This window comes from Perognathus longimembris, chromosome 10, assembly GCF_023159225.1.
Source record: "Perognathus longimembris pacificus isolate PPM17 chromosome 10, ASM2315922v1, whole genome shotgun sequence".
Lineage (NCBI taxonomy): Eukaryota > Metazoa > Chordata > Mammalia > Rodentia > Heteromyidae > Perognathus > Perognathus longimembris.
The window spans coordinates 38,563,553-38,624,500 of record NC_063170.1 but is presented as its reverse complement, the minus strand read 5'-3'; the positions used below and the strand labels follow the sequence as shown (position 1 = coordinate 38,624,500).

At 42.7% G+C, this 60,948-nt stretch overlaps 2 protein-coding genes and 1 pseudogene across 5 annotated transcripts; 2 read left to right on the top strand and 1 right to left on the bottom strand.

The window, feature by feature from the left end:
* Positions 1-2,322: 2,322 nt before the first annotated feature.
* On the bottom strand, positions 2,323-37,500 carry Oxnad1 (oxidoreductase NAD binding domain containing 1). Of its 4 annotated transcripts, none has more exons than XM_048355920.1 (10): positions 37,253-37,500; positions 32,335-32,485; positions 30,928-31,066; positions 30,482-30,617; positions 30,145-30,208; positions 19,905-20,011; positions 12,320-12,461; positions 4,791-5,033; positions 3,550-3,658; positions 2,323-3,006 (listed from the first exon to the last, which is right to left on the bottom strand). In XM_048355920.1, exons 4-10 carry the CDS (start codon positions 30,592-30,594, stop codon positions 2,852-2,854), a joined length of 933 nt encoding a protein of 310 aa, XP_048211877.1. In that variant the 5' UTR covers positions 30,595-30,617; positions 30,928-31,066; positions 32,335-32,485; positions 37,253-37,500; the 3' UTR covers positions 2,323-2,851. The 4 variants fall into 4 exon arrangements, with proteins under 4 accessions (XP_048211877.1, XP_048211875.1, XP_048211878.1 ...); XM_048355918.1 differs by having other exon boundaries at positions 30,482-30,602; XM_048355921.1 differs by lacking the exon at positions 30,928-31,066 and having other exon boundaries at positions 30,482-30,602.
* Positions 37,501-37,686: 186 nt separating this feature from the next.
* On the top strand, positions 37,687-39,204 carry Dph3 (diphthamide biosynthesis 3). The gene is made up of 3 exons (XM_048355923.1): positions 37,687-37,924; positions 38,350-38,424; positions 38,706-39,204. The coding sequence occupies exons 1-3, from the start codon at positions 37,817-37,819 to the stop codon at positions 38,769-38,771; spliced, it is 249 nt and encodes an 82-aa protein (XP_048211880.1). The 5' UTR covers positions 37,687-37,816; the 3' UTR covers positions 38,772-39,204.
* A 10,164-nt stretch (positions 39,205-49,368) lies between these two features.
* LOC125358016 lies at positions 49,369-52,344 on the top strand (annotated as a pseudogene).
* Positions 52,345-60,948: the final 8,604 nt, after the last annotated feature.

Genomic DNA, 60,948 nt, shown 5'->3' with positions numbered 1-60,948 from the left:
GACCAAGTGCATGTGTGGTCCTTCTAGTAAGCCCTGCGGTGTGTCTTCACTTAGAACCTGACTCACTCATGTCTCCTGTCACAAGGAACATTTCCACAAGTTCAGTGCTGAAGGGTTCTTAGCAAGTTCCTTCATCTGGCTCATCTGCTATGGGCAGATGAAGGACCCAGGATGTGCCAAGCACAGTGCTAAACAAGACAGGCCTCTCCCCACATGAGGGGTCAAGTTACCAGACTGAATCTACATCATCTAGCATTGTCCTTTCTGAACAGGATGAGGAGCAGATCAATGGCATCCATGGGTGCTCAGTGTTCCACCATGGGGTTATAGCTAATCTCGGGAGCCCTGACAGGGAGGTAGTGGCTTACCATGTGTGGTTCCAGGTGTGTGAATTCCAATGAGGCACAGAACAGTGCAAGGATTGGCTAGGCATCACTGACCTGGTAGGTGATACAGCCGGAATCTGAACTCAGGAGTCTGGCTCAAAGGCTCTCTCCAATCTTTAGCCACTACATTATAAATTCCAAGCCCCCCTAACTGAGGGTGAACTCAGTGTGGGTACCAAAGAGATGCGGACAGGCCTGGCAGCCAAGGGCAATAGGGCATTCTTGGCCAGCAGACCAGAAAATGCTATTCCGCTCTTAGCACCAAATGACAGAGCTGAAGGAACAACACTGCAGGGCAGCAGAGGCCATGACCTGGCCCACGCCGGCAGCTCATGCGTGGTGACAGTGAGTTGGCAGAGGGTGGCAGGCAGAGCTTGGATCCCCAGCTGGTGACCCCAGCTCTCTGGCAGCAGCAGGCACACAGCATGGTGCTGGTCAGACAGAGGCAGTATCCCCCCACCCCCAACAAGACAGGCTGGGGCTTTTCCTCTGATCTGTAGGGTCTCTTCCCTGCTGGCTGCCTTCACTAGTTGTCAGAAGAGCCCCTCACTTACTCTACCCTTGAATCTTTCTGTGCTTCTATACCTTGAGAATTCAGCTCTAAAGCCTCCCTCAGCCAGGACCCTTGGAGGCTAATGTATTTATCAGGGCTCCTGTGGGCCCAGAACTTCTTTTTTTTTTTTTTTTTTTTTTGGCCAGTCCTGGGCCTTGGACTCAGGGCCTGAGCACTGTCCCTGGCTTCTTCCCGCTCAAGGCTAGCACTCCGCCACTTGAGCCACAGCGCCGCTTCTGGCCGTTTTTCTGTTTATGTGGTGCTGGGGAATAGAACCTAGGGCCTCGTGTATCCGAGGCAGGCACTCTTGCCACTAGGCTATCTCCCCAGCCCCCAGAACTTCTTATAGTCCCCTCACTTCTGGAATGCAGGTAGTCACCTCCCAGAATGGACTTCAACATCCCATCAGGCCAGCCACCCCCTTCTCTCCCTCCCACTGAATTCACATCTGCACTCTAATAGCCATGTGCTGCACAAGGATGCTTTGGTCAATGATGGACTGCATACCCAACAATCTCAGAAGCATGTACCACTAGTGACCGCCTAGCCTTCCTGACCTGTGAAGTATGCCCATGATGTCTGGACAATGACAGAACCACTTAATAGCTCGGATCTCAGAAGGCATTCCAGTTACGGGATAGCAAGTGGTGCATGACTACAGCTGACTGATATTCTCTGCTTAAACTTGCCAAGAAGCAAAGCAGGGCAGAGGCCATAGAGGCAATGCCAGCTGTCTGCAGGTGTCATGAACTAACTCAGTTTAAGCCCAGAGCTCCTGGGAGGCCCACAGCAACAGACATAAAGAGTAACCTGTCTTCTTGCATCCACTCAATAACCATCTCAACCTGGCCTCCTGGGTCTCTAGCACTGGTCTGTCCTTTCAAGGTTCCATTCACACTCTCCAATGTTCTCCAGACTAATATAGGACCCAACAACTGTTTGGCCTCAGTTAGCTCACGAATTTCTCTTGTATTTTTAAAAGCCTAAACCAAGAGAAACAAGAGCCTGAGTCTGCTTTCTAGCAGTTTCATCAGAGCAGCCTTGAGATCGAGTGTCACAATTCTTTCTGCCCTACCTGGGGATTCCTCCTTTCCCTAGACAGTGAAGAGTTAAAGTGCTTTCTTCCAGTCATTCAGTGATTTGTTACATACCCGCAAGTACAGGGAACAACCCTAGAAAAGAAAGGAAATAAAAAGCAAAGATGCAGGATTGGGAAGTGGCTCTCAACCCCTAATCGATTGTTAGCAGATTTCCACAGTCACCAGCCCAGTTACCAAGGCAGGCTCAAAGGGGAACACAACAGTCGCCAACACCTTTGTCCCTAACAGGAAGCCACCTCCCACAGTGGCGGGGCAGGCAGCCAGGACACAGAGCAACTAACAATTACCATACACATTTAGGATATTTATTACCAGGAAGCAGCACATTGGATATTCCGCTCCTTAAGCAGTTTCAGGCCATGATAAAAGGACACTGAGACATTAAATATAAAATTTAAAAATAAAGACTATATTTAAATTATAAGTTCAGTGAGCACAAGGTTTATAAATTGCTGTCATATAATTTAAACACTTCCCACAAAAACTTGTTTCTTATGACTGAATGTGAGTACACATTTCTTTTTTCCTCTAAGGGCAAAAGAAAAAAAATCTGTAATACCCAACTCACAGTGTATCCTGAAATAATTAAACAGGGAAATTAGAAGAAAATCAATATAGTAAAAAACATAGTTTGATCAATAAATTCTTCCCCAAAAGTTTACTATTTAAGTGTGGTGCTAGCTAGCTTTTCTTTTATTCACCAGCAGTCACTTCACAGTCTTAAAAGACAGCTCAAGTAGAGGTAGATGCTATTAAATAGTATCTCCTACTCTCCCGAATGTCAGTCTTCTGTTTTGTCGCTTGGCTTTCTGCTACCACCACTTCTCAAAGCAAATGTGTTCTTTGGGAACATGGTTGTTTTCTAGTTGCTTGGAGAAAAAGTCTGTCATTGGAGGTGGGCCACAAATATAGAACAAAGTCTCTTTTGAAACATGATCTCTTATCTCCTTCTCCGTTATTCTTCCTTCTACCAAAAAACAGAATAAACCCCAATAAGCCAGACATGTTTGTATCTTGAAATAAGGAAGGAATAAATAAGCTCAGTGTTTATTTGTAGTAACTTAAGCTCAGTGACTCTCCAGGCTTCCTAAACCTATCACAAGCAAATAGTAGTCTTCAGAGAGGACCACTTCACTACTTCAGTAGAGAGCAAAACTGTACAGCAAAGTAAATAAACTGATTTACAAAAATCTTTCCAAATGGGAAACCATGAGTAAGTTGTATGACCATTAATGGCAACCTCAACCCATGCAGCCAGGGCTGAGAATAATTTTCAAGATGCACACTATGGTAATGATGTAAAGGCCTCCTAAATAGGAAGAACATTCTTTCACTATGGCAGTAGGAAATCTGTATATAATAAGTAAATCCAACTAAATAGTTCCTCATTGTTTCATGATGAATCATCTCTCAATTCCCCTGGCTGTTCCCCAGCAACTTCTAACACTAAAGCCACTGGCATGTCCATCATGTAAGTGCAGAGATAGTCAAAACATCTTTGGGGACTCACCCGTGATGTATGGCTTAAGGTCCGCACTGATTTGTGTAGTCTGTTTTGTAACATGGAAACTGCATGCAATCTTCTCAGGAAATTCATTTACTAAATCAAGGATATTTTTCTGGAATGTCAAACACAGTTGGTCACACTACAATTTTAGAAAATAAAAACAGATGTGCAAAACCATTGACGCCAAAGCTCAACTCTCATTCTACACACGTCAGCCACTCTTTTCTCTACTTAGGGAGATATTGTTTGCAGCCTAGCAGGCCAGAGATTCAGAGCACAGAGGGCTATTTGGCGTTAGCTGAAATCTGAATATGCTAACAAGCACATTACTAACTCTTAGGGAGTGTTTTCTTTTCCTTTTTCTTAAGCATTGGCAAATTAACAGCAGTTTCACTGACCACAGTTGTCTTTTAACTGTTTCTGTTCTTTTGTTCATTGGTGCAGCTGCAAGGCAGTCCAGAGTGAAAGCCTTCTCCACTGGATGTACTTTTAGTTTCAACAGATGCAACCCATGAGAGCTCTCCTTAACCAGCTGGGTCCAGATTATCCAGGTCTCACCTAGGCTGGACAGCCAAGCCCTCTTACCAGTCTCACAATTCTCTCTTTCCTGGAACCTGGGGCTATTAGTGTTGTTTCTATTCACTCATTCCACTAAGCACAGATCCCATCCGAACAGCACACACTCTATCCTGCCACTTACCTGGAAGCTCTGTCCTAGATAAGACATGGTGGTCAACTCTCATTTGAACATAAATCCTACCAAGCTTTTTGTTAAAACCTTTGCAAACAAATCAGACCCAAGAGAAAAAGGATTTGTGGGCAATACCATTAAACAAGTATGCTTACAGCAAACTGAAAAACATACACTTCCCTCTCACTTTCTTTGTTTTGTGTTGTTGTTTTTTTCTTTGGTGGTACTAGGCTTTCAACTCTGAGCTTTGTGCTTTCTAGGTAGTCTCTCTAATGCTAAGCCATGATCTGCCTATGTTAGGCTTCCCATGATGAGGTGTGTAACACCTTGCTCAATTGAGATGATAAGTCTCAGACAACTCTTCCTGGGCTGGCTTAGAACGCCTATCTTCCCAATCTCAGCCTCTCACAAATCTCTGTCACCATGTCCAGCTATGGGTTAAAAGGAGTTTTGCATATTTTTCTGTCATGGCTAATGACCTCAAACTCTAATCCTCCTGTTCTCAGCCTCCCAGCTCAAATACATGTTAGCCACCCTCACCTGGTTCCCTTACCTTAAAAAGGAGTTCGCTGGTATTTTTTGCACTATAGAACAGTTTGACTGTTCCAATCTCATATCCACTTCCTTTGTTTGCCCATTCTCGATGGAGGTCTGCTGAGTGCCGCAGGATGGAAAGCAGGGGATTAATTCCAACCCCTCCTGCAATCAACACAAGGTTCCTAGGGGCATCTTCTGGTTGAGGGTCAAAAAAGAAATCTCCACCCACTCTCACAGCCACTTCAGAGTCAAGTGTACACTAAGGCAGGAAAGAAAAGGTGTTTTTAGTCCTTTGAAGCACAAACTTTAAACCAAATGGTCTATCTTAATAAAACTAGCTAATCTATTGTCTGTACTTTCATCAAAATCCAGGACTATTTTTATAACTAACACTCAACTTTTCAGAGATGTCCATTTGCCACCCTACCTTTGTGATCCACACTACATAACTGCTCCAGAATTTGGGAGGCGGGGAAGGGAAGGGAGGGGGGAAGGAGACAGACACACAGACACACAGACAGACACACAGACTTGCTTCAGGGAGCAGCCCCAGAGTGAGGGTTCTCTTCCTCTGAGTGAGCACTTGTGTTCTGACCAAGGCTGAGGAGGGCAGGGTGAGGAGAGTGACATGACATCAACTGCCCTAGGTTCATGAGAACTCAGTATGAGGACTCTGGAACAGCCAGATAAGCACCAGAAGCCTCACCAGGGTGGTCTCATACCTACCCAGCACCTACTACTTGAAGAGGTTACTTACACCAAAATACTACCAGAGTTCTATGCACTGGCTCCCATTGGGCAATACTGCCCCTGCTGGGAGGATTTGGAAATGCATAGGGGCATTATTTTGTGGTCACTGGTTTAGGGATTCCAATTGGCCTTTTGGGGATTGTCTAGGCCATGTGCTAGACATTCCACAAAATTGGTGGTGTCTTGCAGTCAGCTCCTGGTAAGCTTAAGGCCAGCATTACTGGTAGTTTGAAATCAGCGCCTATGGGACTATTTCTAGCACAGAAGTCAGTCAATGATGCTAGTAAGGACTTAAAAGTTCAAGGAGCTGGTTTCCCAACATACAATATTCCCAACATACAGGACCATTCATGATAACAACTCCTGAAAGGTCCACAGACCATTCATATAGGTGAAAGATAGCTTATAACAATCTAAGATTAGAGGCAAACTGTGCCAGTCACCTCATCACTGTGACAAATACCTGAGACAACTTAAAAGGAGCACAGATTCATTTGACTACCACCAGTTTTGGAGGTTTCAGTCCATAGCTGGCCATCTCCATTGTCTGAGATGTGGAGAGGCAGAACTTCATTGGCAAGAAGATGAAAAAGAGCATCAGCTAGTGGTGGTGGGAGGGAGGAAAGGAAAGTAGGGCAGCCAGATAGATGGACTGAGAGACAGATGCCTGTGCTAGCTGGCTGTCTTTTTCTCCTTTAAGTCCTTATGGGATCCAGCACATGGGATGGTGCAGCATACATTCAAGAAGTGGGTCTTCTTCTATACACTAGTCATCTCTGGAAATGTATGTACACACTCACACACACTCAGAGGTGTGCTGTACTCATTTCCCAAGCACTTCTCAATCTTATCAAGTTAGCAAGATTAACCATCACATTATCTCATTTTACAAATAAACTCAAAGCCTTTTTTTAGTTTGAGTGACTTTTCTAATATGTAACCACTGCACAGAGTCTATTCAGTTGTATTCATAATGTTATCAAGTACGTTCACTTTCCTGGAAAACCACATCTCAGCTAGTGACACATAAGTCACCAATACAACATACCAATGTTGAGAGGTGCATTCATGGTGATTCTGTGTTTAGGAACAACCATCTGATTATTTCATTCTGCTTTCTAGTTTAAATATAATCAAGTATTTATATGTTGAAATATTCTTTGGTTATGGTTTCTTCCTTTGTATTATAATAGAGAAATATTTTTATTAATTTTATGTGTTTATTTCCTTAACTATGAATTTCACTTCAGGACAAGGGGCAGTTGGATCTAATAGAGCTGAAGAATTCCTCACTTTGGGGAAAAAAAAACACTGACCCAGGAGTCAATGACTGAATTTTAATGACAGTCCCAAGAAAACCCAATCCTGTAACTTCTCTGAACCTCTGCTGCTGTACCTGGAAAGGGGCAACAAAACCCACTCTGCACACCTCATCAAATGACATCAAATGACAATGGACATCAAATGACAATGACAAACCATGGGGGGGGGGGGGCCCTGCTGGATAATGCTTCCTAGAAGAGAATATTTTGGTCATTGTAGCCATCAGGGGAGAAATGCATGGGGTATGCCTGCTTCCTTCTTCCCTGATACTAATAATGGAACTCAGGAATAGGGAAATGTCTCTAGATTTGTACTATTCACACACTCCTGGCATACATCAACTAAATGAGCACCCTCCTTATCCATTACAATAACATATCACGCACTCTGGAGGAGCAAAACCCTTGGCATTCACACTTGGGCACTTCACATGCCAGGTGAGCAGAAAACACAATTTAAAAATGAGCTAAACTTAAGAGAAAAATCTAAGAAAAAAAAAGAAAATTACCTGAATTCACAAAATAGGTCCTTTTTAGTAAAAACCATTGAATGAATGGAAATCTTTTCTCTGGGGGAAAAATATCTGAGCTTAACTGTTTTAAGTATGCAGGGGATTGTTACATGAATGATAGTAAGTAGGTTTTCATTTTGACAAAGGAAATTAGCAGCAAGGGAGCATTTGGATTGAAATAGCTAAAAATCTAGGAATGACTGCAATGGCTACCAAAGTGGTTTAAAATGCTCCTCTCTTTCATGTCCGGAAAATAGAATTCAACATACAAGAGACTTGGCCTAATGATGACTATTTCATCTCCTGTGTCTGCTAGCTGTCCCTCTCTCTTGCTTAGACACATCAAACATTATTCTTTATCCCAAGAACCTGAGAGCCAAAAAAAACTGAGAAATGAAAAAAAAATCATTTTCTCCAGGGGCCACCTTTGGTGTGCTTAGAAATGACAACAAAGAAAGCCATTAGTTTATTGTTTTTAGAAAGTCAAGTACATTCCACCCAAAAGCTGACAAGAGAGTGTGCCCAGGGAAGGGTAAAATCCCAGAAGCCCATTTCTCCTTAGTGACAAAATCATCTGCAGTAGATCTATCTTCTAATTTGCTAGGATCTGGAAAGAATCAAAAGCTACCTTTGTCTCTGTTGATCAATAAAAACTGGCAGGGCAGCCTGAACACAAGAGGCAAAGCACGGCATGGTCTAGTATGTAAGTAAGTAAAAGGACATTACCTTCAACCACATAGCACTGTATTAAATTTCAGTATAGATTTTCTACTTGTGAAATAAACAACCTTTCCACAGCGACTGGAACAGTACACACAATAGCTGTCTAGAACCCCTTACCCTGCCAAGAGCTTGAGCCAAAGCCGATAAAATAAAGGAAGACGTTTATGGCACTTTATCCCCTGTCTCAACAGAGCAGCCTGCTGCCACCCAGACACTCACGTGCCTCCATTGTCCACTCTAATAGCCCAATAAGGCAAATCCTCAGGAGAAAAATAGCTATCTAAAAATGGTTCCAAGAAAAACCCGACTTCATAAAGGCTGTTTGCAACTCCCACTGGGCAGAGGAGAGCGGGCACCACAATTAGGATGTGCACTCAGGCAGGGCACTTGGAGATTTCTACAGCCTCTAAGAATACGTTCCTTCATTGAAATGCCAATGAGGCATGAAACCAAGCAGGGAGAGGTGGACCAGGATCAGGTCCTGTGGGAGGTTGAGGACAACTGCAGGGAGGAGGAAGTTCTTGGCACTAGGAAACCAGGATGGCTATGCTCACTTTAAATCCAGCAAGGGACATGTGAACAAGGCGCCTTGTTGGCTGCAGCCCAGCAGCCAATTTTAGCCTGAAAGAGCAGCCTAGAGGCAGCACCAGGTTGAAACTCTACAGAGAATTTAGACAGGAATGAGGCAGGTGAGGCCATAGCAAAGGAGATGAAGGATGGAAGGATAAACCTGTGACAGGAATCATTCACAATGGAAACGCCAAGTCCAACAAGCACCTGAGCACACACCAGTTGACATGTACAAGAACAAACCCCAAGGGGAGTATATTTCTGCTCCTATAGACTTTAAAGTAACTTTTCTTCCGGCACACAGTTCTATGAATTTTAATGTACACACAGGTCTACATGACTGTCTCCCTCCCTCTGTCAAGCATGGATCTGCTTCCAATCACTCCCGTCCTCCAGAATGTGAGATAAATGGAATATATACATATATACATACATACGTGCATATATGTATGTATTATAAGTGCAGCCTTTATATATGTACATATACACATATACATGTGTATATATATGTGTATATATATACACGCATACATAGATGTATAAACAATGCAGCCTTTAGGGACTAGCTTCTGTCACTAAATATAGTGCCTTTAAAATTCACCAAATTGGGCTGGGAATATGGCCTAGTGGTAAAGTGCTCGCCTCATATACATGAAGCCCTGGGTTCAATTGCTCAGCACCACATATATAGAAAAAGCCCGAAGTGGCGCTGTGGTTCAAGTAGTAGAGTGCTAGCCTTGAGCAAAAAGAAGCCAGGGACAGTGCTCAGGCCTTGACTCCAAGCCCCAGAACTGGCAAAAAAAAAAAATGGTCATCATAAAATTCACCAAGTTGTGTACATTAATAGCTCATCCCTTTTTATTGCTGAGTGCATTGTACAAATGTACAACTATCCATTCATCTGCGATTACATTGCTTCTGGTAGGATTTCTAGGAACACAGCTTTCATTTCTGTAGGGTAAACATTCAAAAGTGGTATTGCTGGATCAAATGGTAGGTGCATGTTTACTTTTATACCTGTCAAATGTTTTCCAGATCCGCTACAGCTTTGCATTCCTCCTAGCAATATATCAACATCCTCTCCGGCACTTGGAATTATCATTACTTTTAGTTTTCACAGGGGATTATCATTCTTTTCAATTTTAGTCATTCTAACATACTAGGATAATACTAAATATGTGGCTGTTTGTCTTTGAGGCAGGATTGGTTCAGGACCCGGATTGGTCCTGAACTTATGATCCTCCCACCTCAGGCTCACAAGTACTAGGATTACAGGCATGTGCCACTAAGCCTGGTTTACTACAAAGGGTTTTAAATGTGCATTTTCCTGTGGTTTCCTGTGGCTCGTGATCATACACATCTTTTCATTAGTTATATATCATCTTTACATCCTTTGCTGTGAAGTCTATCTGATCCTTTTCCTATTTTTAAAAATTATGCTTTCTTTTTCACAAAATTTTGACAGTTCTTTATATATTATCATACAATTCCTTTGCTAGATATCTCACAAATATTTTCTCCCTAATTATAGGCTATTTTTCTACTTCTATTATTAGAAAGACTTTTCATTTTGATTAAGTCCTATGTATCATTTTTTTCTCTTATGTATCTTGCTTTTGGTGTGATAACTAAGAACTCTACCTACTCTCAAGCTCCAGCATTTCCTGCATTTTCCTCTACAATTTCAGTTTTACATTTTACATTTATATGTCTAACCACTTTCATTTTCAATGTTAACAGCTGGAGTTGTTTTTGTTGTTTTTTCATGGATGTACAAGTGTTCCAGTGCTACTGGTAAACAGTGTAGCCTTTCTTGTCCTTCTCCCCTGAGCTTCCTTAGCAACTGTAGGCCATACGTATGTGTGTCAGTGCATTTCTGAACTCTCTGCTTCATATACCTGTGCTCATCCTTCCACACTTCATACACTGTTCTGAACACTATTACTTCAGTCTTAAATATGAGTAATATGATTCATCATCATTATTATAGTTTGGATTCTTAAGACAGGGTCTTGTTATGTACATAGCCCAGGATGGCCTTAAACTCTGGTGACTTTTTTTTTAGAGGAACTAAACATATTTTTTTTTTTTTGGCCAGTCCTGGGGCATGGACTCAGGGCCTGAGCACTGTCCCTGGCTTCCTTTTTGCTCAAGGCTAGCACTCTGCCACTTGAGCCACAGCGCCTCTTCTGGCCGTTTTCTCAATATGTGGTGCTGGAGAATCGAACCCAGGGCTTCATGTATACGAGGCAAGCTCTCTTGCCACTAGGCCATATTCTCAGCCCGGAACTAAACATATTTAAGATGGTCCTAACTAGAGGCTAGGCCCAGAGAGTTCCTAAGCCAGCTAGTTTTCATAGGATAAAAGCTGTCTTCAGCCACTATCAAGGCACAGTACCTCCTCTGAACAAGGCTTATCAGTGTGATTCCTCATGGGCCCCCTCTCCTGACAACTAAACTGCATCTAAGTGGGATTTCTACAGCTCCTAACTTGACTGGGTTTCTTGTAGACAAGGGCTCCATACCCCACAGCCCTCATGTGAGTATGTGTGGTACTCTAGGAGATGTGCCACTATTAGTCTCTCCCTCCATTTATCCCCATGTGGCTCCTACAGCAATTTCTGCAATTTAAAAACAATGTAGTTAAGTGTACTTCCAAGTTCTTCTGAGAGTAAGTTTTTGTTTTCTGTTCCCTTTTGTTGATGCTCTATGATTAGCAGGAAAACGAGACAATACTAATTATGGAAGCCCTATTTGTACTTAGAATATTTTTCATAAAGGAGATAAGGAAATAACTCCCTTGAGTGTGCTGAAGGTTGTAGGCAAATACACACTGCAATCATGAAGGCTATGACAGTAAAAAGGAAAACCGTTAAAACGCAGACAAGAAGTCTGTTTTGAGTTGAGTAGCTCCCGGCAGGTGGCCTATCTAGGGTTTGTGTTGGGCCCTGTGCTGTAGCATAAGCTCTGAACAGCTAAACTCAACTGGTTTTGGACCCCCCTTTTGGATCCCACATGAAGAGCCTCCAGAGTCTGAGGTACATAGAACATAGACAAGTTGTCTCACCTCTGGCATGAACACTATTATGTAACTAGAGAGAGTTTCCCCTCCAAATACTGGTCAAATTTTCATTTCTCTTATTTGGGATAATTTAAAGTAAAATAATATGATTTATTTACCATTTACATGAAAACCACTTTTCAAAAACTTTCATAAAATGTGAACTACATTAAATAATCAAAAGTATTCTACTGAAGATTGCTTAGTTAAAAATATTTCTAAATCTGTCCTTTTGAATCATACTTTCTACATTAAAAAGATTCTGCAGAGCTACAGGAGTGGTTCAGGAAACAGAGCACTTGTCTAGTAAGCAGGAGGCCCTGGGTTTAAACCTTTACACTGTACCACTAAAAAGAACATACAAAATAGAATAAGACAAAACAGATTGATGTTCTTTTGTCCCAGGATGTTGTACTTGCTAGGCAAGCACTTTGCCACTGAGCTACAACCCAGCCCAGGTTGTTCTTTACCTTCTTGGTGTGAGTAAGTACTGTAAATATTCAATACAAGTATTTTTAGAGCAAAATTTGTGTTGAGTAAACTGGACACCAATCTTGTAGGAGGCAGAGATAACTAAATCTCTAGATTTGAAAGGGCAATTGCTTACCTTATTATGAATCCAGAGAGCAGGAGGGTGGTTTGCATATTTCACTGCCAATTCTATCATTCTCTCTTGTTCTAGTAGTCTGGGACTAGAGCATATTGAAAACCCACCAACCACTGACACTCCTGGGATGAAGAAATCAATCCTAAAAGGCAAATAAATGATTACTGTTGAAGTAATTTTTATAGCCAACAGGATAAACAAAATTGGCAAAGTTTTAGTGAGACCAAGAAAAAAATTACTAAAATTAACAATAAAAGAGGATGGCTGGGAATGTGGCTTAGTGGTAGAGTGCTTGCTTAGTATGCATGAGGCCCTGGGATCAATTCCTCAGCACCACATAAACAAAAAAAATTTTTTTAATAATTTTTTAAAAAGAATGAGAGGGGAGCTGGGGATATGGCCTAGTGGCAACAGTGCCTGCCTTGCATACATGAGGCCCTGGGTTCGATTCCCCAGCACCACATATACAGAAAACAGCCAGAAGTGGCGCTGTGGCTCAAGTGGCAGAGTGCTTGCCTTGAGCAAAAAGAAGCCAGGGACAGTGCTCAGGCCCTGAGTTCAAGGCCCAGGACTGGCCAAAAAAAAAAAAAAAGAATGAGAGGATCCATCACCACAAATCTTACAAAAATAAAAAGGATTATAAGTGAATTTTACAAACAATACACTAAAAACTTAGTTAAAGGAAACATACAATTTTCTAAAAAGACAAACTATCCAAGGAACAAAGAAACAAAAAATCTGAGCAGACCTATAAGAAGTCTAAGGACTCTATTACTGATTTTTAAATTCCCACAAAGAAAATCTTAGATCCAAATGGTATCTATCGCTCATCAGTTCTACCACTTAGTACCAATCCTTTACAAATTTCCAAAAACACAAAGTGCACCTTCCAACTCATTCTATAAAGCCAGTAAATAGTATGCTGATACTCAAACCAGACAGACCAATATCCCTTCTAATATAAACACACAATTCCCAGGTATGCAAAATTAATGGCTGTAACAACACTTAGAAGACTAAATGACAAAGCCCACACAATCATCTTACTAGATACAGAGAAGATACTTGATAAAATACAACACACTCAAACTTTGAAAACAGAAATGCCTACATCTAATCAGGAACATCTACAAAAGACCGGTGGCAAATATCACACTTCATGGTGATAGGCTGAAAGTTACCTCTAAGAAGAGGGACAAGATAAGGTTGTCTATTTCCACTCCTACTGAACAGTATACCATAAGTTCGAGTCAAGGAAAATAAAAGAATGATACAAAAGTCATTCAGACTGGAAGATATAGGTGGCATAATTTTATATATATATATAAAACCCAAAAAGATGATGCGTATATTGGTACACACCTGTGATCCTAGGATTCCTAAGGCTGGAGAAAGAAGATCATGAGTCTGAGGCTAGGAGGTGTGCCAAGCAGCACACCTCAAAGACAGTTTGGAACTGAATATGTATCCCAGGCTGGCCTTGAACTCCAGAGTACTTAGGTTAATATCATACACCAACATGCTTGGCTATAAAATCTTTTGTTCTTTTCGTTTGGTGGCTGTGTGTGTGTGTGCGTGCGTGCGTGCGTGTGTACGTGTGCGCACACATGCCAGCCCTGGGGCTTAAACTTTGCTGCCCAAGGCTAGCACTCTACCACTTGGCCCATAGCTCCGCTTTTGACTTTTGGGTGGTTAATTGGAAATAAGAGCCTCACAACCTGCCCAGACTGGCTTCAAACCATGCTCCTCAGATATCAGCCTCCTGAGTAGTTAGAATTACAAGTGTGAGCTACCAATGCCTGGCAAAATGTGCTTTTTAAAGTTTTTTTAAAAAAAAAAAAACTCTTTTCAAAAGGCAACAAAAACTCATTGGTTTTTGGCAAACTTAAATAAGCCGACATGGCCTTCTAGGCTCTGAAGCCTTTTTTTTTTTTCCCGAAGTCTTATCTTTCCTTCTTTAATGCTGATTATTATAGTATTGAACTAGTGAATTCTAATTTTCAATAATTTGTTTTTGATGACTTATAAGAAATGCAACAAACTTGGTCACTTATCAAGAAAAAAAGCCTGGCAAAAAAACGAATCATCAAGTCTAGGTAACTTAAAACATCCATTCTAGGTGTTCCTCTGCCATCAAAGAGCAAAAGGTATCTATGCCTACATGTTTTCCTACAGGTAGGCTTAGATGTAAAGTTCAAGATTCTCTGTAAAGATTTGAAATATATCCTTAAGATATACTTTCCTGGGGGCTGGGAATGTGGCTTAGTGGTAGAGCACTTGCCTAGCATTCATGAAGCCCTGGGTTCAATTCCTCAGCACCACATAAACAGAAAAGGCCAGAAGTGGCACTGTGGCTCAAGAGGTAGAGTGCTAGCCTTGAGCAAAAAGAAGCAGGGGACAGTGCTCAGACCCTGAGTCCAAGCCCCAGGACTGACAAAAAGAAAAAAAAAAAAAATATATATATATATATATTCTCCTTTAACCTATAACCTCAAACATTCACTAGTTTCTAGTCTTAAAAATGAGTCCTGAATTGGGAGGATAGGTCTCCAGTCTATACTCACCTATATGCATTTGTCTCTTCCCACGAATACTTTAGACTCCCTTTCATTTCAGGCAGGGTAAAAACTTAAAAAGACTACAGTTCAGGAGGTATACAGAATCACCACTATTTCCAGGTCATTAGAGAGAGAGAGAGAGAGAGAGAGAAATCAATGAACTAGTTTCTGCTGCTTCATCTCCTGAACCACAGCACCCTCTGCTGGTCAATGCTGATTACAACTCTTCTCAGGTAAGTAAAAACAACTCAGTAACTTTGGAAAATTACCTTCAGGAAAAAAAAAAAAAGGCCTGTTTCAAGAATAATAAATACATGAAGCTATATTTAAAGTTTATATGAATGGACTTAAGAAATATGCACAGTATACATTTCATAAAACATCTTTCAAGAAAGAATTAGGCTTTAAACAACACCTTTAAAAAAATACCCATTTTAGGCAGGTGCCAGTGGCTCATGCCTATAATCCTAACTACTCAAGAGGCTGAAGTCTGAGAATCAGTTTGAAGTCAGCCTGGGCAGACAAGCCCATCAGAGTCTTATCTCCAGTTAACCACCAGCAGGAAGTGGAGCTGTGGCTCAAGTGGTAGAGTACTAACCTTGAGAGAACAAGCTCAGGGACAGCGTCCAGGCCCTAAGTTCAATCCCCAAGACTTGAACACACACACACACACACACACACACACACACACACACACACACACACGCCCACATGTAGGCCCACCCTTGGAGCCTAGAGCTGAAGCACCTAATGTGTACATACAGAACTGAGAAGTCCAGCTGTAGAGCACAGCAGCATACTGATGTTCAATGGACTCACCAGGCAGCCAGGTCCTGTCACAGAAGCCCAAGTGCTTGGTGCCAAGCCCACCCAGAGTGGACATGCAAACGGTGGCCAAATGATCAAACTGTACTGTGGGATCCCAGTTTAGTCCTGTGCCACACTTAGACCTCCTTACTCCCTCACTTCTACAAATCCCACCAACAATTCCTGCCTCCCACGGACAGCACCATGGGACTTATGGGAGGTATAGACACAGACACACACACACAGAAGACTCCTGCCCTTACCTACTCTAATGGGAGAAAAAATACCAAATACAATTAAAAGGTATTTAAAAATATGCTTACAGTAGAGAGACAGGGCAAAAGGGAGAAGTGGAGGTTTAAAGCTTTGCAGAGGATATGCTGTCAATCTTAAAAACACATAATAAGCCTGGTGGTACCAGAGGCTCATGCCTGTAATCCTAACTACTTGGGTGGGTGAGACTGGGAAGATAGTTGTTTGAGGCCAGGCAGGGCAGAAAGATGCATGAGACTCCTTCTTAATCCACAGCTGGGCATAGCAGCACACACCTGTCATTCCAAGCTACATGGGAGACTGACTGGAAGAATGGTGACAGGCCAGCCCAGGCAAAACAAAATAAGCCAAAAAAGAACCCACAAGATTTTATCTCCAGAGAGTGAAGCTGGGCACAGGTGCACCTGTGATCCCAGCAATGTGAGAAGCCATCCTGGTGGACTGAGGACCAAGTGTATGTCTAGGTAGGAAGAGAGGCCCTATCTCAAAAAAATACCATGAAGAGCAGGGGTAGAAACGTGGCTCAAATAGTGAGGTACAAGTGCAAGGCCCAGAGTTCAAACCTCAGTACCACCAAAACAAAATAAAAAACAACAAAAATCCACAGTATAATGAAAAAACAGTCTGAACAAAGAGCCAAGAGGACACAAGCCTTCCTCTGTGCGGTCGTGTGAGGAATGGTCCACCACTTTTCCAGCCAACAGTGTCACTGCAGGGAACTAAGACCTGCAATCTGCACCCTGCCTGGGTCTCACCAGCACAAATGATCTAACTAGCTAAGTCAAATACAAGAACAATGCAAAACCAAGAGAAGCAAGTTAACAGTAGGCACTGTGCTAAACACAAAATATCCCCAAACACTGGAATACAATTGTTCTTTAAAAATCTGGATTCTGATGTTTAGGGAAATGTGAAAAACCCTCCCATTCGAGAGCTACCAGGTAGAATGCAAGAACATGAGCTGGGCAGTCTCCATGCCCACAAGAGTGTGGCCATTGCAGGAGACAGGCATCCAGTGTCACACTGGTGCACAGGACAGCCACCCACTGCACACCCTTTCCACCCCCAGGCAGGGAGGAGAAAGCTGGCAAGGTAAAGAGCAGGCCCCACCAAGGAGCAAGGTAACCTTCCAATAAGAGAAGCCCAAGAACTTTAGCTCTACCCCCATGAGAAATGTTTTGAGGTGGTTCCCCCTTTGGACTTGAGCTCTCAGAACTAGTTCCTCAGGTCAGGCACCAGTTCCCTATGGAAGGCCCTGTGCAACCCAGTGCAGCCCAGGCAAAGACCCTCCAACGTCAACCTCTAGTCTAAGAGGAAAGTGTCTCCATGAGGACCCAGGGCCAAAGCTTTACTCATGGACAGCATTCATCTGTTCATCCAGGAGTGAGATCTGGGATCTCATTCTCAGAGCTTGTGTGAGGCCCTGGCCCAGTCAAATCACCCAGAGCCCAGCCTGGCAGTAATGCTTTCCTTTATCCCCAGTGGCTCTCCACTCACAATCCTTACTTCACAGACTACCTGGCAGCCATATCCCAGCTCCCTCCCACTTAACCATCACTGACTTCTCCAAAGGGTCTGGAGCACAAAGCCATCTACCAAGAACACAGCATGAGGGAACATCGCCAACCTAAGAGAGATGGCCGGCCTGTAAACCAGAGGTCAAATACCCAAAGGAACAAAACCCCTAAAGCCACACAGTAAGTCAAAGGCAAGGTAAGAGGTTCTTAAAAGATGCTTTTTCTGAAAAGCATCATCTACTTACTTGGGACCACCAATCAACCAGAAGCAGGAATAAAGCTTGGCATTCTTGCCTCCATTATTCCTTAAAGAATTTTTTGCTAGCATGTATTAAGGACATTTCCAAACACACATACAGAAGGTGAATATTGATGAAGCTCACCCTCCTCCCTCCTCCCCTCCCTGTCTCCACTCTGTATATATCTTTGCCCTAAGCTATTCTCTTGCAGCAACCAGGCAATCACCATGGAATCTAGAAAGAATAAGACTGCTTGATGTATTTATGACAGACCAGGCAATTATTTGACCAGTGAAGACAGTAATAACAACATCTCCAGAACCTTACTAGAAACCAGCACTGAAGTAACACTCAGCCAGGCCATACTTTAACCAGGACTGTTGAATAAATATCCATGCCTCTCTCTTTCTATGCTCCCTCTGTCTACTTAATCTATAGCTCATCTCTGTATCTAGAAGATGGCTGAAAATGGAGTAAAGTGTTTAGCCTCTCCTCACAATTGTAAGCAATTTCCTTTCTCTGGCCCTTCACTGCCATCATCTCATTTTTTGTTATACTGGAATGAGTGGCTAGATCTGACACTTGAAATCTCAGGAGTTTGGGCCTATACCTCTGGTTTCAGCAAGGGGAGAGCCCAGGTCCAAGGAATAAGTGCCGATCTCCACTAGGGAAACGGTGATCACTAAACCAGTCATCATTCACCATCTCCATCCCATCCTACCCCCGAAGCCAGAACTATCAGGCACACACTAAAACCAGTGGTACCATCAGTGAAAGGACATATCTACTCCATGGGATGGGTGACAACACACCAACCCCGGTTGCTTTTTTCTTGAGGAGTACTGCAGGACCCATTTCCATACACGCCCCTATGGAAGGACATTATTCTCACAGGTCACCGCAGCCTGTCAGTGCTAACACACCCGTAAGCACACCAGGGTGTCGTTTTCCAACAGGAGAATGGAGTCTGAGTTTGGGAAGGATTCAGAGTTGAAGGCACAGAGACAATGCCATGCACAAGACACAAACACTCCATACAAGGGAAATATGGGGAAAACCCAGATCATTACAATTGAAGTTTCCACTTTTCAATGTAGTAACTACTAAATCATTTTTGAAGGGGTAAATATGTTGCCCACCCCCGAAAACTGCCAAACTGCATTTAATATGTATCACTGAACATGTGCAAAGATTGCAGTAAATTGCTTCACAAACGCAAATTATTGCAATCAGCATCTTGTTTTCTAGTTCTAAATTCAAAGGCAAACTATTAACACAAGACTGTTAACTCTTGCTATTATCACACATCCTCCTCCTAACAAAACCACATTTCCAGATGGACTGCCAAAATTAGTCAAGTGACTCCTAAGAAATACTATGGAGACTGCCATGCCAGAAATTCATTTAGGAATGAATGCTTTATTTAAATAAAGGCCACATACACCCAAACACACCTTTCCTAGGGAAATACAAGCTGCTTTATTTATAATTCCACTTGAATTGCAGCTTTGTGAGGCCATTGGGAGGAAGTGGGACAGCTGGGCTGTTAGCCTGTCAGCATACTGATTAGTCCTCAGAGTCGAAAGGGACATACTTGTTATCTGTGGAGGGGTGCACCGGGCTGACTGAGGAATCCTGACAATAAATTAAGCAACATATTTTAAACTCCTGCCAGGCAGGGTATGAGTGACGCAGAATCCAGTGGAGAGGATGGTCAGCCCTGTAATGATCTATAAGGTTATTCTGCTTTCAGATTGCATTTTCGACTCTGGATTAGACATAAAGAAGACTAATTTTCAGAAACCTACGACTCCCCAGCAACACATAACTCAAGCAGATTAGATTATTGCGGTGCATTCCATTAGCAAGCTTTCCTGCGGAACGCAATTATCATAGCTGTCTGTTCCCTGGACCAGAACTAGCTGCTTTGTTTGAAGCTGGAAAATTCAAAGCAATTTTCATGTTTTACTGAGAGGAATATAGGCTCAGGCCGAGAAAGGAGTCACATTCTCCATGCTCACCACGAATGGAAATGATCTAGATTTTTCTCCCTGGGGGAGTCTTAAGGGTGGGGGACACAGAGGCAGTAATGAAAGGTAGCCATAGAAATTCTTTCCAGAAGAAAACATAGTCCTCTCTGATAGCACCTTTTTAAACATATATGCTTGGGGAAAAAAAAAAAGTTGCTTACCACTGGCCAGCTTTAAAGGAAAAATCTTGATCAGCAACAAGCAAGTGCAGGCTCTTTACTGATGGTGACTCATTGGCAGCTCCACACACTTTTGCTGCGGCCACGACCTAGAGCCAAGGTGAACCAGGGCTCAGATTAGTGCACACATAGCAAAGGGACAAATGAGGCTTTCTGGAAACTCTGGTTATTCTGAAATCTATAAAGAGTTCTTTAAACCTGCCAAATGTCCAGGTGAAAATTTTAATTAACTTCTTTTTTAAAGATCTACTACAATACTAATCTTATTCTGCATAAATAGGACTGCCTAACAAGCACATCTCTGACAAATATTTGCCCATGCCATGCTCTGTGTTGCCGTGCACTGAGTTAAGCTCTCTAGGAAGAGCTGGGGGCGGGGGGGGGGGGGGGGGAGCCTACAAACAACCTGCCTGGCACCTGACTCTCCATCAGCACCAGGCAGAGTACGCCCACTAGTGCTTCCGAGTGTAGAAGCGACACATGACAAGCTAACTGCAGAAACTAAAGGAAGCACTTACAACCATTTTCCCAACAATTTTACAGGGTATCTGTGTCTACTGACTCATAATAGAAGTGGGTTTATACTCATGTCTTTGCTTTCAATTATTTCTAATTCATTTACTGTATGTTCCAAAGCATAAACCATTCACACCCTTGAAAGAACAGAAAGAGCCCTTCCCTACAAGGAGTTTAAGAACATTACTGTCATCGTGTATCTGCTTTCTATTGGGAGGACTAAATAAGAGATAGATGCAAAACACTTCTTATGCTACTGACCATAGTACTTATTACATGTTTGTTATAATGCATTTAATTGCACTGATTAGGCCATATGGACATTCATTTTACATTATGTATTCCACTTTAATATTAATATTTGTGCCACCACAGCAATGCTGCTGCATAGCACCTTGCCCACTGAGCACTGGGTACCCTGGGACTCATGGTCAATGACCAGGAACGATGCTGTGTGATGGGCTTATAGCATGTGTACATCCCATCCCACTCATTATTACATGAGTGCAAACCTCAAGCCATACTGTCTTAAGGTATTTTTGAAATCCTGCTTTCTATTCCTTCCTCTGACTGAGATGATGAGCTCTACCTTAGCCAACAGAACCTTCCCTTCCCTTTTTCCTGATGCTTCTCTTAGCTACAGGATCCCTGGCTTCTCATCTTCCACATCTTGTCCTCCCCAGGTTGGTCAATACCTTCATGAAAGCCATATTCAATGTCCAGTATCAGTTCCCCCTTCCTGATCTCTCTGAACTTGGACTACCCATCCTGAAGTATTCTCATTGCCTGAGATAGAAGACACTGAACTCCAGATTCCCTCCTGCCTCACTGCCCTAGTCCTCATCCTCTTTTACTATTCCTTATCCCATTTCCTCAATGGGAGCCTTCACTAATCCTACCCTCAACACACATAACACACACACACACACACACACACACACACACACACACACACACACACACACTTGCTAACCATTCATCATGCCATTATTTCAGATACCAGGGGCTGGATTAAATGTTTTATGTGCTAGTGCACATTGCAACTTTCAGTTGCTATGGAATGATTACCTAGGCAAGGAACTTCAAACCCAGATTAGCTTGGCTCTTTATCATCTGACAGCACTACCCCAATGGTGAACTCCATCTATGTGTAGAATTGAATCCATTACGTTCTAGCTTAGTTTTGGGCACCAGTGTGTGGTGTTTGGAACTGGAGAACCAGGAAGCAGGGGTGCAGAAGGCTACCCCCATCCTGACAGAGCCCTGCAAAATCTGCTTTCTACCACCAGGATTTCAATTCTGAACCCACATCGATTCTCAGTTGATAAACACTTGACTCAGTCTCTAGCATGTTGTCCCTAACACAGCCAAGTGTCTATGAACTCAGCTGTTGCCCACCTTCACCATCCTAGCTGAACATTTTTTCCATTTTCACTGCTATCCTGGCTTCCTTCTCGTGTGTCTCAGAGCAGTCAATGAGTAACTACTGCTATGGTTCAATCTGGGTTATTCCTCACCTCACCTAGCTTCTGGGGCTCTACACCACCCAACAAGAAAAAAGCTCAAGCTCCTCCTGGATCCCTACATTATGGTTTTCCAGCTAGTGGACAACCTACTGGTCTCAAAGGCACTTAACACCCACACACCCCATGCCCATGTCCTTTTCATTCTACCCACCTCCTGCTCAAATATTCCCCTTATCTCCCTCTTACCTCCATCCTCTCAAGTGTACAAAACACAATGCACTCTTTCCTATTATATATGATATATATTAATGTGGTATAGAATGTATATCTAATCAGCTCCTTCAATGAAATCCAGGACCCCATAGGGCTCAATAAGCACCTGCAAAATGGAAAACTTCAAAGTCCTTAAAACCAGTTTACAAAGGTCAGTAGATGTTCAGGAGCACTTTCTTGCTTTTAAGATGGGGATATGAGAAAGACACCAGACAAAATCCAGGTTGTTAAAAAATGAGGGGGGCACCGGGCTGGGGATATAGCCTAGTGGCAAGAGTGCCTGCCTCGGATACACGAGGCCCTAGGTTCGATTCCCCAGCACCACATATACAGAAAAAACGGCCAGAAGTGGCGCTGTGGCTCAAGTGGCAGAGTGCTAGCCTTGAGCGGGAAGAAGCCAGGGACAGTGCTCAGGCCCTGAGTCCAAGGCCCAGGACTGGCCAAAAAAAAAAAAAAAAAATGAGGGGGCAGGGGCTCCTTCAGTGGAACTGGCATCTAGCTCTGCTGGCCAAATGGTCTCTTATATCAAAGAAAGGTAGAGGGAAAAAGTTAAACTTCCTATTAAGTCATATTTTCATTCAGATAATGTCTATTACCAAAAATTATTCCCATATGAATTATTATGTCCTTTGGTATTAAAACAACTATGTACCCAATGCTATTCATCCTAAGAGTCTAGACAAAACTACTGTAATTGAAACCCAAAATGCCTAGCATAACTCATGATTTTTAAAGACTATTTACATACTGCTTAATGCCACCTAGTACATAAAGATGTCTTGCTGTGTGTATTTAAAACATAAATTAAATCTCTCCACAGGCCTCATGTTTATTTTGTTTTGAAGCTTGTTCAGATAACTAGGATCTATAGTTGTGATTCTTGTCATACAGCATTCCTTCCTCACTTTTAATAAGTAAAACATCATGGACGAACTATATATGTTTTAATATTGTACTTGCTTTTATAGTTAACGGATCAAAAGATTCCATGACCAAAACACAACTAGCCACGTCCTAAGTTAAAACACATGGCAGGAAATGAAGCTCTCCATAAAATAACATTTAGACTCTTCCATAAAATAACAACACAGTTGCCAACTTCTACTGGTACATTTTAATGCTGCTACCAAGTCAGCATGCAAAAGGAAAGTCCATCTCATTTATTTTAAAAAGCTGGCTTTATGTGGGCTACTTTGATGGAAATGATACTGCTGATGCAGGTATCACACAGGAAATAGATCTTTGCAATCCTGACTGGCTTTCCCGGAGTTCACTCCTATTTATTAGCTTCTTGGGTTAAAAAATTTAAGCAAAGCCAGTTTTAGAAATAACTTTAAAAAAATTAGTTAGGGCTCAGAGAATTTCAGAGTTGGAGGAAACTATTATTGAGATAGTATGACACTTTACACATGAGGACACCAAGACCCAGAGAAATTATTTAAGTGTCCAGAATCCCAATCTTCCCAGGGGAAGAACCTAATTTTTTAAAAGTTAATTTTACTTGAATGAGTTACTGACAAACTATATAAGAAGATCACAAGTTCAAGGTCAGCCTGGGCTGACAATGAGCTCCACACAAGCCTGGCCTATATCGGTGAGACCCTGTCTTAAGAAAATAAAGAAAAGGGCTGGGGATATGGCCTAGTGGCAAGAGTGCTTGCCTCATATACATGAAGCCCTGGGTTTGATTCCCCAGCACCACAAATACAGAAAACGGCCAGAAGTGGTGCTGTGGCTCAAGTGGCAGAGTGCTAGATTTGAGCAAAAAGAAGCCTCAGGACTGAGTCCAAGCCCCAGGACTGGAAAGAAAGAAAGAAAGAAAGAAAGAGAGAGAGAGAGGAAGGAAGGAAGGAAGGAAGGAAGGAAGGAAGGAAGGAAGGAAGGAAGGAAGGAAGGAAGGAAGGAAGGAAGGAAGAGGGGATTGGAGAGAAGGAAGAGAATTAGAAAGGGAATGAAGGAAGGGAAAAGGAAAGACTATAGACTATAAGCCATCAATTTTACTTAAGTGGATGATATTGGCCAGCACTGTGTCCCGGCATGATAGATGACATCTTACTCCTACTGAAGGCTACCGGACCACCTGGGCTGCCCTTCTTGGGTTTCAACTGTCCTCTCTTGCATCACCCCTGCCCTGTCCTCTCTATCAGAATGTGGAGGATGCTGGGCACACTCAAGCCTGTAATGCCAGCTACTCAGGAGGTTAAGATCTGAGGATCTAAGTTCAAATCTAGCCCTGGCTGCAAAGTCTGTGAGACTCTATCTCCTATTAACCACCAAAAAGCCAGAAGTAGAAATTGGTCTCAAGTGGTAGAGTGCCATCCTTGAGCAAAACAGCTAAAGGACACACCCAGGCCCTGAGTTCAAACCCCAGTATGACATTTGAAACATCAAAGAATGTGGGTGAGCTATAGGATTTCCCATCTCAGATGCTTACTGACAGCACTTACCAACCACATGCCAGGCACTTTACATGCAATCATTCATTCAATCGATCTTCACAATGGCCCAAAAACCAACTGTTATTTATCTTTTTTGTTTTTTTACACCAGGAAATTTGAGATCCCAGATCTACTAAGTGCCAAAACAGATCTGAATCCAGCACTTTTGTGTTTTGCTGCTTCTTAAAATGTAACAAACTCTCATTCAGCGGTCACCTCATTGCTCTGCTCCTATTCCTATCAAAGCATGTCAAGAGTTAGGGATGATTCTGACTCCCTCCAGGATAGCCTCAAACTCAAGATCCTTCTGCCTCTGCCTCCACTTTCTAATCTCTTATTCTCTTTCCAGCCCACCCCAGTCAGGCCTCCAGTGCTCAGCAGTGTACTCCAGGCAGCCACTGTGGTAAACCCTGGAAGGATCCCTCAGCACAATCCAGCAGAGCTGCCACCCCTCCTCCTCCCAGCACTTTCCCCCTCAACCATGAGGCTCCCTTTCCCCCAGCCTGGTGCCAGTCCTCTCTCTTCTTTATTGCCCATAGCTCTTCTGTTTGCCCTCTACTTATTGACCCAAGCAGGACTGATACCTGGGTCCTCCCTCTCTGCCCCTCACTCGTCTTAGGTCTCATTTTTACCAGTGAATGCCAAACTCACACACACAGCTGCCAATTTGAATTTCCACCTCAATATGTTCTTTATTTCTCCCACAGAGAAATAAGTGACAAAGGACAGACTCCCTTCAACCACCTCAAAATACACCAGAACTACTTTTTCCTAAAATTTCCTTCCTTTTATTATAGGAAAATGTAAACATACATAAAGTTAAAATAGCTAAATGTACCACCCCATGCACTCTTATGCCTCAGGTTCAATAGTGGATAGGAGCTGCTAGAACACATAGGTACCTCGTTTCATCTGTTACTCTACCAGCTTCCCCCAGTCCCACTCCAGATTATTCCAAAGCCAAGCCACTTCCCTATCCTCCTTGCTAGCAAGTATTTGCCACCACTACTGCATCATTATCTACCAGACTCTCCAGCTGTGAAACCTACACACCATGTTGCTGCTTTCTCTCCATCTGCAAACCCCATCTCCCACTCTCCATCCTCACCAGCAGCAGTCTCCTGTGAGTATGATATCAGCTTCCAACTTAAGGCCAAAGCACAAGAGCTTGGTTTATATCAAACAAATATATATCATTTAAAGTGAAAATATTATTAATTTCCCTACTTAAGCCTTCTATTATCCCCAGAATAAATTCCAACTCCTTATTCATGCGCAGCCAGGCTGTATAAACAGCCTGGTTATCTATTATCCTTTCTTACATCAGTCTCCTCTAAATACACCAGCCTTCTTCCTGCCTCAAAACCATGGCATTCTCCTCCCCCCACCAGAAAGCTAGGCACATGACTAGCTCTTTCCCTATCCAAGTCTCAGCTCAAGTATTAAGTACGGATTTAAGTGGCACTGCTACCCCATCCAGTCTTCCCTCCCACACCTTGTTTTATTTCCTTCACCGTTCTTTCACATCTGACATCCTCTGGCTTACCCACAAGACACACCACGGAGTAAATAAACATACAGCATAATGCTATAGTCTCAGCACCTACAACAGGGCTGGTACATAGTAGGTCCTCATTCACTTTACTGGGTCCCTTTGGAGAAAGGAAAAGAGACTCACCTCTGTTTATTGAGCCAAGTATGTGAGTGTCACACACTGCCCATGCATTGTAGTGACTGCACATCCCCAAAGTATGCACGAGATGTAAGCAAGTAGCAGCAGTGCAGGCAACATTCTCATTTTGCATAGCTTCTGTCTGTATGAACAACATCCCATCATGCTATCTCGTGAGAGGGCTATCACTACCACTCCTGTACAAAGTGACTCATTCAAGTAAATCTGCTACAGAGCTAGTATTAGCAAGTACTGGGTGACTGCAGTATGGTAACACCTCTAAGGAGCCTCCTTTTCTTTGCAGGCTCTCACTCCTTGAAGTGAGTTGTACACTCTGAAGAGCCAGACCACCTGCCAGGCCACCAGACTGTCCCTCCCTGGGAACTTCTTCCAGAGGCTGTGGCCTAATCTCCCTCGAGTTTCTATAACTACCTAGATGATGGGCACCCCAGGTATCTCTCCACACCTTGTTTTGTCATTGGGGACAATATGGTAAAGTGTACAACTCCTAGAAATAAAGCACATGAAAAACATATCCCTTCCTCACTCGGAAGTACACAATCCCCTCAAAAGGCATAGTGGCTGACAAGCAGAAAACTGTATAGTTGAATGTGGAATATAGTTCATTCTCCAGCTATGCAACTCATGCTACTCAAACCCACACCTCAACAAGCACACTGAGAGCAATCAAAAATCAGCACTGGCTGGGAACTACAGGGTCTCTGAAAGTCTCTGGCCCAGGAGCCCAGTCCTTTGGCTTTACTAACCACTGTGTACTCAGTAGATCCCCATTTTCTCTTGCCTAGTAACACAATGCTCAATTAAACCAAGTGATAGTCTTTTGTGGTAAGAAAAGCTGATTTGATTATCAGAGACCTGAGGTCAATGACTGAGTCCTACCCTTATGGAACAGGTCCTTTAAACTTAGGTCAAAGATAGGAGTCATGATCAAAAACAGGGCAATTTCAAAGTAAAAGTGCTCTTGATGATTAATCTATGAATAGAGGCACACCCAAGGACTACTTCAGTCACATGAGGACACAGGATGGTCCTATCAAAATCTCTACATCTTAATGCCCCAATCAGTGAAATGAAAATAGGAATGCTACAGCTCATTTCCACTGTGGCTGTGAGAATCATATACCAATCTATTGTAGAATTAGAAACTGTAAACAGAAGGGTAAAATACACATGAGACACTGTAGGATAAAAGCAAACTAGTACTAGTGAAACAATTAGCTTTTCTAAAATCAATTAAGTACATAAAATCAGTTTCTGTAGACCAGAGCTCCACTAAAAACCTAAGAACTATGGCTTGTCTAGCACTTTCAGTGCCCAGTACCTAGCACAGTGTCTGGCATATTTCCAAATGAATAAATGAATGCATAGGAATTACCTAATTAAAACCACCCATTGCCAAATGGTCCCACAAAACTGATGGACATAGTGTATCTTGCTCGGTGGACCAATCCTCCTCCTGAGGCCAAATACAAAATGACCTGTCCAATAAAACATGGCTCTTGCTGGAACAATTCTTACTACTTTACAATATTTCTGTTCTTATCTTCTTGACATTTCTAAGGTTACTCAGACTTATTCTTCAGTCCTTAAGGAAAAAAATTAGAACTTAAGCACATTTAATGTCATTTTATTCACAGTCCAGTTTCCTCATCAGCATGACCTCAGACTGCTTTTATTTATAGCCCATGAAAGAAGCATTAAGATAATAAAACAGTCATCCTATAAGTTTACCAGAGGAGATACAATGTTGGCACTGAAAGGTTGCTTCTGTTCTATTCTCTACCCACTTGGGAGGAGGCCAGGGGGTCTTGGGCCTGAGAACTGTGAGAATTCTAAGCTGCTGCTTGCTTTGGCTCTGGGAAAAACCCTAAGACATATCCTAAGCCAGGCTCATTCCATCTTTTGTAAAATGCTGGATGTGAACTAAAGAGCAAATGAATTTTGTATTGGCTAAGTCATCACTGGAGAGGAAGTGGTCTAGTTCTGTTCTGGCCCAGCCTGCAGGTCTGTTCAGTAAGGACAAGCTCCTAGTCTGTGGATAATAGTGCCCTCTGGAGAGATCCTAGTGCCATACACTAAGACAGTGTCCCCAGAAACCACCTAGCTTCCTCCAGTTCCTCCCATCTCTCAGTGCTCACTTGGTCTGGGAAAGTGGAAATGAGAAACAAGAGGAAAAGAAATTGAATTAGAAAATTCTTCTTACAGTAACAAATTTAACCCTATAATTTTCTGATTACTAAGGAACTAAGATTCTCAACTCTTCATATTTGTCAAGTTTACATTAACTTGTTTTGTCCTAAACTTGGATCAAAATAACCCCCTTAAAGTCCCAATATTTTTGTCCTATAAATCCTTTAATGACTACCCTAATGGAAAGACTGGCAACTATTACCTCTAGGCCAGATTTGAGTGTCTGGGTAAAAACAAGTTTTACTGGGACAACCACACTCATTTGTTTACATATTGTTACAACTGTTCTCACACCAGAGTATAGAAGCTATAAATGAAACATGACCGACAGAGCCGAAAATATTTACTAGCTGGCCTCTTACAGAAAGTTTGCCAACAACTGTTTTCTTTTTCTGCCTCAAAAATAATACTGGCAATAGTATAGTGTAAGCTTTTTACTTTTAAAAAGAGAATCCTAATAATCTTCACACTTACAGTATTTTGGTGTGCTAAACAAATCAAAGTATTTTCAGATTTATAATCAATGAGGAAAATGTATTTTCCTACATACCTTTACACTTCCTCTGCTGAACTAATAGACTTAAAAAAAAAAGTCAACTTAAAGCCAAATCAGTCCCAGAGCAGTCTTCTGAAAGTAGAATTCATTTTAAAAGTAGGACTTAAAAAATACATCTCCTTATTATCTCTTTCTATTAATCCATAAAGTTAAATTACCAAGCAATACAATTTCTAATCATTTTTACAGCTACGTATGACAGTTTTTTTAACCATTAGCTTAAATAGACTAAGCTCATGAGGCTATGTATATCTGAGTAAGTGTGAAACAAGTTAAAAAAGCAAAGTAAAATATCTAGATTATGTCTTTAAATGAAAATGGCATTACTCACTGAAGTAAGGGTGAGGATCCTTTACTGCCCAGCCCTTGATACCCCTGCAGGTGGCAGAATAGTTTCTAAAATCTGAATATGATGAGAAAAATCTGTGCTTGGGAAGGGCAACAAGAGCTCGTCCACCTTTCTTCTCAGAGGTGACTGTTGCCTTCATGAAATAGGAAGTGGTTCTAAGGATGAATAAAGGCTTTGAGACATGCCAAAAAAAAGGGGGAGAAGGGGGAAGGAGAAAAAGAAAATATAAACCATTTGTAAAATGTAGGCTTTAAGATATAACCTTAAGCATCATACCTGTAAGGACAGTTCTCTTGATTGCTGCTACATTCTCTCACCAAAAAATAAACCATAAAAAAATTGTACTTCTCTGTCATCTTTTTAAATTCCTATTGTTAGAAAATCTCAAAACAGGGGCTGGGAATGTGGCTCAGTGGTAGAGTGCTTGCCTAGCATGCATGAAGCCCTGGGTTTGATTCCTCATTACCATATAAACAGAAAATGCTGGAAGTAGTGCTGTGGCTCAAATGGTAGAGGTGTTAGCCCTGAGCAAAAGCAGCTCACATCAGTGTCCAGGCCCTGAGTTCAAGCCCCAGGACTGACAAAAAGAAAAAAAGAAAAGGAAAAAGAAAAAAAATCTCAGAACAGAAAAATAAACGCACTGTCCCTGTCTTTCAAAGAGACCAATCTCAACCAATGCCTCTCCTGTAAGCCAGTATAAACTGTCCAACCACAAGACCTACCCCACCCAAAGATACAAACCTCCTGCCGAATGACACTTGCAGTTCTCTCCAAATGATCAGTTTTCCTTTTGGATTTCATTATGCTTTAATAAAAAGTAAAATTAGTTTAGGTATTGTCCTCTGAAAACATAACACTAGTTTCCCCTGTAATGTCATAGTTATTCAAAGTATAACATAATACAAAACAGCCAGGGAAGATTTGCACATCTAACTAAAGTTTAACAAGCTGGGGTGGTAAGCACAATGAAGCCAGCCTATTTGCTTCTTTCAAATGTTTGGCCGGCCTCCCAGAATCACCCACATGTCAAATCTCTTTGAAAATCAACCTCACATGACACTTTAGGCTGATAGCTCACCTGGTTTGAGCAAGGTGACGCAAAGTGCCGGATGTCAATAAAGCAGACTGAGTGCAGATGGCACCAACAGAGCCCCGCAACAACCTGGGAATCAAGACAGCAGCACAGGCCATGGTGCTTCCTGGCAAACATAAAACTGAAATTTAAAATCGTTTTCAGCAGAAGTAGAGAAGTAACAGACCATTTTAGCAACTACTGAAAAGAGTGGATTGCTGTGGATGCAGTTATGAACTGGTTAGGCAGCAAAGCAAGCAGGGCCTGCCTTTACCTGGCAAGATTGCTGGCAGTGTTTAGAGGTTATTGACATACATGTACAGGACTTAAGTATGTAGTGGCTGCTACTATCAAATACAGTCATGCATTACTAACAAACAACAGAGACAGATTTAGAGAACTGCTTAATTAGGCAAGCCCATCACCAGGCAAATTCCATCCAGTATACTTACACAAGCCTAGATGGTGTAGGTTAGTTATTCAGCATGGTCATTTGATCAAAAGACACAGTAAACATGTGTTAGATGCTGCTGGTGTAACAGGGAAATCTGCTTTACAGTAGACTTTTGCTATCAGCAAAAGGAGCATGCCCTAAAATATGATTTAAAAGTATAGAATTATTCATCAAGCGTTATGTACAACACATAATTATGCTTTTTGTTTGTAGTGATGAACTCAGGGTCGCACACTAATTAGGCAGATTCTATACTATTGTGAGCCAGAGCCTCAGCCCTTCATGCTTTTGTCATTGTTTGAACACAGTCTTACATTTACATCTGGGCTGACTTGGATCACAACCCTCCTTATTTATGGTTCCTGAGTAGCTAGAATGGTAAGCACATCCCATAACTCCCAATTTTATGGGCTGAAATGGGAGTCTGTAGAACATTTTGCCTGAGCTATGAAACTGAAATCCTCCCCCATTTCTGCTTCCTGAGTAGCTGGGAATACTGAGATACCGCGTCCAGCTGTGCCACACTTTACAGGACTAGCAGTACAGGTGGGTTTATACTGGCATCACCGTAAACCCCAGTTATGCTGTTATGGCCACAGTGTCACCTGGCAATAGGAATTTTTCATCTCCATTATCATGTTATGGGATGTATATTTGGTCCTTCGTGGACTAAACATCATATGTGGCATCTGACACATATTCATGTTCTTTACTGCTTTCCAAAACTTGTGACCAATTTGATATGACAAATTTCATTCTATTAAGACAATAGGATTTTGTAACTAAATGGTAACTGTATTCCCCTTGAAGAGTTCTATGTAGGTTGTTAGTATTTCTTGTTAGATAAAATGCAAGAGACAGACAAACTTATTCAAGCTTATAAAAAGCTTAAGATTCCCAAACACTAAAGGCCAGTGCAGATAGTAACACTAGTCCTAACAGCCCAAACTAAAGACCATCTAAAAGGCCACTCTCTACAAGTATCAGTTCTAACAGGCAATGAGAGAAAATGAAAAAAAAATAATGGTAATGTAAATTACACAAAATGCATTCCATCAAAACCAAGTTCAATGAAGGTCCCGCTTTCAGAACTAGTCTCTTAGGCAAAGAGTCTTTCTTTTTGTCATACACAGTATGATACAGCACCTCTGAATAAACACTCGACTGGCTATTTTCTCTCTAGTAAATAAAAAAGGTCTAAGGCCTCTTTCACCTCAAGAGAGAATGAGCTTCTCTTTTGTGAATATGCTAAATCACAAAAGGTATGTTATATTGGGGCTGGGAATATGGCCTAGTGGCAAGAGTGCTTGCCTCATATACATGAAGCTCTGGGTTCAATTCCTCAGCACACCATATATAGTAAAAGGTATGTTATTATCACAGAAAGAAAAAAGATGAAACTTACCTTAAAAGCCTGTGTGCTCTTAGAAGTCATTAAGTGTAAGGCTGACTAGCAGGCAGAAAGTATTTAGGTCCTAGTATTAGGCTGAGACCTCTGGATATATTCCACTTGGGACATAGAACATTTTTCATATACTGAAATCGTTACAAAGTTCCTGCAATGTCAGAGACAACAGGTTAAGAACAATGTTTTGGGAAACTGGGAAAGTCTTCCTAGGTTTAATCTGCAGATGGAAAAACTCATTACAATCAGCAAGCCTCACCACAAGTGCACTCTTAACTACCTGGTTCTCATCATTCTTAGCCCTGAAGTTCCCACTCCTATTTTCAGTATTTCTCTTACTGATTCCCTTGTCCTTCTTCCTTGGCTCATCTTAACTCCTGCTACTCAGGACGTCCATGCTTCCATAGTATTGCATCCTGTCCTCTGGTGGCCATCCCTGAGACCTGGCCACCAACATTGTGCTTAGTTTCTGCCCATTTTGACCTTGTATTTGTTAACAAAAACAACACCATAGCCAAAGGCCAGAGTAACATAGCTATATGACATGTAAGGCCAACTCTCCTGACCAAATTTAGCTGTTAAACATAGAAATACCATACTGTTTAATACTTCAAATAATTAGTACTGCAATAGTCTTTGTGATAGGATATTTGGGTGACTCTTGTGCATTTCCACTTCACAACTCAATTGAAAAATAAGAGAAATCTTCACTATTAAAAACCATTCTCACCAAGCGCCATTGGCCCATGCCTATAATCCTATAAGCCTATAATCAGGAGGCTGAGATCTAAAGATAGTGGCTCAAAGCCAGCCCTGGCAGAAAAGTCCATGAGACTCTTATCTCCACTCAGCTACCAAAAAAGCTGGAAGTGGAGCTGTGGCTCAAGTGGTAGAGTACTAGTCTTGAACACATGAAGCTCAGGGACAGGGCCCAGGCCCTTAGTTCAAGCTCCAGGACCTGCACCAAAAAATAAAAACAAAAACACTCTCTCTTTCAAATGCTGAACCCTTGTTTTATAACAGTAATCATGACCAACAGTGCCACCTACTGACAAAGCACATGTTTACAAAACTGAAGTGCCAGTTGGAATTGGTTTGTTTTCTGTTTTTTGGGTGTTTTTTTTAATTGTTTGTTTGTATGTGTGTGTGCCAGGTCTGGGGTTTGAACTTTTGTACTCAAGGCTAGTGCTCTACCACTAGAGCCACAGCTCTATTTCTGGCTTTTGGCTAGTTAACTGAGTTAAGAGTCTCAAGGATTTTCCTGCCAGGGCTGGCTTTGAACCACGATCCTCAGATCTCAGCCTCCTGAGTAGCTAGAATTACAGGTGCGAGCCACTAGCACCTAAATGTTTTTTGTTTAGAAAGACAAGACTACCCACTTTTATATGACCAAGGTTTAATGTTTTCAGTGGAAATATTTAATCAACCAAAGAAGACCAACATATACTAAATAATCTCTAAAGCTATAAACGATTCCATAAATGTCTGTTGTCTCACAAGTTCTACCTTATCAAAATATCTTTACTCAACTTCTGAAAGAGAATTTTAATTCTAAATAAAACTAAGTAAATTGCTGCAAACAACAAATTTAAGATTAATTACACTGATTTCAGTTCAACAAGTATGCTGAGTTCCCACAACAATTCCAGGGTACCAGGTATTATCTGAGGTCTTGGAGATACATGCCTTTACCAGTGAGAGAGAGGTAATAGAATTAGGGAATGATACAGCCTGTGATGAGTGTGTTAAGACAGGCAGAAGCAAAAGGCGAGAGCGTATCATCAGGAAAGGCCTGAGAAGGGATGACACCTGTGCTGAGCAGGACATGAAATAGTTGTTAAAGGTACAGTGTTAGAAGCCAGGTGTGGGTAGCTCATTCTGGTAATCCTAGCTACTTGGGAACAAGAGGATCTGAGTTCAAGGTATGAGAAAGGAATATTCTCAACCAATAAAAACCTGGGCTTAGGTGGTAGAGCCACTGCTTAGCTAGTGAAAGACAAAAGAAAGAGAAAAAGAAAAAAAGGCAGAGGTATTAGAGAAAACAAAAACACAAGTCTGGAGCATTAGCTGAGCCAAGGCAGGTATGAGTGGGTGACAAGACATGAAATAAAGCTGAACAATCAGACATGTCCAGGATCACATAGTTCACAGCCTTCGGAAGGCTATGGACTTTACCCCAAAGACACTGGGAAGTCAATGGAATAAGGATGTGATCATCATTATGTTGTTAAACATTGTTTAAGTTGGTGTGTGAAGAATGGGTTAAGCTGGGGCAAGAGTGAAAGCAGAAAATCTAGTGAAGAGGGCTAGTGTAAGATTGTGGTAGGATAACATCTCCAGGGATGGCAGAAGTAGATGGCAATTGGACATATTTCAGAATTAGACCTCTACCACTTGCTGATAGGAGAGAAAACTAAAAACCAAAAATGCCTCACAGAGGTATTTGGATCAAAATGCCTTGAAAGATTGCACATGTGCAGAAAAACCATGGTACCTTTCTGTTCCAATTCCTAAGTGTTCCTTGCTAAGGCAGCCATAGCTGTACTGGTGGTATGCAGAGTGCTTGATACAGAAACAGTGGTACTGAACTAAGTAAGGTGTGACTCTTTCTTGATTTTTGCTATTATATCTCAGATTAACCATATTTTACCATTTTCACAATACCCACTTACCTCATTGGATTGCTGAGATGAATAAAGTGTCTGTGGAGGTATCCAGCAAGCAAGAGTATAACTTCCTAATACATGTACCTTCTCCTTCTTGCCAAACAACCTACATCACATGCTTAGCTATGGTTTTATTTTCTTCACCACTATATAAGTCAAACGTGGAAGAACTATTAGAGGAACCACATGTGGCTAAGATAAGGGGGATGGGAAAGCAAGCAAGATGGAAACATGAAAGTCTAGTAGAGGCCCCCCCAACCCCCCCAGGGAACCAGCATGGCTCTACAGAAGATCTATGCTTTGTTTTATCAAGCTCTTTTTGAAGCACATAATAAATGGCACTGTGTAGTTAATTAAAAACCTAGGCTCTAGGATCAGATTCATTAGATATATTAGAATTACCACAGTGGCTTACAACTTAGTACTTTTGCCTTACCCAGTTCCTTTAGTGATACTTATATTCTTTGGGTTGTTTTAATGTCAATAATACCAGTACCTGGCATGTAAGGGTCGACTATCATTAATAATGGTTCCTCAGTTTTTCTATTTCCATTTTAGATAAGTAGTCAAACAAAAGTTTGGAAATTACAAAGAAAACCCACCTGATACCTCATATATAAGTTTTAGGAAAACTAATCTTAGATTTTTTTTAGAAAGCCCAGCAAATTGTTTTGGTGGGTTTTTGTTTGGTTGTTTAGAAATCTAAATTGCTTTAACAAAGCTATATCACAACTCAGAGAGCTCAGAGATGCCTTAATTTGATTGCTAGCACCAAAAAAAATAAAGAACAAGTTTTCTATGAGCTAAATATGATTATATCCATTTCTGTACATTAGAAAAAGTCTTATAAAAACCAAAGATTGGCCAGGCGCTGGTGGTTACTACTCAGGAGGCTGGGAATCTAAGGATAGTGGTTCAAAGCCAGCACAGGCAGAAAGGCCACGAGACTCTTATCTCCAACCAACCACCAGAAAACTGGAAGTGGCATTATGGTTCAAAAGGCAAAGCACTATCCTGAGCAGAAGAGTTTGGGGACAGAGCCCAGGCCCTGAGTTCAAGCCCCAGGACCAACAAACAACAAAGCAAAGACTGGCTAGATAATGTGGCTTGCTTGTGAAGTCCTAGATAGCTCTTGGGGTGGGGGAAGGGAGCAGGATCTCCTTAAAGTTTGAGGAGAGCTGTGGCAAAAAGTTACCAATATCCCCATCTTTGTCAGTATGCTGAGTGATGCTTCACACCCGTGATCCCCAACTATCTAGGAAGCCATAGTTGTGGTCTGAGGGTGGCTCCAGACAAAAATACAAGACCAGTGAAAAATCACTAGTCCTAAATACTTGAGAGGACTGCAATTCGAGGTCTTCCAAATGAAAAAGTTCAAAAGACCTCATCTCAACCACTCTCTGGGCATGATGGCCCATCCTGTCACCCCAGATAAAACAAGAAACATGCCCCATTGTAGGCCCACCTGGGCAAAAGGTGAAATAACCAGGACAAGAAGACTGGGGGCATGGCTCTAGTGGTAGAGCACCTGACTAGCCAGCGTGAAGCCTTGAGTTCAAACCCCAGTATCATGGCCTGGCCCCTCCCAGCAACTTAATTGTTTTTTGTTGAAGTCCAAAGGGCTGGAGTATGACTTAAGTGGTAAAGGCCCTAAAGTCAGTTAAGGAAAAAGAAAGTCCAAAGAAGTGAGTCTCCGATTCGCAGAAATCAACTGTAGTCAAGTCAGATCTGAACCGTTTATCCGGGGCTTTATCATTTACGTGCACGGCTTTTCTGAGAATGAGCGACTGCCTAGAAATAGTACCTAGCCCTACTCCCTAGACAAACCGCTTAGTATCTGCATTAAGAGGCCTCGCGCGGCTAACACTGTCCATGAATCCCTTCCTCTCTCATGAAGAAACAGCTTAGCATAGGTAAACTGGTTTTGGTGGACTTTGAGGACCACCTGGCACTTCTTCATTTTTCCTAGATATGTGATGTTGGTCAAGATGCCACTGTCTGCAACACAGTGTTAATGACTAATAAGATGGAAACTTAAATCCCCAGGGTCAGCAGCAGACTTTTACTTACGGTTTACGGGAAACATAACAAATCCCCAACAATACATTTACTACTGCCATCACTGTAGCAAATAATGCCATTGCCCTAACAATCAGAGTACTAGGCCTCCTCCCTCTTCGTAGTCTTGGTCCTCTCAGCACAGTAACGTGAACTTGAGTGTGTCTGGGGCGAGACTTGAGGCGCGGAGGTACCTGCAGCCAGGAACCACGTCCTGAACTCGAGGCGAAGCTCCTCCGGCACAGGGAAAGGTACAGAGGCGGCAGAGTTGCTCTGATCGCCGCCAGCCAGCGGGCAAAGCGGCGCCCTCCTTCTCTGAGACCGGTGAACGCGGGTTCAAGGATTCCTAGGGCAGCTGCTTGGCGCAGCAATACGGCCGCCGAGGACACAGCGGTTAAAGACGCCGGCCAAATTCCGCCGCTGCGCCTCGAAGCGTCGGCGGTCCCGACGTGATGACGTAGGCGGCTGCACCAAACCCCAAGTGCTATTGGTCACGGCCTTCCAAAAGGAGGAGCTATGCCATCTTCCCAGGGTCTCCGCCTCCTCGGCCGTCATCTCCATGGTGACCGCACCCCGGTCACCCATTTGGCGGCGAGGCTGGCGTCGCGTCATCGTCTGTGCGCCGGAAGCGGTAGTTCCAGGGTCTGGGCGCGGCGTTGATGCCGGATCCTGACTGGCGCCTGCCGCGTTAGACCTACCCGGGCGGTGCCGGACCGACCGACGGAGGGAACCTCAACTCCTAGCCAGCCCCGGTGGTCATGGCGGTGTTTCACGACGAGGTGGAGATCGAGGACTTCCAGTATGACGAGGACTCTGAAACTTATTTCTACCCCTGCCCGTGTGGCGATAACTTCTCCATCACCAAAGTAACTTTCCCCCCCACCCGGCAACTCCCCAGACCACGCGGGGTTTCGCCGCGCTGCGGTGTCCCTGGCTCTGCTGCCGCCCTCGCGGCTCGGAGTAGCGCCCGTCATTTTCCCCGCTGCTGAGCCCTTCCCCCCAAAAGAAACGCAGTGGGTACTTTGTTCTGGCCTTTTGTCTGTCTGTCCTGCCTCCAAGCTACTTACTGCGATATCTTTATGGAGAAGGCGTCATTTTTGCTTTTCAGGGTTTTGAAGTGACCTATCTTCACCTAATTTTCCTAGTGTTTTCCCACTAAGTGACTGTTGGAGAGGAAAACGGGCAAAATCCTTTGGGCTCCCACCTATCCTGGAGAGAGGCAGGCTACCACCGAGGGATGGGAGAGGTGAAGGGAAGGTGATACTGACCACGTGGTTTAATGTCCTTATAGGAAGATTTGGAGAATGGGGAAGACGTGGCAACGTGTCCTAGCTGTTCCCTTATTATAAAAGTAATTTATGACAAAGTAAGTGGTACATTGAAAAGTGGGGAGGGACTTGGGTTACTTCTGAGAACAGATTCTGTAGTGAAGATGAGCAATGTTTTAAGACACCAAGTAATGAATTTAGGACTAAAATTCGATTCCAACTGTTGCTAATATTGGCTGTTTCAACAAGAATGCAGTGATAAGTGATACAGCAGATGAAAAGTAACAGATGGAATGATACTGTAACAAAATGAAAATAATGTTAATGCTTTTGTGGCACAGAAACTGAGTGGTTAATGTCTTTTCTCATTCTGTCTTAGGATCAGTTTATGTGTGGAGAAACAGTCCCAGCTCCTTCAGCTAACAAAGAATTAGTTAAATGCTGAAGAAACTTTCAGAATCCAAATCCTGAAGAGTTGGCAATGAGCCAGGATGGAAATATCAAGTGCAAAGTTACTGGCTTCTTCACAGAGACAACTACTTTATGGCTTTCTGTTAACTAGAATGTCGATCTTTTAAACAACTGCTGCGTTCATCTTCAAGTAGAAAAGTGAGCTCATGGCATGTCAGACTTGGATTTCATACTTCCAACTTTGAACTATAAGTTGGACGTATACTTAATGATCCATTTGGATTTAAAGGAAGATAATTATAAAACAGTGCTTCCTCTCAGTTTTTTCATTTTTGTAGTTTCATCCTAATTCACTAATTATAACAGCATTATCTACCTCAATCATGAGAGCCTCAAAGTTAAAAGGAGGTTGTATTTTTTGTTTAGATATTAAGATTATTAAAATTAGCCCTTTCCTTGACATTTGACATCAGCTTTGTCATTCTAACCCTAAGAAAATCCCATGTTTGTTTGTTTTTGTTTTGTTTGTTTGTTTGTTTGCCAGTCCTGGGCCTTGGACTCAGGGCCTGAGCACTGTCCCTGGCTTCTTTTTGCTCAAGGCTAGCCTCTCTGCCACTTGAGCCACTGTGCCACTGTGCCACTTCTGGCCATTTTCTATATATGTGGTGCTGGGGAATCAAACCCAGGGCTTCATGTATACGAGGCAAGCACTCTTGCCACTAGGCCATATTCCCAGCCCAGAAAATCCCATGTTTATCAGGGCTGCTCCATTTCCCTTGCCAAGCCAGTCTCCTTACACTTAATGCATATAGTTCAAGTGTCCTGTTAAAGAGAAAATGTAGGCCCAGTTTCTCTATAGTGACAAGTTTGTGATGAAGGTAGGAAGATCTAAGGTGAAATCAGAGAAATGGAGTCTGTAATACTCTTCGTGTTCCTTGAAAGTCAGGACAAGATAAAAAGGAACAGCTAAAGGAAGAGAAATAGATGAGAGGAGTGAAACATGCCAACTTAGTAAGCAAAATGCTTGAATGATTTTGCTAGATCAGAAGAAATACTTCTGAGTCTGTATTTGTTTGATTTTTTTGAAGCTGGGGTCTCTGTAGCCAAGGCTGGTCTCAAACTTGTCATCCTCCTGCCTTAGCCTGGGATTGCATACATGCATTACCATGCCTGGCTACTTGTGCTTTGATAAGAATGATGAAATAGTCTTTCAGGTAGAAGATAATGGCAGGTCTTTGCAGCAGTGCATGCCAAATCTCATGGCCTTAGGTTGTTATCACTAAAAGGCCAACCACCTACAACAGAGAATGACTTTGACAGTGGGAAAGGGATCTGAGTAAATTTGCCCATGAGGGCACATCTAATAGGCTTCACAGCATGCAACCAAAGCAGATGTTCATGGCTGCCAAGAAATGTTACCTGCAGAAAGAGAACTATAGAAAGCTAGGCTCTCAAGCTTCCTTGGCTGCAGTGCTGAAATTAGGAAGAAGTCAGAGTCATTTACATGGAAAATTGGAAGCCCCCTTATAAGCCACTTTGCTGTGTGAAAATTCACTAATCTGGCAGGTTGTTTTGGGGGATGGCTCCTACTATTAGAAAATAGTTTGCTAGAATGTGGGTGTTCATTTTCCTGATTTTGATAAATGTGCTTCACCTAGTTGTTGCAGGTTTAAATTAAAACATGAGTAAACTTTTTGGTAGTTTGGGTTTTTTTCTTTTTGCAAGGAATGGTCTCTTTATTTGTTTAGATTGTTTTGTTTTGTTTTGTTTTTGAGATGAGGTCTCATGGTGTAGTCCAGGGTAGCCTGGAACTCATAGTATACCCCAGTCTGGCCACTGACTCTTACCTAACCTTTCTTTACGTATTAAATGCTGGGATTCAGGGGAGGTACCACCACACTTTGCTGTTAGTAGATTATCTGGCAGCAGATTGGCTACATGCAACTGAGGCTGAGACCTTCTAAGATAAAAATTGTGTTCTGGAAGTGCTTAGAACATTATATGGCATATTCTTGATGTTTGGGACATTGATGCCCCAGAAATAACCCACAAGTCTTAGCCAATGTATCAACCAAGAATTCTTACATTATCAACCAGTCCAAACTTAAGTGTCTTGCAGGGTGAGTCAGAGGGCAGGTCAGGCTGGGATTGGTCCTTTGTTCCTCTTCCTTCTTGGCCAGTGGACCATTGGGTCAGAGGTACAGGGCCAATTCACACCACACATGCAAACTTCAAATCTCTGCTTGCCTCATGGCTGCCAACATTCCATTGACCAAAACAAGTCATATAGCCAAGGTCTACGTCTAGAAGCAAGGAAATAAAATTATCTTAGGGAGGTGATGGATTAAAGGAAGGGAAGGAGGAAAGAAAAGGAAGGGAAGGAATGTTATTTGTATTGTAATATACTAGGGCTTGAACTCAGGGCCAGGCACTGTCCCTCAGCTTTTTAGCTTAAGGTTGGCACTCTACCCATTAGTCACAGCTCCACTTCCAGCTTTTTGGTGGTTAATTGGAGATAGTCTCATGGACATTTCTTCCTATGCTGGCTTTGAATCACGATCATTAGATCTCAGCCTACTGAGTAGCTAGGTGTGAGCCACCGGTGCCCATCAGGGAAGTACTAATTTGGAAAAGTAATGCAATCTACCATAATTATTGTTTGTTAGACCTGGTATTTCAGTCCAAGCGTTTAACTCCAAATACTGTTTTCTTCTGTGGTAATTTTACTTGAACAAATTTAGAAGGGAAAATAAAAGGAAACAAACATTTCAAGAAACTAGTCAGTTTCATCGCCTTGGCCACATACCAGGCAACAGTCCTATTAATCAGTTTTGTGTTAATGTTTTGAGATGAATGACCCTTGGGCCATATCTTACATATTAAAACTCAAGCTTTACCTTTGCAATGGAACTCTGCCAATAGTAGGTCAATATCCCCAAGTCTACCATAAACACCCACCAGAAGATTCTATTAGGTCTAACTATAAATGAGGCTGTTGATGCATGTAGTGTCATTAAAAATGAAATAGCCAGAGGGAGGACTACTTACCTACTGTGTTGGTGTCCTGGCTGCTGGAACTTTAGGATGAATTATTTTGAGTCTGCTGGAACGAATGCCCCAATGTATTTCAGTGGTACTCAACAATTTGGTATGTAGACTCTTTCAAATCAGGAGAGTATCTCCTACTTCAAATCTGATACAAAAGTATAGACATAGCTAACATCTTAAACTTGTCAATGAAGTCTGTGGTACATAGCTTATATATTCCTAGCAGATTCTGGTCTACCACTGACTGGTCCATCTGTTGACCTAAGCATCCTCCACACCAAGCTGAGTTCGGAGGTGGGTCAGAGGAGGGAAATTAGGAAAGGATGAAGCAGAACTTTGTGCTTGGAAAAAAAGATTTGTTAATAGTTCCTCATTCTAAAATGGATAAACTGTGAATTCAATCAATAAATATGTTCCAAGTACTTTTTTTGTATTACAGAAACTAAGAAAATGATGGAAATAGTTTTCACCATTCAGTTGCTCAAATGCATGTATGAGTTGTGATTAAATGATTAGAAGCTTCTCTATGTCAACAAGGAATTACTATGTGGACATAAGAGGCAAAAGGAGGGCCTGACCTTGAACAGATGGTTTCTGTTCTTGCTCACGTGTTCCTGCCCCATCTGTGGACTCCATGGTTGGTGTCCTGAGCAAAAAGGCCAAAGACATAGTAGTCACCTCTCTTGGCTTAGATTTCTCTCACCTGTAATCCATGAGTGAAGGTGTTGAAGAAATGATATCTGAGGCCCCTCTTAGCTCTGCTGCTATGTGACTGAGCAGGCACGTGACCACTAGTAAAGGATCAGCTCCTTAGAGCCCTGATTTTTCTAGAAGGAATAAGGATGGTAGAGGGGGTGAAGTTGATAGCAATGCTTGCCATGGCCTGTAGGGGGAGCCAGAGCCTCACTACACTTCAGCCTAGACCAGCTCGCAGTGGTGGCATGTGCAGTCACCAGCAATCACAAACTTAACTAAGAAGAGGCCCATTTCATGTGACTGTCTGGGGCAGCTGACAATTACCAGACCTTCACTCTTGAGTGGTTATGGGCCTCGGTGACATCTCAAAGTGCACTGAATGGGCTTTTGTGCTCTGGATCTGCATTGTTCAACATGGCAGCCTTAGCTATATATGGCTTCTTAAATGTAAAGTTGGCTAAAATGAAATGAAGAAGGCATTCCTTCAACAGACAATACCATCAGATTTCACACATGCATCATGGCTTGTAGCTGTCAGTGGATGGCTCCAGGAGAGAGCATATCTGTCCCCACAGAAAGTTTTTATCAGCAGCACTGTTCTGGAACAGTCTATTGTACTCACAACCTGCAGAAATATGAAATGCTTCTCCTAAGATTTTATCTTGCATTTTTCTTTCTTAAAATCTGCATATAATATATATATATACACATACATACATATATACATATACACACATATGCATACATACAAACAAACAAATATAGACATGGGGTTTGGACCACCACTTGAGCTACATTTCCATTCCTTTTTACTTCAGTAATTTTTCATCTAGTTTCTTGTGTTTTCACCCAGGGCACCTTGGACCACAAACCTACCTCCTCCAGAATAGCTAGGATTACAGGTGTGTACCACCACACCTGGTCTTACATTGCCTTTCTTTGGTTGCATTAGAATTTCCTGACAATATATTCTAAGAGGGTGAAAGACCTGGGTTCCAGTCTCAGCTCTTCCACATAAAGCTTAGGAGACTTAACATTTGTTCTGCAGCAACCAAGTGAGAATAGTAAAGCCATTTCTTAGGGTTGTGAAAATCAAGTGGGATAAAAACTTGAAAATATTTTGGTAAGCTATGTATGAACCCCACCAAGTGACATATAACAAGAAAGGTGGGGTAATCATTACAGTTTTGTTTAATAAGAGGTTGTTCTGATGAAACATCGGTATAAAATGCTGACAAATTCTTTGAGAAAGGAAGCATGCCTTAGGGGGTCTTTAACATGTCAGCTCATGCTTACACAGTGCATCTTGATCAATGTCATCCCTTTTATAATTCTCCTCCATCTCTTCCTACTTTTTGAATTTGAAAAAAAAATCATAGCTTAGGGCCTTCTGGCCCTTGGAACTAGAAATTAACTCAGGGAACACTGGAGATACACAGAAAAGGATCCTGAGGCCCAACCATCTGTCACTCAAAGAGCTGTTTCCATTGTTCTTTCTGCTTTAATGAGCACATTTCTATCATAGTCTCTCCAGATTCTGTAGTTAGTTTGTGCCACTATCTTAGCATGTGGATCTGCTAGTGCTTACCCAGTCACAGAAATGTCTTTCTCTTGTCACCTCTGTCTGTCTATTTCTCTCTGTCTCTCTGTCTGTCTCTGTCTCTCTCTGTCTCTCTGTCTGTCTGTCTGTCTCTCTCTCTCTGTCTTTCTCTCTCCTATGTTGATACAAAGGGGTCTTTTCATTGGTAGGATAGTTTCCTTTAACCTCCTCAAGGCTGGGAAGAGCAGCCAATGGCCAAGAGAGCTTTGGAGGCTGAAGGAAACAGAGGAAGGAGCCACAGTCACCTCCTACTTAAAGGTCCAAGGCTTCCAACTAGGAGTCAGCAATCCCCAAACAAGAATTTGGTAAAAGCCAAAAACACCAAAAAAGATGTGTCCTAGTCAATATCCCTTGAAATATCATTAAGTTTATTACATCATGGGTCATTTCACAACTGCTTTACACATATGTACACTTGGGCCTAGCTTTCACAACTTTTTTGTATCTTGTTTGTATGTTGTTTCCTGCCAGTATCCCCGATGTCTTGCTATATTGTGGATGATAACAGACTGTGAGGACATAAATATTGACAAACATGAAATGGGCTGATACAAACTAAACAGCCCACAATAGATTTTATTGTTTGGTGTCATTCTGGAAGTGGTTCTGCATTATAGAAAAATAACAAACTACAGCCAAGCAAGAGAAGAAAATGAACAAAGCTCCTATAATCCCAGCTTCCCTGAGAGCTCAGTTAACACCTGACAACACCTTGGTGTGTGTCCCTCCAATACTTCTCCCTCTCCTCCCACACACATAGCATGTGTTCACACATGTTCTACATGCATATGCCTTTTCCCTAGAACTGTAAAATTGCCTGTAGCTCATGCCTGTAACCCTAGCTACTGGGGATACTCAGATTGAAGGATCCAGGTTCAAGGCCAGCAAGGCAGAAAACAATTTGAGAGACTCTTAATGAAGAGCTGGATAAGGTGTCATATACTTGTTATCTGAGCTAAGACAGGAGGCCTAACACAGATGTATCATGACCTGGTGTGCAGCTGGACAGAAACAAGACCCAATCTCAAGAATAACCATCAAAAGTCAGGGCTAAAGGTGTGGTACAGAAACAAGTAGTGAGGACCAACGTTCAAACCCCAGTACTGTCCCCTTCCCACAAAAAGTAATACTCTGTGCATGTGTGTTTCTAACTTAATTTGCTAAAGTTTATATAAGTGCTTGAATTATTGGGCTTCTCCTAGCTATTCCTTTGTTATTATAAATTGGATTATCCCAATATTTTGTAATTGTAAATGGAAACAATGGACAGAAATGAATTTGAATGAAAAACCAGAAGAAGGAAAACATAAAGTCTTGTGAAATCCTGAAAGATTGGATCTTTGGGTCACAGAGGCTATTTCCTAGCATAGGCCCACTTTCCTTTGCCAACAATGATCTCCTCTGCCCTACACACGTCAAGCCCAGCAGGAACAGGACACAATGACCAGGATCCTGGCACATTCTCAAGCTTCTGGCTCCACCCCAAGATTAGAGAGACTTTAGAATTACCTTCTCTCCTCTGCAGGTTTCTCCTTCCCTGACTCCATTTGAAGGAAGGAATGGTCCATCCTCACCATTGAAAAGATACCCTGACACCCCAGATGACTCTGTCTCTCTGTCTCTGTCTCTCTCTCTCTCTCTCTCTCTCTCTCACACACACACACACACACACACACACACTCACACATGCACACATGTCAGCTCATGGATATATGTAGTGTATCATCCATACCTCAGTCCAAGGGGAGGTGAAGAAGAAGGCATTGAGCCAGGCTTAGAGGGAATGCAGGTCACTAAGGAGGTCAGTCTTCGTCCCCTGGGGACAATGGAGAACCACAGCCACCACCCGAACTGAGGAATGACAGCGCTGTCAAAAGCCATGACATTCTCTCCATTATGTCCATTCACTCGTTCATCCAATATCTACTAACCATATGTGATTTAGACATCTGGACTAGTCACTGGAGCATAGCCACAATACATCCTGTGGCTCTCAGAAACTCTTCCATTATGTTATTGAGACACGCATTGTCTTCCTTACTGTGAGCCTCCTGAGCTGCTCAGGGCCACACTCCTTGGTGTGTAAGAAGCTGATGATATGATTTGTCCCTGAAGCCCAGCCACTCCCCTGCACTCGCATGATTTGGTTGTACTTCAGTTTCATGAGATGCTGGCATCTAAAACTTCAGTTTTATGAGATGTTGTTCTACAAAACTCCCCTTCCACTCTGTAAGTGTTAACTGTTACCGGAACTTGTTGATGTTAAGCTGTAGGACCCAGCCCTCCAGGTGGCCAAGTGCCCTCTGGCAGGACTCCCAGGAGCCCCTGGGTGGCTGGGCCCTGCTTCCTTCCATAGCTCTGAGTAGAGGAGGGCTCTGGCATCAGTGAGGTAGCCTGGGGAGTCCATGTAACAGACAGCCCAGTGATTCTGGCCCTGACAAGAAGTCTTGGGGGCAAGTGGCTTCTGGGGGAGGGGACCTTGGGGAGCAGGAGAGTGAGAGCAAGAGGAGAGGCAGGACAGACAGCAAAGCCAACAGAAGAGGTGTTAGCAAAGTGGCTGCTTGGTTCTGCTGAACCATCCTGAGAAGTATATAGAATACATCTAAAATTACCTAGAAAGGGAAGGAGGGGAGGGAAGGGGTAGGGAGGAGGAAGGCTAGGGAATCTGCCCACAGTCTCCTGTGGGCTCAGGGACTGAGATTTTCCCTGGATGTGGTAACTTAGCCATTACCTCAGGCTGATTGCTCCCTTGCTGTTACCGAGGTCTGACTTGTTCCCTAAAAGATCTGCTGCTGAAGGCCCCAGAACAGCAGTATGCAGAGGAAAGCCCTGGGAAGTGCCTGGGCCCAGAGGGAGGGCTCTGACCTCACCGGTGCATGCATCCATTGACGTTGCATAATCTGATGGGCTATCGGGAACAGGTGGATTTTTAGGACTGTATGACCTGGTTGAAGGGAGTGGATCTTTGAGGGTGTGTACTTAGAAGCTCTCTTACCTTCTTCTTTCCCTTTCTCCTCTTCCTCAGCTGCACAAGCTAGGAATCTCTGCTTTGCCATATTCTTCCACTGGGCCTCACCACAGCACAGAAGCCAGGGATCCAGCTGACCATGGACTGTGGGACCACTGAAATCATGAGCCAGAAGAACTCTTTCCTCATTTAAGTGGTTTTTTTTTCAGGTAAATGGTCACAGTAACAAAAACCAAAACAACAAACAAACAAAAAGCAGTCAAGCTTGGTTCTGGTGGCCCATGCCTGTCACCCAACTACTCAGGAGGCTGAGATCTGAGGATTGTGGTTTGAAGCCAACCTGGAAAGGAAAGACTGTGAGACTCTTATCATCAATTAACCAGCAAAAAAAGCTGAAAGTGGTGCTGTGACTCAAATGGTTAAGCACCAAGCCTTGAGCAAAACAAACCAATAGACAAAAAATAAACAAACAAAAAACAACCCAGGGACAGTGTACAGGCTCTGAGTTCAAGCCCAGGACTGGAACCAAAAACAAATAAATAATAAAAAATACTCAGTGTACCGGCTGTGTGAACAGCTGTGTGTTCAGAGAAGACACTGGAAACAGGGAGCAGAAGACCCAAGACTAAGGGAACAGGAGGCAGCATGGGGCTGCTCAGCGGTGGTTGCTGTGCGCTGAGGCTTCCTGGGATGTGGGGCTTGATGCAACATCTCCACAGTCCCTTGTTGACCTCTACAGTTCTGTGATACTGACATGGCCCAGAGGATGGTATGCCCCTGAGCCAAGGGAAGGGGCCTCTGGCTTCTGTCCAGAGTACCAGCCTCTGCCCAGGATTCAGTGGGAATCAAGATTCTAGTGAGAAGATGGTGAGCTTCCAGAAGGTGTCATGAGATCCAGTCTGTTTTGCTTTTGTCCAGCCTGGTGCTAATGGTGAAGCTGAGCTCAGGGAGGCTGCACCTCTGTGGAACATGTAGCTTTCTCTACTGTGTACCCCAGCTGGGCTGACTGCATTAAACCTTTGACCTGCCCAGTGGCACTGAATACCTGGCCTGTCCTCGAGCCTGAGACTTCATTCACATTGATCATTGGTCCGCATAGTGGTGAATTAATCCTACCACAAAGACAGCTCTGCAGGCTCCAAATCCTGTTTAAACTTTTCCTGTGCAAGTTGCTGGGAGAGCAAAATCTGAAGTATATGGAATGCCCAGAACACGAATGCCTGGCTCCATCAGCTTCAGAATTTTATTTCGTGTGTGTGTGTGTGTGTGTGTGTGTGTGTGTGTGTGTGTACTAGGGCTTGAACTCCAGGCCTGGGTGCTATCCCTGAGCTTTTGTACTCAAGGCTAGTACTCTACCACTTGATCCATAGCTCCATTTCCAACTTTTTTTTTGTAATTTAGTGGAGATAAAAGTCTCAAGACTTTCTTGCCTAGGCTGGCTGTGAACCGTGATCTTCAGATCTCATCCTCCTGAGTAGCTACTAGTACCAGGCTTTATTTATTCTATTTAATTTTTTGGTGCCAATACTGGGGCTCGAACTTGTTATGCCAAGATTTCTGGTCCCCAAAGACCACCAAGGAGCCGATTCTGATGCAAACACACGAGAGTCTTTACTGCAAGCTCGAGCCTGGACTCCCAACTGTCACTGTCACCAATGCAGCAGATCTGGATTGAGAGCCCTGACCCTCAGATAGGCAGGGTTTGTATTGTGATTACAACAGGGACAGGGTATTTCCAACGTGGCAGATACTTTATTGGATGGCATTTAGCAAGCAAGTCTTGTCCTATTTCTATTGGCTATCTACCCTATCAATTAACCTATTTTGGCTTTGATAACGGGAACTGGCCTCGATATCAAGAACTGAGAACAGGTGGCCATGTAACACTGATGCAGGGGGTAGAGCAAATGGGTTAAGCAAGCCATTTACAGAAGCAGAATATTGCCGTCAGGCTGACCTAGTACCAACTTTATTTTAACAATTGCTACCATGTTTTCCCATTACCACTAAGCAAGCATGAGCAAGCTAAAACAATCCAGTACTCAATCATAAGTAAACCAACCCAACAGTTACCGTGGCATTTTTACTACTCTTACAGTCATTTCTATAGTCTATGACTATGATCATTTTTTACTGTCAGTTACCATGGTTGCTACCTAGGTACAGAGGGGAATAAAGGCTCCCTATATTTTTAAATGTCAAACTGCAAGGAACTAGTCTCATGGGTGGGGGTGCAGCCCTCTAGCATGGAGTCATCACCAGGGTTTAGAAGCTGTTATAGGTCCTTCTGTCGGTTGGTCCTGGAGCGGCACAGCAGGAGCGGGGCTGTGAGGAGAATAAAGGCAGCCCCGTTGATGACTGTTGATGACTGAAAATGACAAAGCATCCACCTAACAGACGAGGAATCAGCTTTGAAGTGGGAGCCCAGTTGGAAGCATGGGACCATTTAAAAAACTGGTATCCAGCTCACATAGAAGACATTGACTACGAAGAAGGAAAAGTACTCATCCATTTTAAGCATTGGAACCATCGTTATGATGAGTGGTTTTGTTGGGACAGTCCTTATTTACGCCCTTTAGAGAAAATACAGCTGAGGAAAGAGGGCTTACAAGAAGAGGATGGATCTTCTGTACTTACACTGTGAAATTTTATGATGGAGTAGTTCAGACTGTCAAACATATTCATGTCAAAGCTTTTTCCAAAGATCAGAATACTGTGGGTAATGCTAGGCCTAAAGAAACAGATCACAAAAGTCTTTCATCAACTCCTGATAAACGAGAGAAGTTTAAAGAGCAGAGCAAAGCCACCAATGTGAAGAATGACAAAGAGGACAAAACCTTAAAGACAGAAAAGCAACCCAAGCAGCCTGACAAAGAAGAAAAACTAATCTGTTCTGAAAAAGGGAAGGAAGGGATCTGAGAAGAGCCTTCTCAAGAACGAGAAGGAAGATAAGGAGAACATTTCAGAGAATGACAGGGAGTACTCTGGAGATGCCTAAGTGGATAAGAAGCCTGAAAATGACATTGTGAAGAGTCCACAAGAGATTTGAGGGAGCCAAAGAGAAAACGAAGCAGACTCCCTTCCATATCTCCTACTGCTGTGGATTCAAACTCTCAAACTTTGCAACCAATAACATTGGAATTAAGAAGACGGAAAATATCAAAAGGAAGTGACATCCCATTAAAGTGTCCTCGCCTTGACAAAAATTCATCCCAGGAAAAGTAAAAAAAACTGCTCTGAAAACACTGACAAAGACCTATCCAGGAGAAGGTCCTCCCAGCTATCCACTAATGGAACCCATGAGATCTTAGATCCTAACTTGGTTGTACCAGATTTGGTTGATACAGTTGATACGGATCCTGTAAAAGACGCATCTTCTAGTACCAAGCAATCTGAAAAAGGTCAGCTGAAATCTCCTTTGGAAGCTAGCCAGGTTTCATCTGCTCTAACTATCCACTCCTTTGGGAATGAATTGGGGTTTACAGGCTTGGAACTGAACTGCAAGTCAATGGGAGAAAACAGTATGAAAACGGAACCAGCATCTCCTCTTGCTGAATTACAAGAGGTTTCTGCTGTGGAAGTACCTATAACTACTTTAAAGAAAACAGAAGATGTTGCCACATCTAACTCACCAGTAGTGGACCTAGACCACAAGTTTCGATGCAAGGTTGTAGACTGTTTAAAATTTTTTCGCAAAGCTAAGCTGTTGCACTATCACATGAAATATTTCCATGGAATGGAGAAGCCTCTGGAACCCGAGGAGAGCCCAGGGAAGAGGCATGTTCAAACAAGGGGCTCTTCAGCTTCTGACAAGGCCAGCCAAGAGACCCTGACCAGGAAGCAGGTCTCAGCCTGTTCCCCAACTACAAAAGACAAGGAAAAAAATTCAAAGAGTTTGTGAGAGTGAAACCAAAGAAGAAAAAGAAAACCAAACCTGAATGCCCCTGCAGTGAGGAGGTCAGTGACACCTCCCAGGACCCTTCTGGAGAAGGCATTTACTGTCACCAAGAGTGGGTCCTCACACAAGTCTGGGGTCCATATGAGCCCACAGCTCCATGGCTCAGAATCTGGAAACCACAAAGGGAAATTGAAAGCATCTGAGGAGGATAATCTGAGTGAGTCCTCTTCTGAGGGTTTTCTTTGGAGCGATGAGGAGTATGGCCAAGATGTTGATGTGACCACCAATCCAGATGAAGAGCTTGATGGCAATGACCACTATGATTTTGAGGTAGTCTGTTGCATCTGTGAAGTCCAGGAGGAAAATGACTTCATGATTCAGTGTGAAGAGTGCCAGTGCTGGCAACATGGGGTCTGCATGGGATTACTGGAAGAAAACGTGCCTGCGAAATACACCTGTTATGTTTGTCAAGACCGTCCAGGTCAGAGGCCTGGCTTCAAGTACTGGTATGACAAGGAGTGGTTGAGCAGGGGACATATGCATGGCCTGGCATTTCTAGAAGAGAACTAGTCCCATCAGAATGCCTAGAAGACTGTGGCCACCCACTAGCTTCTTGGCGATGTGCAAAGAGTGACTGAGGTTCTGCATGACCTGCAGCTCAAGATGAGCATCTTGCAAAGCAGGGAGCATCCTGATCTGCAGCTGTGGTGCCAGCCTTGGAAACAGCATTCAGGGGAAGGAAAAGCTCATTCCAGACACATCCACATCACAGATGCCAGGAGCAAAGAAGAAGCCCCAAGCTATAGAACTTTGAATGGGGCAGTGGAAAAGCCCTGCCCCGGTCCGTAGAGGAGTCTTATATCACCAGTGAGCACTGCTACCAGAAGCCCCACGCCTATTATCCTGCTGTGGAGCAGAAGTTGGTGGTGGAGAAACGGGGCTCTGCCCTTGATGATATAGTCAACCCCCTCCGTAAGAATGGCAATGATTCCCTGTCCCCACGCCTAGGCTGGCCTCTAGACCAAGACAGGAGCAGAGGGGACAGTGACCCCAAACCCAGCTCCCCGAATATGAGAGACTATGTCTCCAACAAGGTCCTGCCTGAGGAAGCCCCCACTCGGAAGCTGCTAGACAGTGGTGGAGAGGGGCTACTGACCTCCCAGCACCAGTGACAGTTTAACCCGCTGACACATGTGGAGTCCCTTCAGGATGAAGTCACGCATCAAATGGACTCCATTGAGAAGGAACTGGATGTGCTGGAGAGTTGGCTGGACTATACAGGGGAACTGGAGCCCCCGGAGCCACTGGCCAGGCTTCTACAGCTCAAGCATTGCATCAAGCAGCTGCTGACAGACCTGGGAAAGGTGCAGCAGATTGCCCTTTGCTGCTCAACTTGATACTGGGCATCCAAGACTTAAGAGGGGCACAATCCTGGGGACCTGCAGGAGGAGCTTTGCCTATTTAAATAAATTAAGCTAGCATGCTGAATGCACGTGACACCAAGTGACTTCAGGGATCTGGCCAGGAGTGTGATGAATATTGGATATTCATTTTGGCTGCCAAGGGCAGGGCACTCTAATCCGGAAACCTATCAAGAAGGCAGCAAAGAGTCTTGGGATATTTTTCTTCTGTGCACATCATTAAATGAAGAGTCTTTGCACAAACTCGACTTGAAATCGTGCCACTGATGATAAATGGAATGAGAGCCAAAAAGTTTAGTTGGAAACATGCAAATTCAATCTCCAGTTTATTTAATTGACTTTCTTGTCAGGTTGAGGCACATGCCAACACTTCTGGTTTCTGGTGTTTAGGCAGCCAGCATCATTTTCATTTTCAGCTTCACAGGAATGTTGGGACCTTATCGTGCTGTGGAGGTTAGGGAGAAGCAGAGGCCTCAAATGCCCTGCTTCTTAGGACTTGTCACTTTTCTTACCACATCCCTCGCATGACTTCATGGTACCAGGGATAAGTTTTATATGCTTTTCACCTGAGTTGGCTGAGTGTGGATTTGTTATGAGGCCCATTCAGCTGATGGAAGAACTTAGAATCTTACTACAAAAAGAATCTAGAATGAATTTCAAGTGGAAGCAGGCAGGGTCTGCAACCCAAAGGACAGCATTTTCTACCACTTAATATTGATAGCTTCCCAATTCTATTTGAAGTCCAAAAAAACCCTTTTTCCTAAAATTTTGAACTCTTTCATTGTAAAGATTTGTTACAAAGAATGTGGTTTGGAGAATTAGCTTATTTTGTATTGTCAACAAACTTCAGATTCTGTATGTGCCACTTTTTTCCTTCCCTGAAGGTTATGTTCAATAGTTGGCAGTTTCAGGATTGCTGATATACTTTAACACTTTAAATTTTCTGTTTGTATTACTTTGTGAGATCAAGGTGATTATGCTGCTTAAGGTCCAGGTTCAACTCACTTGTACCTTTCAAGACAATATTGTGCTACTTTGGAGGTTACAATTCCATGTGTAATTGGTGGTTTTTTTCTTACTAGGCAAAGTTAAAAAAAAGTTCTATGCTTTGAGGAGTGACTTGTTCCATTAGTTTTCTTATCACTAAAGGCAAAACAAATCAGTACAGTTTTCCATTAACTCACAAGTTAATTAGGGGTTTATGAATCTGTAATGTTATATTCTGCAATATTTACTATGTAAACATGAAATAGCCAATACCAATACCAATACCAATGACAGTATCTCTAGTGCCCTTTAGAATGGTTAGGTATGCAGCACAGGTCATGTGGTCATGAATTCAGGCTTCTGTGCTAAGAACTGTTTCAGGGAATGCTTTGTCTAAGTGATTCATTCATCTGATACAATGAATTATAGAAGTTTTTATTGACTTGTTATAGCTTATCCATCAGAGGGAACACATGCAGCTTTAACATCTAATGAGACCAACACAATTTCCTCTACAAGAGGCTGTTTCCCACTAACATTGGTGTTTTGGGTGTGGGAAGAAATGTTTGCGTCTGCATGGCAACCATGTTCTGACTATCAGACAGCTGTATTACAAGGAATGTGTGATGCTTGTCTGAAAAGGGAAGAAACAGGATGATTTTTATTATCACAATTGTGAGGTATGATGATTGTTATAGTGTGACTGGTTATTCTGAAACTACATTTGAGTATCACACCTGGGGACGTGGTAATGTTTAAGATAGTTAAGTTTCATGTCTCCCTGCAGGTGGAAGCAGAAACTGAATGATCCTAATTTTGTTGAGTAGCCATTACTGAGTTTTATCATTTAGGATTTGTGAAGGAAATAATCCAGTTTTACTCATTGTGATTTTGGTTTTTAGGGAAGTAGGGAAGACTCCCCATATTCTTATAACCTCTGTACTTCCCTAATTTGAAGCCATGTTGAGGGGCTCCATTCCCAATTCCTAGGTCAAGATGAGTTAACCCCAAGTTGGAGCACTGGAAACTTATTTACAAACAATGCTGATACCATTTAGAAGTATGTGCACTACCTAAGTTTTCTTTTGGAAAAACTATCCAACTATAAAACTTGCCTTGACAAAAAAAAAAAAGAAGCTGTTATAATTTTAACACTAAAACTTATATTTAGTCTCTCAGGTTCTCAGGTTAGCCCTTACAAGCTCAGGGTCTAGGCCCTGACCCTTAACTTTTTAGCTCAAGCTGATGTTCTTTCCCTTGAGCCACAGCTCTACTGGCTCAATTGGTAGAGCATCATCCTTGAGCTCTTTTGTTAGTTCACTGGAGACAAGAGTCTCATGGACTTTCCTGCCCAGACTGGCTTCCAGCTGGGATCCTCAGATCTCAGCTTCCTGATAGTTTGAGGATTTGATAGTCAGGAATCTTATGTTTGCCATCACCATTAGATTTTGTCACCCTCAAATGAGTGTCAGGAGGGTGAGTCCTTCCTACTTCTTTGTTGCTGGCATCCGGTGTGAGGTTCAGCTGTGAGCATCGCCACTGTGAGTCACAGAGGAGGGAGAGAGAAGCCACTAGAATGTTGCAGCCAGATTTTCCAAGAGCTTTTCACAAAACGGAGGAGTTCTACCTGGTTACTCTTGTGCCCTGCTTAGTCCTTTACTTGACTGATTATAGGCACAGAGCCAGGCTTATGTGGCACCTGCTACTCTCCTAAGGCACAGACACTCATACCTATGTCATAGAACACCTAAGAAAGGAGAAGGCACCGGCAACTAGGCCTAGCTTCATAGTCCCCTCCCTACTCAACATACATAATTGCCCAGAACACAGGCAGGTGGTTCTGTGATACAAAATAAAGCCACACTGTCACCACGTCTGTGAGAACCCTACAGCAAGACCACAGGGAAACTGCAAAATCACCCCTCTCTTGGTAAACATGGCTTGAGTTTCCAATTAATTATAGCTCTAGTCTCATTCTTTTCCCCCTACAACTTCCTAGATGATAATCAAGATGCCCAAACACACAATTAACATTCGTTCTTTCCTTTTTCCTTCCTCCTTTCCTTCCTTCTTTCCTTCTCTCTCTCTCTAAGGCTTCAAATCCTAGTACCCACAAAAATAAATGAATAAATAAATACTGAATGAATGAATGAAGTGGTCCAGGTAGAGACAGAGTCCACGCATGGGGCTTCAGAAACTGTGCAGAGGGACAATGTATGAGTCTTACATGACACAGAGGAGCAATGGGGATGGTGATGCTGATGACCAGAAGGCATTCTAGGCAGAAGGCATTGTATTGGAAAGAACAAATACTGGTTTTTAGAGATGGTGCAATGGAGCTGAGCCAGAGGGTGAAGGCTGGACTAGGGTAGAGTGGAAAGGGAGGTTGTTGGGAACCAGGTATTGTTTGAATGCAACGGGAGCTTTAGGCAGGGCCTGGGGTTCTAGTGTAGATTGAAGGTGCTTAAGCGAGTGAAACTGAGGTCCAAGAGCAGAGTCTAGGCTGTAGAATCACCTAGAATATCAGACACTGGTGGGTTATCACTCCCCAAAGATGTATTTTATAGGCCACCATTCACTGGACATGGCCTCATGAGAATGTTGACAGATAATTTCTATTTACAAACTTAAGTCTTTTTTTGGGGTGGGGGGGAGTGTTTGGGCTTGAACGCACTGTCCCTGAGCTTTTGCACTCAAGGCTAGCACTCTACCACTTTGAGCCACAGCGCCACTTCCTGTTTTCTGGTGGTTAATTGGAGATAGGAATCTCATGGACTCTGCTGCCTGTGCTGGCTTTGAGCCTCGATCCTCAGATCACAGCCTCCTGAATAGCTAAGATTACAGGCATGAGCTACCAGTGCCAGCCCTAAGTCTCTTTTGTGTCCCATTTGGCAAATGTATCACAAGCACATTCATTTACTTTCCTGGAATAGTTTTTGAAATATCACTGCCTTCCCAGAAACTAGACAGCCCATTACTGGGCTGACATACATGCAGGGAGGCTATTTTGCAATTTTCTAATTTTCTGATTCATGGGTGACTCATTCCGTTGTCCAGACCAGTGATTCAGAAAATGCATAAGACAAGGTTATAGAAATATCCTTGTTAGACAATAGACATTCAACAAATATTTTGGTCTTTTCCTTTCATCTGGAAAGGGATTCTAAGGGCCAAAATTACTTGGGAAAAGCCATCATAGTCTTGGTTGCTAATGGCAAATATGTCATTTAGAAACTAAAACTCAGCCAATAAAATTAGCTGCAGCACAGTATATAGCTCCCTGGATAGCGGCCGGATGTTGTTCCTCCTTAGGGACTGAATGCACTAAGGGAGGATTAGGACCAGAGTCAGAGGATTTTGTCTTAAGCCCCTGTCTTTTGGGGAAGCCCTGAGAAAATACAGAGGCCCCTTGACACATCATGCAATGATTTTTCCCACAGATGGAAAGCAAATGGGATTAACAGGATGTTCTTGTTGTTTTATACAAGATTCTCAAGCAACTTCTTCTATCATATACTCTCATATAGTATGCAAGAAAGGAAGAAAATCACAAATCCTGTGAGAAGCCCCTTTTCTCCTTCCCTCATGTCTCCCTCCTTTCCTTCCTTCCTGCTCCTTCCTTCTTTATTTTTCTTTTGGCACTATTAGAGTTTGAACTCAGAGCTTTGTGCTTGCTAGGCAGATGCTCTACCAATTGAATCATATTCCTACCCCTTTCCGTTTTGGTTACTTTTGAAACAGGGTCTTGGTTTTGTTGCCCAGGCTAGCCTGAACTTTGATCCTTCTATTTATGCTTTTCAAATAATTGGGATGGTAGCAACATACTACTGCATCCAGCTCTTTCATTTTTCATTTTCATTTTGGAAAGGATTTGTTTTAGTATATCAGGATGACATAGGGAGAAGTGGGGGTGGGGTGTGAGAAACATTTCCTGCTCTCCTCACAGGAAATGGGACCAAAGGATTCTTTGTCTGGCTTTTTATTAGTTGACATCCCTTTCTAGTGTCTAAAATTTTTAGAGTAAATTTCTCAGCCTCCCTGGCTGCTGGGAGTGGCCATGTGACAAGGAGTAATCAACAGAAGAAGGAGTAATCAACAGAAGAAAAATATCTGTTGGCTGGCTTCTGTAAAACCTTGCTTCTTCAAGAGAAAAAGATGTCAGAGGAGAACATTATTTATTTTATTTTATTTTTGTTGTTCTTTGTCCTGGGCAAGTATTCAACATTGGGCACTCTGGTGTCCATCCTGTGCATCTCTTATGAAGAGATAGATACCAGGAACAAAAGCTAACAGGGGTGAGGTTAAAAAAAAAAAGCCAGGATCACAGATGTGTGTGAGCCATTGCACCAAGTATGAGATTACCTAACTTCAGACTGAGCATGAGGTATGATTAAAGAGGTCTATCTGTCCTTCCTTCCTTCCTTCCTTCCTTCCTTCCTTCCTTCCTTCCTTCCTTCCTTCCTTCCTTCTTCCTCTTCCCTTCCTTCCCTCCTCTTCTTTCTTTCTTCTTTTTCTTTCTTTCCTTTCTTTCTTTCTTTCTTTCTTTCTTTCTTTCTTTGTTTCTTTGTTTCTTTGTTTCTTTCTTTCTTTCTTTCTCTTTCTCCTTCCTTCCTTCCTTCCCTCCCTCCCTCCCTCCCTCTCTCCCTCCTTTCTTCCTTCCTTTCTTCCTTCCTTCCTTCCTTCCTTCTTTGCCTGCCTTGGGGCTTGAGCTAAGGGCCTGGGCACTGTCCCTGAGCTTTTTAGCTCAAGGCTAGTGCTCTGCCACTTGAGCTACAGCTCCATTTCTGGCTTTTGGGTGATTAATTGCAGATAAGAGTCATAGATTTTATTGCACATTCTGGCTTCAAGTTGCAGTCCTTAAGATCTCAGCCTCCCAAGTAGCTAGGATTACAGGCATAAGCCACTAGCATCCTGCTCAACTTTTAAAATGCTGTTCTTCTGTATCCTAGTTTCTCCTCCAGAACCCATGAAGTCAAGCACCCAGATCTGGCATAAGTGCTAAGTAGAACTGAGGAAGTGTGGTTCATGGCTCTTTGCTAAAAGAAGCCTATTGGGAAGTGACACTGTGGCTCAAGTGCTAGAGCACTAGTCTTGAGCTGAAGAATTCAGGGACAGTGCCCAGACCCAGAGTTCAAGCCCCACAAATAGACTAAAAGTTTTTTGGAAAAAAAAAAAGAAGCCTATTGCTCTGGGAAATGGCAAAACAAAGTTTGACAAGTTATACTTTTAAAAGATTTTTAAAGAGCAACCACAAAAAACAAATATGCAGAAAAAAAGCAGAGTTGAGCCTTGCAAGAAAACTCATGTTGATGTTTTGCACTAATGTTAGCACAACTATCTGGCTGCTGGTGGCTCATGCCTGTAATCCTAGCTGAGAGGCTGAGTTCTAAGGATCATGGTTCAAAGCCAGCCTAAGGGGGAAAAGCCTATGGAGCTGTGGCTCAAGTGGTAGAGTGCTGGTCTTAAGCACAAAAGCTCAGGGGCAGTGCCCAGGCCCTGAGTTCAAGTCTCAGGACCAGCACACACACACACATACACACACATACACACAGCACAATTATACTACTATGCAAACTATGCTTCTTTCAGAACATTTTGGGGAATGTAACTTGTTTGTATCTGTATGTTCTGATTTGTGACTGGCTGAAGTTCACTTTTGTCCAACTGGCTTTCCTATGGTGTGTCAGCAGAAAACCTCCTTAAGGTGTACAGGACACATGACCTCTAAAATGTCAAATTCTGTGGAGTGACAACATCATGGTCGAAGGCCTCAGGATTTTCTGATGTGAATGGGGGAATGGGACTAAGTTTGCCTGTGGGATCTGTGACATTGAGGCAAAAGACGAAATGAATCAGAGCCCTTTCCCAGATGAACTCAAATAGGAATCAAGTTGGTCAATCTACTCTACTTTTGAACCAGCTGTGGGGTTAAAAGGCATGTTGATCCAGTAGAGAAGAAGGGAATTTTTTTTGAGATATCCATGACATTAACTTTATTTATTAAAGTGGACATCTTGCTCCAACCTATATAGCATCTAGAATGAAAGGATATGGGTGGACCTTCCACTGACTCATGGCAGGGTATGGTTTTAATTTCTTTCCCAGACATGGTGGTACAAACCTACATTCCAGCACTTGGGCAGCTGAGGGTAGATGATTGAGAGTGCAAGGCCTGCCTGGGTTATATAGTGAATCCTAGGCCAGCCTATAAACCCTATCTCAAAACATTTTATATTATAGTATATATCACATAATATTATACAATATATACATTTATAAAGCTATACATTTAGGGAAAGTGAGGCATAGAATCATCAGAGATCTAGAATCAAGTGTAAGTACTTCCTTACTTCCCAATTCTGTGGGATTCTTGGACTTCATCTTACGTGCGCTTGTCTGCTCTGTGTGGAGTCTTTCTAGCCTGCTCAGTCCACTCTCCTTGGATGGCTTTGACCTTCTTAGATGTCCTCTATTTATAGTCACCCTAGCAGGAATCCTTCTCCATGTTCTTGGAAGAGAGTAGCCTCTCCCCAGCTGCTTAGAAGAAGGGAATTTGAACACTGGTTGAACTGGTAGAAGAGGGTTCCTTTAAATCTAAATGGAAGCATGTGTGTTGAAGAGTCTGTAAGAGCCAGTCAGGGAATGCATTGACAGCCATCTTGGTAATAGTAATTACACATGGGGATGAGTAAGGAAGCAGGAAACACCCAGTTCTGCTTGTTCAACAAATTAAGCCATCAGCCACATGAGCCCTTCTGTTAATTCTCACCAGATACAACTCACATGATTAAATTCAGCCTTTATTTAATTACATTAACTTATCTTCAAATACTCACAATGCTGACAATGAACTTCATTAAAAAATAGAAGTTTAGTTTAGTTTTTATTCTTCAACCATGAATACCCCATCTTTTGTGCCAGTACTGGGGCTTGAACTAAGAGCCTCCATCTCTCGACTGTTTTTTCACTCAAGGCTGGCACTCTACCACTTGAAGCCAAGGGCTGGCATCTTGCTGGTTAATTGGATATATAAGTGTCTCATAGACTTTCTTGCCTGAGATGTCTTCAAATTATAATAACCAGATCTTAGCCTCCTGAATAGCTAGGATTACAGGTGTAAGCCACTAGTGCCTGGCTCCATCTCAGCCTCCATATATGAGGGGGAAATTTGCTTTCAATACACACAGATCTAAAGCAATAAGCCAGTGGCTAAAATATCTTCCCTATATAGGATGCCATTGTCACCTAAAGTCCAATAGAACTACTATTAGTGATAAAAAAAAAATGTGCTATCTGAATCTCTGTTAGAGTAACCACTGACCACCTGTGGCCATAGAGCTCAGGCTTATGTGAGGGAGGGTGTCATATTCCTCCATTATAAGAGTCTCCATTAAAATAGCCCCCAGTGGTTAGTGGTTGCCATATTAGACAGCTCGGATCTAGCTTATAGTCTAAGGATAGAGAGATGCAGTGGGCTGTAGATGGGACAGGTGAAGAATGCAGATGGAAGGAACATATACTTCCTACCTCGTTTTTTAACTGTATTTTTTTGTCTTTTCTTTTTTCCTTTTTTTTTTTTTTTTTTTTTTTTTT

What these genes read in the sequence shown, in the direction of transcription:
- Oxnad1 (XM_048355920.1), bottom strand. Translation starts at nt 30,594, where the DNA reads ATGGCCTGTGCTGCTGTCTTGATTCCCAGGTTGTTGCGGGGCTCTGTT. An exon ending in CAAGTGTCATTCGGCAGGAG is followed by an intron (nt 20,012 to 30,144) that starts GTTTGTATCTTT and finishes CCTTGGCTCTAG; the next exon opens with GTCGTGGCCGCAGCAAAAGT. An exon ending in CCTTAAGCCATACATCACGG is followed by an intron (nt 3,007 to 3,549) that starts GTGAGTCCCCAA and finishes GTTTTTTGGTAG; the next exon opens with AAGGAAGAATAACGGAGAAG.
- Dph3 (XM_048355923.1), top strand. Translation starts at nt 37,817, where the DNA reads ATGGCGGTGTTTCACGACGAGGTGGAGATCGAGGACTTCCAGTATGAC. An exon ending in ATAACTTCTCCATCACCAAA is followed by an intron (nt 37,925 to 38,349) that starts GTAACTTTCCCC and finishes ATGTCCTTATAG; the next exon opens with GAAGATTTGGAGAATGGGGA. An exon ending in TAAAAGTAATTTATGACAAA is followed by an intron (nt 38,425 to 38,705) that starts GTAAGTGGTACA and finishes ATTCTGTCTTAG; the next exon opens with GATCAGTTTATGTGTGGAGA.